A 72,089-nucleotide genomic window follows, 5' to 3' on the forward strand; every position below is an offset into this window, starting at 1 on the left:
GCATGGAAAAAAACCCCGCAAGATATGAGCTATTATTGTTGTCTTAGAGCATAAAGTTGTTTAAAAAGGAGGGGTATCTCATACTATTTTTTAAGTCAGGTTAAGTAGAACACAGAGAAGTAGCAATGTGATATGGAATCATCAGTGACAACAACCAGGAAATGCATTGGAATAAGGGAAGACTGATTTATTTTGATTTCATTGTATAAAATGGTGAGAGAGGGGAGAAAATAAAAACATTGTTTTTAGACACCTTCCTCAAGAAATTTTGCGTGAAAAGAAGGAAAGCAATAGAGATACTAGTTGGAGGGAATGTGGTGTCTATTTCTATGTCTGTGAAAAAGGAAAGAGACAAACTTGTGAAGTAAGATGGTCTCTGAGAAGTGACAGGTGGGTGGAGTCCCCAGCACATGGGAAGAGCGTGGACTTAAATAGCAACAGGGAAGTTTTATTCACAGTAACAAAACAAAACAAAAACAAACATACAAAAGAGGCATACAAGTGTGGATTCAGATTAAGATGTTTAGGTGAATTGGGTGATATGGAAATGAGGGGAATTGAGGCATGTTTTGCAGACTGAAGTTCATGTGTTACAGCTTCAAGGGCTTCCCATCTATTCTTAGAGTCCCAGGATTGGTATGGGTTCTTATTCCAGGCATTTCCACCCAACCCCAAAATTTTCTCCACAGGTTATTAGCTCTGTGAAATTAATACAGTTAAGTGTTGTTTGTAATAATTATTTATTTTCTTTTCAAACCCTATTAATTGAAAAAGAAATGAAATGAAGAACTTTTTTTGAAAATTTATCTGAAAGCTTTTATGGAAAATACTTAAATATATGAACAACTGTGCTTAAGTTTATTGCTTAAAGTACAGTTGAAATTGATAAACTCAAAGTAGAGGAAGAAAGCACCTGTACAAGTTAGTGACCATTTTATCATTAAAAAATACTTTTTCTGATCATAACAGAAGTGTGTACTTTCTGAAACATATTCAACAGAAAATTATTACAAAAGAAAAATAAAAAGTTTATGTTTTAAACTTCACTGTCTTCACAATGTCAAAGCAGCTCCTATATTTCTACCAGTGTTCAGACGGAGAGATTGTACCTGGATGAATTATACTGTGTGGGGAAGGAATGGATCACTGATCTCCCCTAACATTTCATCTGTGAGGATTTACTTTTCTATTGAGGGTGGGGGAGGAGAGAAAGGGACTTAGCATTTTGTCCATTTACATTCCAGTCACTGAAATAATAACAGCTATATGGTATCTAGAGTAGAAGAGGTGTTTTAAAATAAGGGCATTCTCTCAAATCTTAATAGTTTCCACTGTAAAGACTGAGGGTAGTTCTTCCTAGATTCACTGTCTCAGAGAACTGTTATTAGTTGAGTCAAAACTTAAAATGGCTTTTGTTGTAAAATAAACAATTGGTATATGGCACTCGATGACAGGGATGGTCTGAGAATGGTTTATTGTGACAATGCAATCACTTTCAGGTATTAAATTTCAAGATGAAAACTATAAATCATTCACCTTGCCAGAGTGAAGCTTGACTTATTCCTGTGGTCAACATGGGTATGGACATCAAGGGCAAATGAGTCGAAGTAACTTGACGAAAAAAACCCTAAAGCAAGAACCACATATTTTCACCTCTTACATGAGCAAATATGTTAAATTTTCCTACTCTGAATTCTTTAATTATATACTGGTCATGCTTATTTTTCTGTTATATGACATGTATTATATTATATTATTATTTGTATATGAATAAATCAGGGCCAGGGAAACACACAAAGACCATAATACATTATAAAAAGTATATGTTTAATTTTCATCATTAAAATAATTTTAATTTTAAATTGATAACTATCTCTAATAGCATGGCACTGATATAATTTATTTTGCTTTTACAGGTTTAAAGTATAGTTTAATATACATTACAAAAGTGATGATATAAATAACCACTGAGTTCATTTTAGAGTTAACTTTTACATTTAATTCAGTTGCAATAACTTCATGACTCCCCAGAAAGTGTGTCTCAAGTTTTCGTGTATCTATGAACCACATGGGATCCTGTTAAAAAGCAAATTCTGATTCAGCAAATTTAGGGAGGAGGTTAAGATTCTTCATTTCAAACTCCATGGTGCTACCAATGATTCCATTCTGTCGATCGCAGTTTAAATTGCAAAAAACAAAAAAATAAGTGCTTTTGTATATCAATATATAAATGAAATAAAGTAAAAATATTTTTGGCACTAAAAACAGTTATATCCCAACATGATTTTTGCTTGAATGACAAGGAGGTTATTACAACTACATGGTTCCCTTTTATCTATTCCCTTTTTCTCCCACATTTCTTATATCCATTTAAAATAAATATCCCAACTACAAATACTTTCATTAAGGACTCATGCTAACTTCAAAGTCAGCAGCATGGCTCAAAAATAAGAGGACCTTTTACAAAGATGTGTTTCTGAAAAATGGTAATTTTTTTTTTTTATTTTTATTTTATTTATTTGTCATAGAGAGAGAAGCGAGAGCAAGCACAGGCAGACAGAGTGGCAGGCAGAGGCAGAGGGAGAAGCAGGCTCCCTGCCAAGCAAGGAGCCCGATGTGGGACTCGATCCCAGGACGCTGGGATCATGACCTGAGCCGAAGGCAGCTGCTTAACCAACTGAGCCACCCAGGCGTCCCGAAAAATGGTAATTTTTAATTGCCATTTTCTCTGTCTTTCTCTTCTCCCGCCATTCCTACAGGGAATCTGAATGCATCCTTAACGCCCTTCGTTCAAAAACAGGAGTGGTAGCAAAGGTGAGGGCTGAACACCAGAAGACAAAGACAATATATCATCTCTTTCTTATTTCATTTATTTTTTTGGAAAATATTAGACTATTAATATTCACCATCATCCTAAACTTTCAATCATGTTAAGGCATTTAAAAGATTTATTCAAAATTAACAGCTAAAAAGCTGAAGAGCTTCCATTTGAGGCTCTCAACAGACGATTTGGGAATGCTGATTATACTTTGTTACTTAGTTTATTGCTATACAGGGAAGTAAAGAGTTCCTTAAAAAATTACATATATATATGTATAAATATTTATAAAATATACTTATGTAAAATGTATAGAATATAAATATATTTTATATTTCAGGTAAGTACATTCTGTATATGGTATAAAGTATATTTGATGTTATACAATTATATTTGTACAAATTTATATATTTTGTATAAATACATTTATACAAAATATTTTATTTATAATTTATATGTTTACAATGTTTATATAAAATTACATGCATGTTTTTATTTGTATAATTTTCTTTAAAATGTAAATACTACATATGATCAAATATATTTTTCTGTAATTCTTTTTTTTCTTGAATTAATGTTTGCAGAATAACAACTAGCAGCAATGCACTTCCAGGTTAGCAGTTGCAAAGGCAAAATCAGCTGTAACTTGGTTTTCAGAGAAACTGCAATTATCTCTAATAGGTACATTTCAAGTTGTTATAAATACAACAATTGGTATAAATAAAAAAAAAAAATTGCCCTAGCCAGTTTTCAACTTTTATAGAGGAGTTATAAAGTTAATAATATTATAAAGAGTTATACTTATTAAATGTGAGAGCTCAGTCTCTTTTGCTCCGTCATTATCTTTGAATATATTATGTAGTTTTGATTAAATCTCTAAAAACAACTGTAGCTTTTGGAAAACTGTTAAGGTTTGAGATCTAGGGAAGTGTATACTTACATTATGAAGCTGTATTTTTAAACTGAATAATTTTAATATATCTGGATGGATTATAGATAATTAGTTTGTTTTATACAGTGATTTATTATAAGTAACAAAGTTAATCATAGTGTATCATCCTTTGCTCTTGTAGTGATACCTGAAGATGCACCCTCTGGGTGGCTACTTTGACTTCCAGCTTTCCATTCTGCTTGTAATATATCCACAACTAACTTTCACATGCAGAGAAACCTGTTCTCAGAAGTCTACAGACAAGCAAGCCTTGATACAATTCTTTGTAACTATGATAAGTAGACTTTTCAAGACAATAACAAAAAAAGGTTCAGAAAACACTGTTTTCATGACAATAGCACAGCAGCAAAATGAATGTAAGAACAATAGGTTATTCAATCTACCATAATTACTGCAAATAACAACAAAGCTTACAAATGTAAACAAGTCTCTTAATAAATTCATGAAGTCTACTTAGCTATTGTCTTTCTTGTCTCATTCTAAGTCTAAGCACTACTAAAATTTTATTCTCCCTGTTTTTGATTTTAATAACTGTTTTTGATTTGACTCTTAAGTGTGATTACTGGATAAAATGTATTAAAATGAATTTCAACATATGAAATTGTGTTTAACCTATACACAATTTGTAATAACATATTTTCATTAGTAGCTGAGTGTAGAACGTTTTGAAATGTTTGAACTGACGTTTTGAAATGAGTCACTATCTTTCTCTATCATGTTCGTTGGTTCACAGGTAACGTATTTGTTGAGCCTAAGAGTAGATGAGTGAACGACTACCTATTAATAAGTGAAGCTGGTCAGGGGCACCTGGGTGGTGCATTTGGTTAGGACTCTTGAATTCAACTCATGTCCTGATCTCAGGATGGTGAGATTAAGCTCTGCATGGGGTTCTGTGCTGGGCAGGGAGCCTACTTAAAAGTCTCACCTTCCCCTTCTGCCACTACCTGCTCTCCAAAATAAATAAATAGATCTTTAAAAAAAAAAAAAAAAGTGAATCTGGTTGTACACTTCTTTGGTCTAACAATATCTCAGGTTAATATTTATCATGTGATGAATATAATTTTCATTTATCTCACTCTGAATATTCATGGTTGGTTTCTTTTAGAATATCTTCCAAGATATGGCATTTTCATCTTTCTTAGATGTAATGTGCTTTTTTAGGCTAAAGATTAAAAAATGCTAACTGGTTGGATATATAAAGTTTAGTGATAGCAGGTTAATAAACTATAAATTATTTATGAAAACTTTTAATATTTTAAACAATTTTTCTTCCATTCATCATTTCAAATTTAATCGCAAATATACTTGTCATAATACTGGATTAGACATAATCACTTATGGTAATATTCTTAAAAAATGTCATTTTCAAATTAGTTAATATCTTTAGAACTTCTCAATGAGAATTTTACTTTTGGTTTATTTTATGAGTCAACACTTACTCATAAGAAAATGTCTACATTACGAAGTAATGCAGAAGCTAAAAGCCCCACTTCAGCCATGAAATTTAGGATTTTTATGGCACATGCTGAAATTTTAGAGAAATAAAAAAACTAGTTAGTGGCCATAAGAAGTTAGGTACTTTCCTGAATATGGAGAGAATGCATCATAGTGTTTAAAGAGGAAAGGACTTAAAGTTAGTCTTGTCTTTGAAAAATTATCTGTGATTTACCGATTTTGTGATTTTGAAGTTTTTGTATAATATATTGATTTCATTACCTCATACATTTATTATATAGAACTTAGCAGTTTACTGTCAGCACTGAAGAGGGAATACTGGTACCAAACGAAGTGTGAGAAAATGGATATCCACAGGGCAAGATTTAAAACACATTAATTAATTAGCATTTATTTTTGTTTTATAAATTTTCCAGCTTTATTGAGATACGATTGCCCTATAAGGTTATGTTAGTTTCAGGTGAACAAGTTCATATGAGTATGAAAGTTTTAATACAAGTAGTTAAATGTGTGTTAAATATTTTCATGAACCAATGACATTGATGAAATTGAAAAGTAAAACTGGAAGTTTTAAATTCTTTCCTACAAATAGGTTTTACAGATATAAAGGAGATTTCAGTTTTCTTAACTATATAGTCTAACATTATTTCTTATATATTGGTTTTGCAATTTCAGTATATTTTGGCTTCAAGTTTATTTCACTTGCTACTTGTTATGTGAGTAACAGTAATTCTTTACATGACAAATGAAACCAATATATATATCAAATAAACACAACTTGAATGTCTTTTTATAAATCTTAATTGCATTTCAGAAAAAGTTAACTTTTTTCCCTTTTGTAATTTGAATCTATAAAAATTGGTACTACAGGATAATCACAGAGTTCTATGTTCTCAACCATACTAAACAGAAGCAAATATACAGGGCATGTAACACAGGTGTAAATTAAATCTATTTTTATGTTTTGGAGCCTAGCAATTTTCTTAATGCTATTTAACCATGGCATAACGTGCAAACTGTACTAATAAATTAGAGGGCAAAGAAATGTACTTCAGGTGTTAGTCTAGAATTTATGCTGGGGATAGACATTATTTTCTGCATTATTGAGCAGCAATTATCTTGCTTCACATATCACCACAATATTTTAAAGTTTTACTTTCATCTGAAATGACTTCTAGTCATCACAAGAGATGCAAGTATGCTAAATTGTATGGCATATTGCCTTTGTTAAGAAAACAGAAGCTGATCACTCCATTAATCCAGAATTAGATGAGTTTACACAGATAGTTTCTGTGCTGGAAATGCAAGGTACAGATGTATTTGTATATTTATGTAACCATGTTGAAACCATGCCATATTATTTTTATTCCTCTTCTAAAAATACAATAACCACTGAAATTACATTTTGACTTGGTTGATTATAGTTAATGCTGGCATGGAACCTTATATTTCAATTTAATGTTTAAAACGTTGCCACATTTACTTACCTTTAAATTGGAGCTTCTTGACAATAAAACAATAACTATGTGATGTTATTAAAATGGTATTTTAGTGTCTTTGGTAGAATATATCTTTACTACCTATAAATAACTCTTGGTATCAGCTGTGATCTATGTTTTACTTGATATAGATATACAGATATTTCGAACTTTTCTTTCTATTGTCTACATAGCTATCTATCTACCAATTATTTATGGTAAGAAAACTTGATAAACTGAACATGAGGGAAAAAATGGAGAAACCAAGAACGACTTCTGGTTGTCTGATTTGAGTAACTATATAGATGAGCTTTTAGAGAAATATTGTAACTTGGGATAAGTTCCATTCAGGGGAGATTCAAATGTCCATTTTTAGATATGTTAAAATACTGGAATAACAGTCAGACATCTAAACATGCCAAATGACCAGTAGGATCTGTGACTCTAAATATCAGGCAAGGAATGGAAGCCAATAGTCATCTCCAAAGACATAATTTTTAAAGCCATAAAAATAAATGAGATAATCTAGAATGTAGAGCTTAAAGGAAGTAAAATAAACAATAGGGGCACATTTTGAAAGAAAAGGAAAAGTAGAAAGTAATCAGAAAAGGAAAAGTGGGATAGAATTCTATCAGACCACCCAAAGTAGAAGGACCTGAAGAAAACTAAGGTGTCAAGTGAAATGAAGACTTGACAATATGAAATTATTGGCTGCGACGTCTGGTAAAATGTCAATGGATGAGGTAAGAGCAGATCCTTGTTTCCCGCTTAAATGTATGAGAAAGGTTGAAGCTTCATTCTAAAGTATAATAATGGCTACCTTGTTTTTTAGCCATCTTTTGTTCATAGTGACTATTCTCACTATGAACTTATATTAAGTACTCTCTTTATATTAAGAGTACTTAATATAAAATGATCCCATATTTGTCTCCTTTCCCTTCTGCTTCTCAGGATAATTATAGCACTTCACTACAAATTTTGCTTGATTTATTTTTTATTATTTTATTTACTTTTTACTAAACCAAACTTGAATGAGTGAAATAAAATTAACATAGTCATGGTGTGTTATTCTCTTTCTATGTTGAATGGGCAGAAATGGGGTTTATCCAGAAAATTTCAGTTTCTTAGGAAATTCTACAGAACAGGTAAAATATATACATATTCTTTTGGAAGATGAAGGTTTTCCAAGCTGCTATGAAGGAGTTGCAATAATATGAAACATAGCCTCAGTGGCTAAGGTAACCTGAAAGCAAATGTCACTATGTTTTAGGAAGTAAAAAGAAAGGCGGGGGAAGCTTGGGTAGTTCACTTGATTGAGGGTCCAGTTCTTGATTTTGGCTCAGGTCATGATCTCAGGGCTGTGAAATTGAGCCCGTTCTCTGGCTCTGTCCTCCCTGCTTGAGATTCTCTTTCTCTCCCACTGTCCTTTCCACCACTCACACTCTAAGATAAAATTAAAATCTTAAAAAAAAAAATTGAGACATCAAATTGCTTGGTGGTGGTGGTGGTGTTTTTTGAGACAATGTGAATTTAAATTCTTTGAGAAAAAAAATAACTAGAATTATTAAGACACCAAAGAACCACAAAAACAAAACAAAAAGCAAAAAACACCAGTTTCCTCACCTTATTAAAAACAAAACAAAACAACAACAACAACAAAAACCAAAAACAACAACAACAAAAAACAACCAGTTTCTGGAGTGTTCTTGCCAAGATGAATATATTGAACACAGAGTCCATAATATTGTAAGTTTTTAACATGTATTATTTTTTATATGTTTATCATTTTGTGTTGTTTTGTTTTGTTGTTATTTTATTTTATTTTTTCAGTGTTCCAAGATTCATTGTTTATGTACCACATCCAGTGCTCCATGTAATACATGCCCTCCATAATACCCAACACCAGGCTCACCCAACCTACCACCCCTCCAAAACCCTCAGTTTGTTTCTCAGAGTCCACAGTCTCTCATTGTTTGTCTTCCCCTCCAACTTTCCCCAATTCTCTTCTCTTCTCCATCTTCCAATGTCCTGTGTGTTCTTCTTTATGCTCCACAAGTAAGTGAAACCATATGATACTTGACTCTCTCTGTTTGACTTATTTCACTCACTATAATCTGATGTTGCATTGATCATAAACTAGCAATATGATTATGAGCCCCTAAATAAGACTTTAGCTCAAATTTTGAATTACCACCTACAGGATTAGGAAAATAATTTTATTTTTTTAACCTTAGCTCATAAAAATTGGGGACAATAATAGTGTCAACCACTTAGGTATTTTGCTAAGATGAAATGAGTTCATGCAAATATAGCACTGAGAACACTGTCTAGTCCTCAGTAAGAGAATATAAATATTGACTATGGTTATTAATTAATAATAATAATTATTATTTATGGTACTTGGATTATCAGAGAACTATTTTTGAGGTTGTGGGGATTGTGCTAATATATAGAGGATATAATTTAACTAGAATAAAAAAACAAAATGGAGAACTGCTCAAAGACAAGAGAAACGCAGGTTGTAAATCACCCGAGGGAAAAAAAAGTGGTGTCTGGATGTCTCAGTCAGTTGGGTGACCAACTCTTGATCTCAGGTCAGGTCTTGATCTCAGAGTGGTGAGTTCAACCCTGGGTTGTGTTCCACACCTGGCATGGAGCCTACTTAAAACAAACAAAACAAAACAAAACAAAAATAAACAAAACAAAACAAAACAAAACAGAGAGGGGGTGCCTGAGTAACTCAGTCCATTAAGAATCAGGCTCTTGATTTCAGCTCAGGTCATGATCTCATGAGTCATGTGATAGTGCCCTGTATGCAGCTCCACACTCAGTGGGGAGTCTGCTTGAGATTCTCTCTCCCTCTTCCTCTGTTCCTCTATCTGCAACCCCCTCATTAAAAATCAATCTTAAAAAAAAAAAAAAAAAAAAAAAGAACAACAACAACAAAAAAGCTAATTCTAGGTGGCAGGAACACAGAAAGTGGACAGAAACCTAAGACAGTTTGAAATGGAGGAAAGCAGATGAGGAGGAAACAAACTGGTTGTGTGGTTTTACCCAGAGAAAATAGAAAGACATTGATTTTTTCAGGCAAAGAATTATGTCCCATTTTTATCCAGGATTGCAAAGGCAAATGCTTACTTTGAACACGTAGCTAGCACAAAGACATGAAGCACTGGGAATAAGACACTAGAGGGTAGTAAAAGTAGATATGTCATCCAAATAATTTACACTCAAAAAGATACTTCTATAGTTGCTACTTTTTGGATTCTAATTTAAGGCAAAATATATAATTTAAATGAATAATTTATTTAATAGACTTATTCTGCAAAATAAATATTTGAAGACAAACATTAATCTAAAGTAAATAATGATGATATAGATACATGTATATATATAAATACATACATATTATTTTATAAAATAGAAATAATTTGTGATAATAAGGGGCTATCAATTTTCCTTCATTGCTTACAACTGAGGTAACCAGAGATGAGGATGAAGGGTATGTTTTTTAACACAGGTCAGCAAACTATAGATTGCAAGGCAAATTCATTTTGTGGCTATTTTTGTATGGCACAAGAGCTAAGAATGGATTTACATTACCAAGAATTACAAATTATAAAACAAAGCAAAAACAAAGAATATCATATGACAGAGAACATATCGTGTACAAATTTGAAAATACTTACTCTTTGACTCATTGAACAAAAAGCTTGCCAACTCCTTTTTTAGTTTATAATAAACATGATACTATTTAAACTCAAAGGGAGAAAACAATTAAAAGATTTGATGAATATAAATTTTAATTTTGTAGTAGACATGATATTGGAATTTTGACAATGAAGATACGCTAAGTTATCCAGCAATTTTGGTCCTTAATGTGATAGGTTTGCCATATGCATGTATTTATTACAGTGGAATTTAAATCCAGGTGGGTACATGTGGATGTATGCTCCAGGGAGTGGGGGTTAGACAAATGTAAAACTTTGTCTCAGCATTGAGTTTTTAGCCTGCCAATGCACCTATTCTATTGTAACTATTGTAGGGATAATGGTTAAACTCTTTTTTATTGAAAGGTTGCCTGAAAGATTATATTGATTCCACTGAAACATATAGCTCTATAATAATCAATGACACATACTTTTAACTTTCGGTTTTCTGAAGTAGTTTAAACCAATTCTGAATTGTATGATTTTCCAAATTGAGAATATTTTCCACTAATAGGCCTTTATGATCAATTGATTGCTGAGAGGCATGAAACAATTTAATCAAAATAGTACTGTCTTTTAGATTCAAGTAATAGTTATTAACAGAAGTATATATACATGTACAGGGCCACATATACTGTGGTAAATATTTGTACTGTGTACAATATGTTTAATGAATGTTATGAGGCTATCCAAATTGTTATAAATGCAATTTCTCAGCATGACTGTTGTTGCATGGAAATAATTCAGTGATTAATATGGTTGGCATTTTAAAATGGGTAGTGAATAATGTGAACTATCATAATTATTTTAATTATTTTAAGTATTCTGACTGCAGCTGTCTTTAAACTTAGAAAGGAATATAGCTTGACCAAAAACAAATTAATTGAGATTCTTGCCACAAAATAAGTTTCCTTGATTGTGTTAAAATATGTCATTAAAACAAATAGGATTTACATGCCTACTGAGCTGATAAACCCCATCAACGACTTGTTTTCTCCATTGTGGCAAATTTTTTTATGGATGCTATGTTGACACTGTTAATAACTTACATGATAATAATCATATGAAGTTTTTTACATCTCTATTATGCTAAACTTTCCTTTGCAAGACAGCCCACAAAAAAAAGAAAAAGAAAAAGAAAAAAAACCCTGAAGGGATCTAATTTTAATAGCAATTAGAATCCTATTTTTCAGAATTTGCACTCGACAAAAATGCATAATGTTAGCATGGCTCTTGGATTAAAATGTAGCTTTAAAGTCCTGAATACTTTTATTTTAAACTCAAGAGTAAGTCTTGGCACACCACTGGAAAAAAAAAAAAAAAGCATGCTTAGGATAATGTTTGTGACATGAAAATAAATGAAAGCATAGAACATGTTATTGAGCTGCCCATCACGAAATCATACACTTGTAAAAGTGAAAACCCATAAAATTGCTCAGTTAATTTTTAAAAATAGTTCTGGTTCTTCATTGTATAATCTGGAATAGATATACGAACTGAATGTCTGTGACACAGCAATTCCACTACTGGGTGTTTACCCCAAAGACACAGATGTAGTGAAAAGAAGGGCCATATGTACCCCAATGTTCATACAGCAATGTCCACAATAGCCAAACTGTGGAAAAAGCTGAGATGTCCTTCAGCAGATGAATGGATAAAGAAGATGTGGTCCAGCCAACTAAGGTTCACTTTTATTTTTTATTTATTTTTATTTTTTAAAAATTTTATTTATTTTATTTGACAGACAAAGATCACAAGTAGGCAAAGAGGCAGGCAGAGAGAGAGGGAGGAGGTAGCAGGCTCCCTGCTGAGCAGAGAGCCCGATGCAGGGCTCAATTCCAGGACCCTGAGATCATGACCTGAGCCGAAGGCAGAGGCTTTAACACACTGAGCCACCCAGGCACCCCTCACTTTTATTTTTTGATTGTGATTCTAAAAGGTACTTGGAAAAATTTCAGGATGTTCTGTACAAAAAGGCAAGTAATAATAAATGGGGAAAATTGGGTATCGTACATGAATGGACTTCTGAAGGAAAAAAAATGTGGTCCATATATACAATGGAATATTACTCAGCAATTAGAAAGGATGAATACCCAAATTTTGCATCAGTATGGATGGGACTGGAGGAGATATGCTAAGTGAAATAAGCCAAGCAGAGAAAGTCAATCATCATATGGTTTCGATTATTTCTGGAACACAAGGAATAACATGGAGGACATAAAGAGAAAGAAGGGAAAATGAAGGGGAGGAAGTCGGAGGGGGAGATGAATGAGAAACTGTGGACTCTGAGAAACAAACTGAGGGTTTCAGAGGGAGAGGGTAGGGGGGTGGGTTGGCCCGGTGGTGGGTATTAAGGAGGACATGTATTGCATGGAGCACTGGGTGTGATATGCAAACAATGAATCTTGCCACACTACATCAAAAGCTAATTACATACTGTATGGTGATTAACGTAACACAATAAAAAAAAAAGAAGAAGAAATGAATGAACTTGTTAGAACTAACCATTTCAAAAAAAGGAAACTACAAATCTACAATTAAAAAAGTGAACTTTGATCATATCTCCATATTTATTAGATAACCATTTTGTCTCAGTATATGCCTGTGTATTATAGTGTTGGCCAAAATTAAGCAAAACCTTACTCTTGTGGCAGGAATTACATTAAATAATATAAGAGCATTAGTTAGTATAATACTACATTGTCTGATGTAGTTATTATTAATCTTTATTTTACATTTTACAGAAACTGAAGTTAAAATAATAAGTGATTTGCTAATGATACAAATTTATTAATTGGCAGGGCTAGTTTTTGATAGGGTTTTGATATATAGTATACTTCATTGCCTGTTTGACCTAAATTAGTTGAACTTTTAACAATAATTATGGTTTTCTCACCCAACCAGTCTTTAGAGTGTATTCAGTACTAGTTTCTTAGGCCCTCCAACCACACTAAAGAACAAAATATACTAAACCTTTGTTCTCATATACTTGATATTGGATTGGAGCTAATAACTGGTAAATAAAGAAATAAACCAGATAACATTTTAGGAAGACTAAGAGAAAGGACTAATAGAAATAAAAGTATGAGAACTATTTCAAAAGATGATATTTGAGCTGATTCTTGAATGGTAAGTCAGAACTGAGGAGACAGGATTACAGAGGCTTAATATACATGCAATTGGATTCCCGGTCAGAAACAAAATAGAGAATGTGGTGGAAGTAATTTAGTAAGAGATAACAGCTTAAAGTTTTCAAAAATTGTAGAAAGAGATCAACAAAATTAGGCACCCAATGGCCCACATATATAGAAGAATAAGTAACTTTTAAAGAGATTTTTAGTCCAAACACAGAAATAACACCTTAGAGAAGTTGTCACTGGAAAACAAATATATGTAAAATATATATAATTTATATATTTGTATAGAAATTGTATAAATATATATGTAAATCACTATGATAGTGTAAATAATTAGAAGATGACTACTAAGTAAGACTTAAATTATATATGTAATTAAAATACAGGGCAGTGATAGAATATTCACAATGATGAGGATAGTAAAATAAGATATCCAAAGTTTAAAGCAGTGCTTGAGACTACAGTAAAAATATTGATTATCATGCAGATCCATTAAATCTAATATATTTAGGTATGATGTAATTTCTAACAAAACCATACTGATAAAAGTACAATAAGATACAGCATTCTAATTTTGAACATATATATTCATATGGTTTTAAAATTTTGAAGAAAAACTACATGGAGGTTCATGGAAATGTAGACTCAATATCATCAGACTTATATTCTTTTAAAAAATATACAGAACATTTACAGAAAAGAGTGACCCATATCCTGTCCAGAAAGCAAATTGCAACACATACAGTATATATTTTGTATACAAAATAATTAGCTTGAAATTAGCATCCAGTATTTAACTAGAAAATCCAAGATACGGAGTAGAAATAATTTGGTGAATTAACATAATATCTTATTAAATCAATCAAGATTTAATTAATCAAAAATCAAATTAACTAATCAAGGAATCTTAATAGAAACAAAATATTTAACTGAATGATAAGAAAAATAATACATATGATACTTATGCAATGTTGCTAAAAGAGATCATATAACCTTAGAGGCAAATATTAGTAAGAAAAAATAGTTTTAAGTTCATGAGCTAATATCCATATTAAAATGTTAGGAAAACTTTTAGGAGGAAAATAAAAAGACAAAAATAAAAAATAGCAAGTACTACACTACAGCAAATAAAATCAAATGCTTTTTTTTTAAAGGCCTAAAATGATAGATGTCAAGATAAAAAAAAAACAAATAAAACAAAGATACCAATTGCAATCATTTTGATTCAATATTGACTTTCTATTCAGTGTAGTAATGCAAGAAAAATAATGTTATAAAAATAGGAAAGGAAGATATAAAACCCCCACTTTTCAAGATGATATAGAAAATGAATATGTGAAACACTTAAAAATTGAAAGATAAATTTAAGGATATAAGACTGAGTTTAGAAATCTTATAGGATACAAGATCAAAATACAAATTTCTTTTAAGTTTCTATAAAACTATACAAACATAGAACTATAAATTCATACAAATTCTAATTTCAAGAAAATATATAAAACACCCAGAAAAATCTTCAACAAAATTTACAAGATGTGATGTTGTTACCAAATTAACCTAAGATTCAACTTAATTACAACAAAATTTCTAACAAGTAGATTCTAAAGAATAAATTGGGGGAAAAGGGAACAGGGACCCCTAAGATATTCTTAAAGAATGGAAAATAGAAAAGAATTGCTTTTCCAAGTATCAGGGATTATTTTTAATCTAAAATAGTTAAGATAGAGTAGACTGGGACATGGATAAATGAAAAAAAAAGTTGAATAGAGTGGAAAACAGGGTATTTTTTAATCAATGGCAATTGGGTCACTGAACATTCATACATAAAAACTGCCTGTACAAAATTCTAAGTGAACTCTTTATCTATATTCAAATGTAAATTGCACATTTAAGTTGTATATCATAATATATGAAAATATCTTCTTTACCTATAGACGTTTCAAACTAATACACCAAAATAATCACTTATCACAAATGAAAGGACTAATGAGCTAAATATTGAAAACATCATAAAAGACCAAGAAGTGAATATAAATTTGTAAGTATTTAACTAAAATATTATCAACATGAGGCGCCTGGGTGGCCCAGCTGGTTGCCTTTGGCTCAGGTCATGATCTCAGTGCCCCATGTCAGGCTCCCCACTCAGTAGGGAGTCTGCTCCTCCCTCTCTCTTTGTGCTCCCCTCATGCTCTCTCTCTCACTCATTCTCTCTCTATCTCAAATAAATAAAATATTTTTTAAATTATCAACAAAAGACACATATACATAATAGTATGAGGGAAATATCAAATTATAAAATGGCAAGAGACCTTATCAGCCACTGTTAAAAAGAAAATATTGTAAAGCATATTATGAAAAGGTTTTCAACATCATTACTTATCAATAAATTTAAAAATTTTAAAAATGCTATGAACCTACCCTGATGATTGAAATTCCACAGTCTGAAAAATAATTTGTGAGGATGTGCAATGGATCTTTTGGTGGAAAATTAAATTGGTACAACTACTTTGTAATAATATCTCCTCAAGTTTAGGAATATTTCATATTCACTGAACATCTCTATGCCCATTTGTACCAAGAAAATACGTAGAACAAAGTTTTGCAAAACTAAAATGCAATAACTGAAACTTGGAATCAATACAAATGTCAATCAATAGTATAATGAAAAAATAATTGGGATATATTCATATAATTGAATTCTATTTAGCAATAAAATAATAAAACTGTTTACAAAGATAAGTCTCACAGATACAATATAATCAATGAAACCAGGCACAAGAAAATACACTACATGCTTTCTTTGCTGTATACATTTTGTCAACAAGAAAAGCTAAACTAATTTTAAATGTAAACACATAAGTGAAAATGCTCTCAAAAAAACCAACAGAGTAATTACATGGAAGTCAGAATAGATCATAGGAGGAGTAACATTGGGAAGAGATTTGAGGAATGCTTTGGGTTCCTCAGAATGTTTTATTTATTTTTTTATGTGGTAATTAAATAGGTGGTTAATTAATAATAAATACAGTATATTGTACTTTAATATTTTATGTTTTTTAACCACTAAAAGAGAAAAACCATGTATACTTAAGACAAAGAGAAAGAATGGAAGTGAAAAACTAAAGATAGTGAGTAAGCCAAATACATTGGAGAAATATACTGTTCACAAAAAGAGGAATAGCTGGTAGGGGATATGATTCAAGTTTTTATTTCTTTTTGAAATTATAGGAGGCACTACAACATGAATATATAATAGTCAACATATTAATATAGGTAAATTTTTAAAAATTAATAAACTAAGGCTAATTATTTTAATTATATACAATAGAAGCAGAAAGCTTAAAAATTTACAAATCAGAATAGAAGCCATAGAAAGCATGTAATATCACTGTAGTGAAAAAGATCAACAACAGTAATGAAATGTCAAAGTTATGATTGACCTATTAGATTTATAAAAAGAAAAAAATATACATATCATATGTATATTAGGGGAAAAGTGAATATTTTGAGAGGAAATAAGCATTACAATATACCATTTAGTAAAACATTATTCTGTATTCCAGCAGAGTACTGATAAAAGTCACCTAAATTTTTAAAGTATGCCTTCTCACAAAAATTCTAGTTCTGAATTTTTAATTAAAAACAAAAACTTCTTTGTCCATAATAATTATTTGAAAATAAATTTTTAAGATATTTTTATTTGAGAGAGATTATGAGAGCAAAAAAATAAGGGTGGCAGGGAAGGAGAAGTGGCAAAGTGAGAGAGAATCTCCTGCAGACTCCCCGCTGAGCCAGAAGCTCTATGTGGCCTGGACATCAGGACCCTGGAATGACGACCTGAGCAGAAATCAAGAGTCAAAAACTTAACTGACTGAGTCACCCAGGCACCCTAACTAAAAAAAAAAAAAAAAAAAAAAAAATATATATATATATATATATATATATATATATATATATATATAACAATTGCAGAAATAGAAAATAATCACAAGTATCATCTGGGGAAGGGACAAAAATTATTTATGAATATATGAAAAGACATGAACAATGTAGTATTCTTAATTATAGAAGCAGTTTTCAAAGAAGCATGTTCAGAATTCTTATTTTTGGGGTGGGGTACCTAATCTAATACTTTCTGGTTACCCATCAGCTTTCATGAAAACTTAAAAATAATAATCATAAAGGACAAGCTTTAGGTACTGCTGAATTCAGGCCAGTTTTGAATTCTTAATATTCATAATCTTATTTAACCTTTACACATGCCCTGTGATAAAGATAGTATTCCAATATCATCTGTATCTTTTCAGATTCAAAAATGTAAGACACAAAAGGTTAATTAACCTGCCCCTAACAATCCTGAGGTGATAGAGTTTGAATTTTAATTCAAGCATATGCTTCATGCACTTACACTCTTTAACACAACAATGAAACTTTATTACTACAAAGTGTTGTATTAAAGAATAAGGAAACAAACCATCATCTCAACAGCTTATTTTGTCTCATCCTGTCAGCTGCTGGCATCTCACAAATGCACCTTCTCTGGAGAATCATCCTCTACTGAATGAGGGAGTTCCCTCACCAGGGAAGATCCTTCCCCACAACAGCCCTCAGTCAATGGCTGCCTGATGTGTCCTTATAAAGCCTGAACCCCGCCCTCAGTGGGGATGGGTACTTGGGGCAGGTTCTGCTTTTGTGGGACTAGACCGAAAACACTGGCACTAACACCACATTTTTAAAATACAGAGTCACAGGGGCGCCTGGGTGGCTCAGCAGGTTAAAGCCTCTGCCTTTGGCTCAGGTCATGATCCCGGGGTCCTGGGATCGAGCCCCACGTCTGGCTCTCTGCTCAGTGGGGAGCCTGCTTCCTCCTCTCTCTCTCTCTCTGCCTACTTGTGATCTCTGTCTGTCAAATAAATAAATAAAATCTTTAAAAAAAATAAAATAAAATAAAATACAGAGTCACAGAAAGTTGAGACAGTCATGAAAAGAAGTGAAGCTGATTACAGAGAATGGATGAGAGAACTGAGGCCCTCTTAGTGAAACTGTCCTTCCGGAAGAATGTGGCCAGGTGTGAATTTGGCAACCAGTCTAGATTTTCCCAGATTTCTATTTTTTTGAGAGATTTAGAAAATACTTAATTCTTAATTTTTTTGTGAAAAATAGGATTAAATTTGACAAATCCTGTGACTATAAATGGTATAGTATTATTTGAGATAAAGTATGTCTATAAGCTCATAAGACACACAGGTTCCACTGTTAATTTCTATGTTTATAAGTTTCTGTTGTTCCTTTTTATAAACAGAAAATAAATTATAAAATCCATACATTTTATATTTTATCTGATCAGGTTGTGTTGTAATCTAACAACTAATGTTTATTAAATTTGCTAAGCACTTTTTACCTACTCATAAGATCATCATAACGTATGTATTTCAATAATACTTACAATTAGTGAAATCATTGTATTTTAGACAAGAGAGCTAAAATAGATATGTTAACTTTACTCTCTGTGTGACAATAGTTAAGTGGTGGATCAGTGTCAAATTTTGTATTTGAAACATCATACCATATTGCCTCCAATCAATGAAGCTGATCAGTTTGTTTTGTTCTACCTTGAAATGAAATAAAATCTATTAAAGAAAATATCAATAGAAAAGCTCCGTAGAGGATGTTGAAATGCCACAGGACAAATTATACATTCAGAGAATTGATCAGTTCTTTATAGGACCACCTAATCGACTTTATTGAAAATTAAATTGAATTGACCAATTTACATAGTTGATTTGACTTCAAGGAAATACACCTTTGGAGAACAATCATGAGACCCAGATTTAAGGTGAGGGGTGTCAAAGAATATTAGGGCAGGTTTGAGAAGTGACACACACACAGAGAAGGGCACATAAATATGATTTCTAAACTTTTACTGCTTTTATTCACAGGTCTTGATTTTTCCACCGTGGATTTTTTAAAACAAGAGTTCATAGTTTTGAATGCTCACAAAGGTGTTCTATTAAAATAACTAGTTGAGGGCGCCTGGGAGGATCAGTGGGTTCAACCTCTGCCTTCAGCTCAGGTCATGATCTCAGGGTCCTGGGATCAGGCTCTCTGCTCAGAGGGGAGCCTGCTTCCTCCTCTCTCTCTGCCTGCTTCTCTGCCTACATGTGATCTCTCTCTCTCTCTCTGTGTCAAATAAATAAATAAAATCTTAAAAAAAAAAAATAAATAAAAATAAAAAAATGAAATAACTAGTTGATAATGAAAAGATTTAAATCAGAGACTATGGGTTGGGCAAATGAGCTAGTGGAGGAGTCTTTAAGGAACTGATAATAGTAAGTTGAATTAGAAAAGAAAAAGAAAATATAGAGTCTACTAAAAAAAAGGTAAAATAATCCATTAAATATTTATTTGAAAAGGAGAAACCAGTGGAGTATTAAAATATAGAGGCAACGATGTTTCTCACACCCTGTCCATGAATCAGCAACATTGTTATTACCTAGGAATTTGTTGGAAATCCAAATTCTTACACCCATCCCTGAACCTACGGAAACTGAATCTGAGAGTGAAGCCCAGAAGTCTGTTCTAATGAGTCTTACAGGTGATTCTGATCAAATTAAGAGCTTGAAAATCACTGACATTAAGAGTAAAATAGAGATTTTTGTGCATGGGGTTCAACATGTCACTCAGCAAAATTTCCAAATTAGACTCATTAGCTGGCTTCTTGTTTATTTTTATTTAGATAACTATCTTAACCTTCATCAATTTAATGGATACTAGTCCCTGATAAGCAACCTAAAAAAAAAATATGTATATCAAAACTGCTGATTTCCATATACAGATGTAACTGATACACAAAATGAGATTTGTTATGAAAACAAAAACACTCCAGGTATTTTATTAAAATGTGATTTACAGAGGAAATTTTTTTTCTTCAAAACAACTACAAAGAGACAAGGAAAAGGTATTATAGGGAAGGAGGAGAAATTCTAGAGATGTAAAGATCACAGGAAGATACATCCAGTGGTCCAGCTGCTCAGTGAGTCAGTGAGGATGTCCAGGAAGCCACTATAAACATTTTTTTTTCCATGTGCCCAAACACTTAACCATCACTCCATTTTCTTTCTTTCCAATTTCCAAACCTCACACACATGCTTTTAAGTTAGAATCTTTCGATAAAGGAGGTGTAGGAAATGTAGTTCCTAGGTTTCCAGTCCTGGCTACACAGCAAGATATTAAATGGGCAATGGTGGACTTTATTACCAAAAAAAAGCATCCCACATAAGCAACATGTCCATTTGGATGCTCTGCTTTCAAGCATCTTTCTAGACATATTAAAGTACAGAAACAATAATAATCAAAAACATGTTTCTATTTTATATGATATGAGTATCACTATACAAATTCATGAATAGACAGTCACCCTTGTCCACAGAAGGCAAGGCACAAAATTCATCAACCACTAGAGCCATGTCTGGATGCCCCGAATCTTGTCTTCCAAACATGTATCCTTTACCCATCGCATTCTTCTTGTTTCATGATAATCACAAAAGCCATTGGTTATGTTTCAGTGGCATCAGGAACTCCAAATGGCCAGATGACAGGAAGAAATCAAAATAAGAAGGAGAGATTAGCACCCTCTACTTCAGTGAAACCATTGTTGTTTCATGAGGGAAGCACCACTGTCTCGAAGGAAGCAATACCTCCTCATCATCAGAGGGTGAAATTAGGGGAATAAGAAGAAGGATAATTGAGACTGTAATTAGAAGGAGTGAAAGAGCATTCTGCTTAATCTCTTGGTTCTTACATCTGCGTTCTGGCATCACAACAAGTACTGCATTTAAAAGGCAAGCTCCAATGCAGTCTTCTTTTATAAATAAGTACCTAAACTTGTAAATATTTTTACTTGGTTGGCAGTATAACTGATGTTTCAATATCCTATTACAACTCTTTCTAGATGACATGTGTATACCAAGATCACTGACTGCCATACAATGTTCATCGCCTCTTTTGCTATAAAAATGATTGACTTGTCAAAAGTGGTGTTGTGTGAGGTAGCAGGGCAATGAATAAGATATTCACTAAATCCAGTTACAACAGTGTGGAAAGAGGGATCAGAACCAAGAAAAGTGAGATTAATTCACTTATGGAGAATAATTCACTTTTCCAAGAAAAAAGTACTGTTCTGTCAATTTTGGAAGAGGCTCAATCTAATCAACTTGCCACTAATTAGCCAGCTTATTTGTTTATGGAAAAGTGGCATATAAATGGATCAGCATTGGTCTCAACCATTAACATATGGGTACTCAGAAATGGCGATAGATATCAGAGCTACTTATGACTTATTGAACGTGTACAGTGTGGCTGAGAAAACAAGGTGGCAATCATGAAACTGGGTATTTGGTATTCCTGATTATCAAGATTCTCCTCTACAGTGGGTTAACTTGGTGTACATTCAAATAGGACATAAAATATGTTCTGAAAATCTATGTTACTATTGACAGAAAACAGTCACAGAGTTCCATGTCAACAAGTCCATGACCATACATTAAACAATTACTGTCAATGTATATTTTAACCTCTGGACATATTCTATACCAAAGAAGGTGAGCAAGATCCACTATGACATTCTTACTTTGGCGAGAGCCCCCCCCCCCTCAATTTTCTTACCCAACCTCATAAACTTTAAGGAGATCCAAATCCTCATTATATCTTAGCTGAATTCCTCTAATAGATTGTTAACTCTTTTCTCTTCATTAGCCCTGAATCTTTTAACTTATATCACTGACCAGTTAACCAAATCTTCACAAAATGTATCACTCTTCTGATTTCAATATATTTTTGTAACTGTAGCATCACATGCAAAGATTTACTCTCTTCTTTCCAGTTATAAATCTCCTAAATATATATTACTATGTAACGAACTCTCTGGATATTGTTTTTTAAATACCTTTACCATTGATCATCACACACACACACATACACACACACTCAGCCAGCAGTCCCTAAGCTCCCACCACCCAAACTGAATCAGAATCTCTAGGAGTAACACTGGGCATCACTGCCGTAGAGGAATCAAAGCCCATAGGAGATAAAAACTATGTCAACCATTATTATGGGAGGCAGTATTCCCACTTGCTTTAGTTGTCCAAAGGAACAATTAAAAAGCATTATGAACTATTTTGTAAGTAAATCTTAAAATTACTGCTACCAAATATCATAATGAGCAAAGTCAGAAATGATTTCTATCAAAAAAATATTAGAAGTATAATAAATTTTAAAAACCCATAACATTATAACTAGGTTTAAAACTCAGTTCCATCACTGACTAGCTGTCAATCCTTGAAAAAGAGGTTTTTTTTTTTCGACTTTTAATTTTTTATTTTTTATAAACATATATTTTTATCCCCAGGGGTACAGGTCTGTGAATCACCAGGTTTACACACTTCACAGCACTCACCAAAGCACATACCCTCCCCAATATCCATAATCCCACCCCCTTATCCCAAACCCCCTCCCCCCAGCAACCCTCAGTTTGTTTGATCTCCCTGATATGAGGAAGTGGTGATGCAACATGGGGGCTTAAGTGGGTACAAGAAGAAAAAGAGTTTTAATTAAAAACTCTATTCCACATACAAATAAGAAAAAATAAAAAATGGCCTCTTAAGGATATTCCGCGGATGGCTAGACAATGAGCAGAAGCCATTCAGAAAAGTACTTGGCCTCTAGGCACTGTTTGATGCGTTAGTTACACTAATATTAAAACCCATTATTAGTATAAGTAGTACTATTTCTTTTAAAAATTATTGGGGCGCCTGGGTGGCTCAGTGGGTTAAGCCGCTGCCTTCGGCTCAGGTCATGATCTCAGGGTCCTGGGATCAAGTCCCACATCGGGCTCTCTGCTCAGCAGGGAGCCTGCTTCCTTCTCTCTCTCTCTCTCTCTGCCTGCCTCTCAGTGTACTTGTAATTTCTCTCTGTCAAATAAATAAATCTTTAAAAAAAAATAAAAAAAAAATAAAAATTATTTATTTATTTGAAATACAGAGAAAGAGAGCACAGAAGAATAGGGAGAAGCAGATTGTCTGCTGAGTGGAGAGCTCAGTGCAGGGCTGAATCCCAGACCCCTGAAATCATGACCTAAAACGAAGGCACAGGTTTAACCGATGGAGCCAGTCAGGTGCCCCTCAGTAGCACTATTTCTATTGCTTTTATTTTCATCTTCCTCCTACTATCAGGACCAAATGTGATATAATGGATCTGCAGTCCTGGGGTCTGTTTTGTTTTTAATTCTGTTTCTTCTAGCCGATATATTTTCCAAGAGGATTCAATGGATGTTTTATTAATATTATTTTTTAAATAAGATGACAAGATAGCCTGATAAAGCAATCAGACCCTTTAGTTAGTTGAGAGAATTGAGTCAAAACTAACTGGTAAATGAAGATACTAATTATTAACACATATTAAGAAAGAGAAGTTTACCTAATTGTGTCATGATTTTGCAAAATGAAAATATAAGTTTCAAGTTTTCCCATGACTATACTTTGTGCTTAGAGCATCTGTTTTTCAGACTTGTTTTCACCTATATGTCAAAATTACATCTCCCCTCAGTGATTTCTTGGTGTAAGGCTAAATGCTTTTTGAAATGTAAGCCTCTGCGTGTGTGTATGTGCACACACCCCAAATTAGTTATTAGGGGTAATTACACCTAACAATGGTGCTTAACTGAAGATGAAAAGGTGTTAGATTTTTAATTTAAAAGTTATAGACAAAGGAACTTTCTAACTTAATAGATCTGATAATGTGGATCTGATAACATTTCTCTCGATATTGTGTTTTTCTTTTTTTGTGTGTGTTACATTAAGCTGTTCACTCAGGTGGTTAGAACAATAAGAAAAATTAGTCTTAACGGGTAAAATGTTTTTCAGACCATACTTATTATCAAATTCCATTTGCCCCTGCTGAAATTTAGATTATGAGCAGCAATTAAATTTCCAAGTTGATGTTTGCAACCTAAGTTCGAATGACCCTTGAAATTACATATGAGAAAATGTTTTCTACCTCTTACAGACTCCACTTCAGATAATAGTTACACAAGCCACCAAATTTCCAAAATCCAGTATTATTTCTTTTTTTTTTTTTTTCAAAGATTTTATTTATTTATTTGACAGACAGAGATCACAAGCAGGCAGACAGGCAGGCAGAGGGAGGGAGAGGAGGAAGCAGGCTCCCTGCAGAGCAGAGAGCCCCATGCAGGACTCGATCCCAGGACCCTAAGATCATGACCTGAGCCGAAGGCAGCGGCTTAACCCACTGAGCCACCCAGGCGCCCCTCAAAATCCAGTACTATTTCTTACTGTAGCCCCTTCTTTTTGTCCAATGTCTCATCTTCCACCAAATCATAAAACTCTGTTTTTCTTTCTTCATCAATTGTTTTCAGAGCAATCACTTCTATGACACCATTGCTCTAAGGAGATCCAAATCCTCATTATATCTTAGCTGAATTCCTCTAATAGATTGTTAACTCTTTTCTCTTCATTAGCCCTGAATCGTTTAACTTCTATCACTAACCAGCTGACCAAATCATCTTCACAAAATGTATCACTCTTTTGATTTCAATACATATTTATAACTGTGGCTTCACATGCAAAGATTTATTCTTTTTCTTTCCAGTTATAAATTTCCTAAATGTCCTTGCTTCATGATGATAACTGATACTTTTGGGGTCTCTGCAGTAATTAACTTGGCCTTGGATATCATGGACAATATACAGAATGTCATAAACTTGTTAAAAATAGGGTTGAGACCTTTCACTAGTATCTTCACTGTTACTTATTATATGTGTGTAGGAAATGTCTATTCAGAAGCCAGGTGAAACTCTCGTCCTCCAGAATCTTTAAGAGTGAAAAATCCATGCTCTTTGCTTCTGCCCATCCCTCCTAAGCCAACATTTATCACCTAATACAAAACAGGCAATTCTCATGTCCCTAAAATCTTTTCCTGTGAATCCTATAAATGTTTCCTTAGGAAATGGGGGCTAATTTCAGGTATAGACTTTTAGGCTATGGTGCGAATGCTAGTTTAAGAGAGATGAAAACTCCCTAGAGAGATTTGGTCAGAGTATCCTATATTCAAAACAAATCGATGAGTTAAAATTCCATTGCGATGTTCTAGGTAAGAGGTAATATGATTAGGGTAATGACAACAGGAAGGAAAATTATTTGGATAGAGATTATAAATATTATAAATATTACCAGGTTTAACCAAAGTAATTTGATTATACGAAATATAGGATGAGAGCATAAGAAGCATCAAAGCTGAGGTAAGGTTTTTGGCCTAAACTGTATGCCAAAAAAGTGAGGGAACACTATTGAAACAACCTGATTTTTTTGAACAAAACTAAAATCAAGAGATAAATTTTGTTTATTTCAATTTACAGATACTAATTAGAATTCCAAGAACAAAATATCAGATATGTGAGTGTCAACAGAGATAGGCAGGTATGAGACTTGACATATATTTGGAAACTGAATTAACTACCAAATCTGTGTCTTAACAACAAAATATTTATTTCTTAAATCACAGTTCAATGTATGTTATATGACTCTCCAAGAAATGGCACATGTTAATTTCTCCTCTAATTTTTTTTGCCATTTTTTAATTTTTAAAATTTGAATATAGTTGACATACAACATTATGTTCATTACACATGTACAATGTAGTGATTCCATTATATATCTGTATCTGTATTTGTATCTATATCTATATCATCTGTATCACATCTTCTTTATTATCAGTGGGCACTTGGGCTGCTTCCATATCCTGGCTACTGTAAATAACCCAATTAAAAATTAGGCAGAGGACCAGAAGAGACATTTTTCCAAAGACTTACAGATGGCCAATAGATAAATGAAAACATGCTAAACATCCCGAACCATCAGGGAAATAAAAATATAACCACAATGAGATATCATATCTCTCAGGATGTTAGCATCAAAGGGAAAGAAATAACAAGTGTTAGCAAGGGTGTGGAGAAAAAGGAACTCTCCTGAACTGTTAGTGGAAATGTAAATTGTTGCAATCACTGTGGAAAACAGTATTAGACGTTCTTCAATTAAAATTAAAATGGGAATACCATATGATCCAATAATTCCACTCCTGGGTATTTACCTAAAGAAAATGAAAACACTAATATTGGAAGAAAAATATGTGCCCCCATTTGTTTATTGCTGCATTGTTTACAACATAGCCAACATATGGAAGAAGCCCAAGCATCCATCAGTAGATGAATGGGTAGGGGGGATGTGTGATGTTATTATCTTGCACATGGCCTGTGTTGCCACCACAGCAGACAATCGAGAATATAGAAAAATACGTAGGGATCCTTATGCCTAGGCCTGAAGGATTAAATATACTTCTTTCTGCATAATATTGATCAGAACACAGTCATCAGGCACAAAACCAATTGCAGAAGAAAGTGGAGAAATGTTTCCATCGTTATCTGTTCATGGATAGCTAATGATCAATAAATACTTGGCAGTCTTTGACACACACTTACGTGGAATTAATGAAGGCTAAGTTTACAAGATTACACTATATTGTAGTTAAATGGTTCTTATTTATTCTGTGAGGAGGAGTTTCTTTTGACACAGGCACACTTGTGGCACAGGTATCTTGTACCATAGAAAATAACTACGCAGGGCTATCTCATGCTATAAGAAGGCTTAGAAAGGGAATTTAGGAAAGGTATCTTGAGCTGTAGTAAAGAGATAAATGGACAGGAATATCGTGTGCCACAAGGGAGCTTTAGACCAAGCATTTTGTTATAAATGATTATTTTCTCTTAACTGGGAAAATCAGTTGTGTTAAATGAACAGCTAACATGACTTCTGAGAAATGATAATTGGATTCAACATTTAGAGGTAAATTCCTGTTTGAGAGAATTGATGAAGAAAAAGGCCTTTTCACAATAGATCAAAATAATAAAAATATATATTATATTATATTATATTATATTATATTATATTATATTATATTATGTTGTGTTATGCTATGTTATGTTATCTGTCGGAGTCAATGTAGGTTGTAAGAGAGATTTACTTTTTTTTTCTTTTGTATATGTATATACTTTTCATCCCTATGATTTATTTTAAAACTGAAAATATGTGCCTCTTCATCTCCTTTACTCATTTCTCCTATCCCTTCATCTCCTCCCCTGTGGCAATCACTAGTTTAGTTTTTATGAGTCTTTTTCTCTTTTTTGGTTGTCCCTTGTTTGTTCATTTGTTTTGATTTTTAGATTCAACATATAAATGAAATCATAGTACCTGTCTTTCTTGGACATTTTTCATTTAGCATGATATCCTCTAGGTCTATCTATGTTGTCACAAATGGCAAGATCTCATTATTTTTTTCATGGATGAGTAATATCCAATTGTGTATGTACCCCATATCTTTATCCATTCATCATCAGCGGGTGGGGATTTGGTTTTCCTTCTTCTCTTGTTATTTTCATGTGCTGGCTTGTACAACGACAGGACTGATTCACTAAAGATAAAACCATAATGAAGCTTTGAACAGGACAGGAATAACCATATGTAATATGATCAAATAATCAAACATGCATTGGATTCAGTACACAAGAACACCTGGCATTACTCAGGACAACAAATGATTCATCATTCAGTCAAGAGGCAAGGAAGCTGAGAATTCTGGTAATTTTGCGTGTTTGAGTTTGGCTTCATTTTTATCCAAAGCCCTTTGGGATTGAAATACTAGACTAGGAGGTAAGTACTTAAAATTCATGCATGCAGGCTAGACAGTGGGTTGCTTGGTCACCATAGACGTTATAACTGATATTGACAAGATCTAGGATTTCACCATGGAATGCTGGGTAAGTAGACAAGAAGAAAAGATATTTTGGGATGAATCCAAGGATTTGAGGATGGATAATCTGTAAATGAAGGTTTATTTACTTTTATTTTTCTCAGAGTAAATTTCCTCCCAGAAGATTCCTGAATCTCTCATCAAAGAGAACAAAGTGATCATCTTGGATCCTGAAAGCATAACCATCACTTGAGATATTGCAAAATCTTGCTTAATGACCCTAAATAAAATATGCCTGCTGTTCTGTACCATAATAAAGATAGAAAATCCGAATTTAGCTAAATTGAAACTAAAATTCAGCTTAATAAACTTGACATCTTAATTCTTTTTGTCAATTTATCCTTGGTAATTATATCAGAATTAAACATAAAAATTAATTCATTACTCTTGTTCCCAATGCATGAATATCAATCAATCAAAAAGGCAAAAAGTGGAAGCAATAAGAATTTTCTAAGATGAAATTTTTAAGTTTAATAGAATTAAGGAATAATGGCATACATGTAAGCCATTCTAAAACGAGTTTAATTTAAAGGAAAATTTTCTTTTTTAAGGAATATTAATTGACCCCAAGCCTCATATTTCATCGTTATTAAATTCCATTTTTTCCTAAGTTTGTGCAATTATATAGATGTTTTAGTTTATAACAGAAGACTCAGTATCAGTTTTAAAACACATTTGATCAAAAAATAAATGTAACTATAATACCAATTTATAAACTAATATATATATTAAAATACTGCTCAAGAAATATTAAGATATGAGCAAACAGACTGAGTCCAAAATTATATAAATTGGGTCTTTTTTACACTGCACTTCCAAATATATCAGGAGGAAGAGGAAGAAGAGAAGGTAGAAATTAAAAAAATATATATCTAAGAATAATTTCCTTTGTCACAGGAGAAATTATGTACATTGCAACATACATTTAAAATTGAAGGAAAAAAGGCTCAATTCACTACTTTCCTGCTATTCTTCATTCCGGAGTCGTGCCAAATGTCATTATTAAGGGTGGCTATTTACATACAGTGCCATAACATGATAAGCTTAAAGGTCAAAGTCTGTAGTAGAAAGAACTTCATTAAAAAGGACACATTTTAGAAATAAGAAGGCCTTTTTACAAGTAATGTTAAATGGAGAATTAAGGCAATGACCCACATAATTAAAGTAAAACAAACCCTATGAATCTGAGAGAAAAATAGAAGTTCGAGGCTTAAATCATCACAAATTACTGTCTACATTCATCAAATTAATGGGGTAATTGCTCAGCATGCACTTAAAATAGGCTACGTATCTTCCAACTGAAGTCATATCTATATGCAGACACTGATTTATTGACTTTTGTTTTATTCTTTCCAAGTGTCTCAGTGATTGATTTCTTTTAATAAAATGAACTAATTCTGATATTAAGACACTGAAAACTTTGTAATTGGTCTATGTTAAGTGATTATGTTTATTTTCATTTTTGGAAATCCATACATTATAAGAGTCATACAAATATTAATAGAGGATAGTAACAAAGGTTGAAATTCAATAAAATTTTATTCGTTTACTATCTATACTGTGGAAATTAGAAGCACATGACTCCTACAGGTCTGCATACTTCTTATTATTTCCTAAAATCCTTTTAAAACAAATGCTGCCAGATTCCATGATTTCATATATGTCACAATCATCAAAGATCCCTATCAACTGATCTCAAATGATGGACATTTCTCTGTCCCAGCTCTTTCTTTTTCTTCCTTTAATCTCTTCCTCTATCTTTTCCCCCTATTCTCTACCCCTTCCTTCTAGTTCTTTCTTTCTGCGTCACAAGAGAACAACGGAAAACAGGACATAGTAAAGAGTATGGGAAACACCTCCTAAAAATAGGATACCATCTTGGAGTTTTGACTGTTTAAACCCAAACTATATTATATGCAACTAGTTAAAAAAAAATAAGTTCAAGTTTCAAATGAGATGGTAACTTTAAAACAAAAAAATAAAATAAAATAAGAGGAAATCTACAAAAAAATAAACTACTGTAAAAGAAACAAAAAATATGTTTAGTTAGGAGAGTGAGTCTGGCTGCTGCCTGGGTATGAGGCGGGGACAAGCACAGGTAAGAGCCTGCATGGCACACCTAGCAAATGTTGTCAAAACATTCTGCAGTAAAGGTTGTTACACTTGTGAAACTAACTGAACATGTCTGGGTAATAAAATTCTTCCCGTCCCCCAAACTCTCCAAGGAAGGTTGAGCAACTGACAGTCTCATTCCTCTTAAGGCATACAAGGTAATACTGAGGGAAAGACATAAATTTTAGGCCAGAGATAGCTAAAATGTATCTCCTCTACCAAACAGGTTGAATCAGATATACTTAGAGTCGTAGAAATACAAGCTACCTTAATCGTGGATTTAGCAACATGCTAAATATAAGCACAATGTAAGGAGTATTGGTGACCTGTAGTGAAGTGAAATGATTAAGTTGGAAATCTAAGAAACAGGAGAAGTCAATTCCTGTTAAATGTGTAATTTGCTAATCCTCGAATACTTGCCAAATGACACTGGAAGGGTTTTATTTAAATTCCACTGCGCAAGCCTATAATATACCTATCATTCTATATAAAAGATGTTATCTGGACACTCCAGGTAAGGACACCTCAAAGCAAGGTAACAAAGATTAAAAAATTAAAAAGTTTCAAGGTCAGTACCCTTTAAGCATGAAATTTAAACACAGGGAAAAAACATTCAAGTAAAAATTAAAATAGCACTCCTCTGAGAACAGGTCAGAGACAAATCTACAGATGAAAGAGAAGTGCAAAAGCCCAAGTTTTTGAGATAGAAATGAATTGCTGGAAATCACATGAGATTTGACAAATTTGCTAAATAATGTTGCATCCAGTCCTGAAATGTTATTGGGGAAGATTAAATCCTTACGATTTTTCAAGGAACAGTAGCATTTGACAACTCAAAGGGAAGATTGATGTTTTTTTCTAATTGTCAGGTGCAATATAACCCCACTCCCCAAAAAGATTTCTTTGTTCCTATTAATATAGTCTTTCTGTAGCTTGTTGTTGAGAGAAGTAACAATGGAATTGTCACACTGGTAGTTATTTCAGAGTTCACACTCAAGGACAATGTTCCTATAGTTCAGGGGGCGCTTAAGGAGTATAAAAAAAGATAACCTTGGACTTATCTGCAGTCATTGTTATAGATCAATGGAGTATGGGGGACTGTTAGGTTGAGAAAGTTTGGGGAATTCCTTCCTTTTTCATCTTTCATACCCCAGACCTTAAATATTATGAACCTTAAATTTAATGCAAATTATACACTTCATAAGAACAAAGTTGACAATAATAGATGTTCAAAATTCACTCAAACACATTCAATTTTACTATATAGACAATTTACACCAAATTGCAAAAAGATACTAATTTTGATACTGAAAGATAGTTTATCAAATGTGTAGGTAATATGAAAGTTACTTAACCAGAATTAAGGTAACTTCTTGGATTTTTGATTGTTCTCAAATTCACAGACTTAATAAATGGATACATTTTAACTCTTGAAACAATGATTTTTATTTTTTTTTTTTTATTTTTTTTTTTTTTTAAAAAGATTTTATTTATTTATTTATTTGACAGAGAGAGAACACAAGTAGGCAGAGAGGCAGGCAGAGAGAGAGGAGAAAGCAGGCTCCCTGCTGAGCAGAGAGCCCGATTCGGGACTCGATCCCAGGACCCTGAGATCATGACCTGAGCCGAAGGCAGCGGCTTAACCCACTGAGCCACCCAGGCGCCCGAAACAATGATTTTTAATAACTCCAAAATTATTCACTTCCAAAAGACTGAGTCCTGAAAACATTCATTTTATAATAGCTGTTATGTCTTACTACTAAATCACTGGAATACATTGAGGAACAAAGCAAACAAACTTTTAGTTCCCCTGGGATTCTGGGTTTAGTGGCATGTTTGCATGTGATGAAAGCAGAAATAAACTACTGTAGCTACAATATAATACAAAAAATGATCATAGTCTGACTAATCCAAGGGAAGTATAAGATTGTCAATTTTTTTTTTGTTTTTACACAGAGTATTCAAATCTTAAGTGTATGGATTGCTGTGGGAGATATATATATATATAAATAAATAAATATATAAATACATTTATAAATATATAAATATATATATAAATATATAAAATAAATAAATATATTAAAAATATATTCGTAAATAAATAAATAAATATATAAATATATTTATGAATAAATAAATAAATAAATATATATATATATATTTATTTCATGTAACCCCTCCACACACTTCCATCAAATAATGAAACATCTTTTTTTTTTTTTTTTTTTTTTTTTTTTTTTTTTTTTTTTTTTTTTTTAAAGATTTTATTTATTTATCAGAGAGAGAGAGGGAGAGAGTGAGCACAGGCAGACAGAGAGGCAGGCAGAGGCAGAGGGAGAAGCAGGCTCCCTGCGGAGCAAGGAGCCCGATGTGGGACTCGATCCCAGGACGCTGGGATCATGACCTGAGCCGAAGGCAGCTGCTTAACCAACTGAGCCACCCAGGCGCCCCTGGAACATCTTGAGTAGTTCAGAATCCTATCTGATGCCCTCTCATTGGTACTATCAATTCCCCTAGTGAGGATAATGATTATTTTTATTTCTATCAACAGAGATTAATTTTGCCTGCTCTAGAATTTCTTAAATTTTCTTTTTTTTAATTTTAAAATATTTTATTTATTTATTTGACAGACAGAGATCACAGGCAGGCAGAGAGGCAGTCAGAGAGAGCGGAGGAAGCATGCTCCCCTCTGAGCAGAGAGCCTGATCCCAGGACCCTGAGATCATGACCTGAGCTGAAGGCAGAGGTTGAACCCACTGATCCTCCCAGGCGCCCCGAGGAATTTCTTACATTTTCCATTCCACAATGTATCTGTGTTTTGTATTTATCTATTTTTCTACTTTTTGCTATGTTGTATTCAAGTGTATAAATATATAAGCATTTATTTCTCTAGTCAACTAATAAAGTTATTTGGGATCAGGTTTAGTTTTGGTACTGTATATAAAGCTTCAAAGAAGTAGGTGTATGGGACGCCTAGGTGTTTCAGTCCATTAAGGGTCTACCTTTGGCTCAGGTTATGATTTCAGGGTCTTGGGATCCAGCCATGCATCAGGCTCCGTGTTCAAGGCGGAACCTGCTTCTCCCTCTCCCTCTTCCGCTCCCCCTGCTGTGCTCCTTCTCTCAAATAAATAGATACAATCTTAAAAAAAAAAAAAAAAAAGGAAAGAAAAGAGAAAAAGAAGTAGGTGCATATGTCTTTCAGTGGGTATATGTGGTATACTCGCATCTGTTCAATGTTTCATTATGAAAAATTCAGGGACATAGATCATGAATATACTTAACACTAAAGTGTTTTCTGACATGATTGAAGTAATTTACAATCTTACCAGTATTGTCCAAAAGCTCAGTTATCAAGTTTTTCCACACTCTCATCAAAAGTTAGAATTTCCTGGGGCGCCTGGGTGACTCAGTGGATTAAGCCTCTGCCTTCAGCTCAGGTCATGATCCCAGGCAGACTCTGCTCAGCAGGGAGCCTGCTTCCTCCTCTCTCTCTCTCTCTGCCTGCCTCTCTGCCTACTTGTGATCTCTCTCTGTCAAATAAATAAATAAAATCTTTTTTAAAAATTTTAAAAAGTTAGAATTTCCTGTCTTTTGAATTTTAATTAATCTGGCAATTGCCTATCACTATCTCATGCTGGTTTTAATTTGCATTTGCCAAAGAAAAATTATATAGAAACAAAGTTCTACTGAAAAAAAAAAGTCATACTGAAAACAAGTTTATGTGTTTATTGACCATTGAAATGGTATTTTCCTGAACGCCTTTTTCTCTCTCATTTTATTATCTTGGCTTTTTTCTCATATACATTAGGGTTTTTAAAATACGTTTTTACACAGCAACAGATATATGTATTAGAAAATAATGCATGTAGTTTTCAGAAAGGGATAATAATACTCATGACTTTTTATTCTCTTAATTGGCTATATTCATGAAGGGAAGTTCTTGACTGTAATCCATTTGATTAATTTTTATTTTGTTTCACAGATATTGCTTTTGACATTTTTTTTTTTGCTTTTGACATTCTATGTAAGAAAACCTTACCTGAAGTTACTACAAGTTTATAAAGATATTATTTATGCTTGTTTCTGTAAGCTTTATTATTATACATTTCCGTTTTAAGTTTATCAAACATCTGAAATTAATTTTTGTGTGCAGTATGATTTAAAAATAAAGGTTCATAGTTTTCAAACAAGGATAGCCAATATATCTAGTGCAAACTGCTGAAACTGAAATGAAATGGTAACTGTTATAAATAAGTTACCATATTTTGAGTCTTTCTTTTTCTGTGTTCTCTATTCTCTTCCACTGGTTTGTCTATCACTTAATCCATAATGACATTGTTTTAGCTATTGCAACTTCATTAGTCATTAGCTATTATAACTTCAGCAAACCTCGTCCTATAAATTCTTCAATTTTTTTTTCATATTTAAGATTATCCTTTACATTTTAGAATCAGCTTCTCAAATCTCAGATTTAAAAAAAAAAAAAAAGTTTATCGGGATTAGTTTCCCCCAATAGACAGATGATACAGATTGAATTCTGTTCAAAGTATTTTAAGCATTGTTATGGCCTGCATGTCTGTATTTCCCCTTAGAGCTAAGAAATAATCCATACAAGATGTACCCACTTTGTATCTCTGTTGAATATCTGAGATATTTCCCCGGTTCCCTACAGCTTTCGTGTGCTCTGGCTGTCATCCTCTATCTTACAAGTAGCTCGTGACTGCTGAATATTTTGTTTCATCCTTAGCCTCCCTATTACTACTTTCTGTTGGAATTCTTGGCTTTCTTATAGCAGAGCCTCATCTATTACTCTACCTTGCCCTGCCTTGGCTATCACTGTTGCCTCAGGTTGGAGCTGATAAAAAGTAGTTGGAAAGAACACCCGTTAGCCCAATGATGAAAACCTGATACACATTTTAATAAGTGGCTTGTCTGTGAACTTTGCTTCCCTACACCATCTGCTGAAAACCAAACTTATTCTCTATTTCTATGTTTGTGTCTATCAGTTTCTGGGCAGCAGGAATAGCAGGAAATGATGCAATCATGGCTCCCATATCCCCTAAAACCAGAAGTGTGAAAAGAGCTATAAAAAAAATGAAAGTCTTGAATTTTTGTTTTTAATAAAAGAAAAGGGCATACAAAGCATACAGCATCCAGAACAAGCTTGGGATAAAGAGGAGCAAGCAATCAGCGATGAAGACCAAGAAAGATTTACCTGCCTGGAAGAGATAAATGTTCAAGAGAAAATAAAAAAGCACAGACATACTCTCCACCAAGCTCTATAAAGAGAAACATGAAATGCAAATGTATTACACACCTGGGTCTGTTGTGTTATGAAAGGAGTCAACACCTTTACATTGATAATTTTTTTTTTTTTTTGACATACAAGAAGAGTTTCCTTGCTACCTCTGATTCGCAGGCAGGGCTTCTGCCATCAGTCTCATCCCCTGGAGTGTCCTGAGGTATCACAGTGCGAATGTCTAGAGCATGACAGATGCATGTGAAGATCAAGACTTCCTGGACATAAACCAATTCAGTTAGGAGGTTACAAACCCTATCATGCCTCATTCTCTGCATTCTATTACCCTGCTACTCAAATCTTCACAGCGTGCATTATTTTCTGCAAGACTAGACATATGAGCCAACTGCTGTATTTAGTATCTGCCCACCAATGAATAAAGTACTTGTAAGGAGACTGCTCATGAGGAACTTACTAACTGTACATTGCACCTAAAGACCGCAAACCAGGGGTGCCTGAGTGGCTCAGTGGGTTAAAGCCTCTGCCTTCGCTTCAGGTCATGGTCCCAGGGTCCTGGGATCCAGCCCCACGGCGGGCTCTCTGCTCAGCAGGGAGCCTGCTTCCTCCTCTCTCTCTCTGCCTGCCTCTCTGCCTACTTGTGACCTCTGTCTGTCAAATAAATAAGTAAAATCTTTAAAAAAAAATAAAATTAAAAAAAATTAAAAAAATAAAAAGACTGCGAACCAACTTAGTCAATGACCATTGCTGGAGAAATCATCTGGACAGCATGTGGAAATGAGTGACTACATTTAAAATTGGAGATCCTGGAGCCCCTGGGTGGTGCTGCATCTGACTCTTGGTTTTGGCTCAGGTCATGATCTCGCGGTGGTGAGATGAGCTCTGTGTGGGGCTCTGCACCCAGAGTGGAGTTGCCTTCAAATTCTCTCTCCCACTGCTTCTCTCCATTCTCTCTCTCTCTCTTAAAAAAAAAAAAAAAAAAAAAAAAGAAAAAAAGAAAAGCAAATAAAATCTAAAATCGGAGATCCTAAACAGCAAAGAAAAATAAAGGAAAAGGAATCTTCGAGGAAAAAAGCCTTCTAGCAAGGAAATTCAAGATTCTTATACCCTTGGCTTTAAAGTTCATTTTGGAAGTTAAATGAAATATAATTTTAAAATATTCAAATGTTATTAATAAATATTAACTTTTCACATTAACTTTTATTGCATGCACTAAGCAGTCAGATTAAGATTTTAAATCAACATTTTCTGTTTTTATTATTTTCAGATTAGATATTCAGATATGAAGATTAACTCAAACTATTTTTTAAGACACCTCAAATAACTTGAATGAGAATTATAGATCCCTACAACCTAATTAAAAACTGAGAATATAACTGAATTAATGTCAGTCTTTCCTTCCAAATGGGAAATTAAGTTTAACTTAGTAGCAATTATCTCCTGATACTGTGACCAATGGCATCAGGCAAAACTATATTACTTTAATGATTTAAGATTATTAGCAGGCCGTAGTTTTATAAAGGTAGAAAACAAATGTAGACAGTATCTCCTGAGCTGATGGGTGTTGCTTCTAAACTAGTTTCTATTCCTCTTTTATCCAACATATTAAATTTGTTTTTTAATGCATATTAATTCAAATAACGGTTATTTGTATTCTATACAGAATAATGTTAAGGGCTGTATTCTATACAGAATAATAATGATGTTCATATGTCTTAGCAAAGTAATATTAATGTGCTTGTAGGTATTGTATGTGTGTGTGTGTACATATATATTTCAAATTTTCTTAAAATAAATATTGAAAAAGATGGCAAGGGAAGGCACAATTCTGGTACCTCAGAAGCAGATAAAATATTTCAAGAACATATGAACTATTTTCTGCACCAATAGTGGTGGGAGATTGACTAATACTGTATCAGAAAGAAGGTCACTGTGATTTGTCAACATGGAAACTTTTGGTGATCAAAAAACAGTAATCTTGATGACAAGGGTAAGATGAAACTCAAAGTGCAGTGGTTTGAGAAGGGAATGAGAGGAGAAAAAAAATGAAAGTAATTAACTCTTTAGAGAAGAGAAAATTGTGTTCCCTTTATTCTCTGATATTTTAAAAACCCAAGACACAAGAAGAAACAGTTTGGAGTAGTACAACTTTAGAAATGAAGTAGTTTATTAATGAAGCAGAATTTTAAGAGAGACTGAGGAATTGGAGACCTTCAATGTTTATCTACTAGTAAGGAGAAACATTTTGTAAGACTCATTTCTTTGTGGGGCAAGAAATTGAATTAATAAAGGCTTTCTTTGGTTTTGTTTTTACCTGATTTGCACTATGTAACTTTTTTTTTAATTTTTTATTTTTGATAAACATATATTTTTATCCCCAGCAGGTGAGTGCTGTGAAGTGTGCACTATGTAACTTTTAAAGTAGCTTCTTGTCTTTGCTAAAAATAATCTTTAGGATTAATTTGTTCACAACTTTCCTCTAACTCATTTCCCAGGCTTTTCTAGGGTTGTCTGGAGAGAGAGGCTAAAGCAAAATGGTTTCTGAATCAAAAAGAAACAGTGATTCTGACAAAGAAATCTATCAAAAAAGTGTATGATTTCTCTGACATCCCATGTTTCTTACCCTCTTAGGCAGATAGAAATTAGTCACACTCCTAGATGACAATGAGCTCAATTATTAGTCCTATTAGGGTTACTTAGAAAGAAAAAAAAAAGTCTTTATTAGTCATTTAAAGCTGATTAGTTAACAGAAGTGAGTCATGAAACCCATAACTAAACCTTTCATTTTTGCACAAATAAACTAAAATAATATTAATATTTCAAAACTTGCCTAATATGTATTCAGAAAATAGTATTCAAACACTGACTTCTTTTTTCTATATTACTAAATTTTCCTATCACATGTTGTGTTTTCATTTATTAATATCAACACACAGGGGAAAGAAAACATAGGAGGCAAAAACTGAATTCACAGTTGGCCACTGAGTGGAATCAGGGACATAGCTCTTACGTAGTCAGATGGATATTTTCCAGGTCTTCTCTAATTTTACTTTGCAGCACACTTCTTACACCTTTGCAGCAGGTGACACAGTCCCTATATTCTCTCATTATCCTCCTCTTTGGCTGTTCCTTTTTCCCACCATCTCTTCCTTTATCTGTGCTCAACTAGAAACTGAGAGCCAACCTTGATGACACACCCAACTTGCAATGAACGCAGACCCGTTTTCTCATAATCTAGAGTTTCACCTTTTCTTTATTTAAGTATTTTGGCCCAAATCACCAAAATCTGTTGTCTGACCACTATAATTGCTGTTTTTTATTGACTTCCCCCAAAGAACTTACACTTTTCATAGCCACACGCTGTTAATGTTGTTCGTCATTTTCTTGTTTTACTATGAATATTTATTGAGTAATATTTTTATCATTCCTGTGCTTCCTATGGTGAAAGAGTGTCATAGTTTAAAAAACCTGTTATTAATATGATAATCTATTTTATGGCTATCATTCCATATCATAAATCACAATTTCCATTGCATACCTTCCCAGCATGTTTTCACCCTTGTCATGCATTTGTATTCATGATCTAGTCTTACAGGCATTCCTTGGGGGAAAATACGGTATGTTCTTTCTGGACTCAAGGATTGCTTCACTTACTATCTTAAATAGCATTTCCGTACTTTTATATTGACTAACTCTGATTTGACATTTAAGTATCTGCTTAAATGTTACTTTGTAATTAAGAATTTATTGATCTCTAAAATCAATTGAGTGGCCAGAGTACATGGACTCATGGCATTCTTCATTTTACATGTTCTAAAACTTATTACACACTTCAGAATTTGTTTGTCTAGCACACTATAGTATAAACCCTACACAGGAAGGCATTATAGTCTAGGGCACAAGTGGGTTTCCAGACTCAAGTGTGTTTCCAGCCCTGCTTTAGTGCATGCTGCACTGGAGAGGATTAACTGATGAATTAATACACCTTGTCTTAGAATTCACTTGACTTTTGGAAGACATGAAAATTCAATTGAAGTTAATTCCTCCAGTAAATTAATAACTGTTCGTTATGGTAAGAAGCATCTTTTATCTCACACAAATCTCCATTTGTGTATGCCAATATTACCTCAGAATAAGGTAGTTCATTAGTTTAAAAAAAAAAAAAGAAAACATGTAAGAGTATGTGTAAGGGCCTAAAACATTCTCGAATGAGCACACCATTCTATATCTGCTTTTGAAAATGAGCTTACACAAAAATAGTGAGTTTAAACAATAAAAATAAGCTCAAATGACCAAGATAGTGAGAAATGAAAACAGAAATTGGAAACAAGAAAGCAAAGGGATGAAAGAAAGAAAATAAATAAATAAACTGACACTATGGGAAACTCTGAATAAGGCTGAGATTCTCAGAATGTCTCAGGTATTAGATGAGCCAATTTCTTCTGAAATTGTGGGGTGGCTATGAAGCTAACAATAGGAGAAATCATATATCTGTAAAAACAGAAAGTAGATCCATGAGTTTTCATTATACCTTCACACTGGTAAATTGCCCCCTCTCCCTTTCACAGCAGACTGAATTTTTTCAGTGGAGAAATGAACTCAATCAGATAGACTCAAAAGAGGTCTGAGATTAAAGCTGAGATTAAACTAAGATTAAAACTACTATACTTTAAATATGGAAATAATTATAAAGTCTAACTTCAGAATAAAAGTGAGAACTCCACCCAAGACACCATCTGCCACTAGCTATAAGAACCTGTAAGAAAATGGTAGCTAGGCTTAAAAATGTCACACGGGAGACTAAAGACTCACTTGCAGGAACACTTACCTGCCTAAGGAAACAAAACAAAACAAATTTAAATCCTTAAAGACACTCCCTTTTATTTAAAAAAAAAAAAAAAAAGATTTCTTTCTTTTTTTTTTTTTTAAGATTTTATTTATTTACCTGACAGGCAGAGATCATAAGTAGGCAGAGAGGCAGGCAGAGAGAGAGGGGGAAGCAGGCTCCCCGCCAAGACGAGAGACCGATGTGGGGCTCGATCCCAGCACCCTGAAATCATGACCTGAGCTGAAGACAGAGGCTTTAACCCACTGAGCCTCCCAGGCGCCCCAAAAAGATTGATTTATTTCTTTTAGAGACAGAGAGGGTGCAAGAGTGGGAAGAAGGACAGAAGGAGAGATAGAATCCCAAACGCACTCCCCACTGAGTGATTTGCCAGCTGCCTGGGGCTTGATCTTAGGACACAGAGATCATGACCTGACTCTGCCACTAAACCAATGGACCAATAAGGTGCCCTGCGACACCCTTTTTTAGATATTTTTTCTGTAATGGACTAGAAAGATCACACCACAAGATCAAAACCAAACCAAAACAAAACAAAACTAAACAAAACTCATCAAATCCCATCAACCTACAAGAACTTCCAATGAACTTAGATACAGTCTTACTCTTAAATACAGGGAAAGAGCCAAGACTTACCCTACATTTGCAAGAAACCTCTCACATGAAACATAGATACCAAAGCAAATTGACCAGTTAAAGGAATCCAGAGAAAGAGAGAATTCAGGGAACAGAAAAAAGCAAAAGAATTGGTAATTAAATACTATTAACATCCCGAAGAAAAGAATATGTATTAGATAGGAAATCCATGCAAAACACTAGTAGACCTTACAAAGGCACAGTAAGAAAAAACTTGCATAAGACTTTCTTCAAGTAATAAACAGCATTGCTAAGCTAGCTGAAAGTACTGAGAGCAGAGTTATACTTCTTTTGGAAAGTTAAGGTATTTTTTATTGCAGACACATGAAAAATTAATTAAAATGGAAACAAGCCTCTTATTAATTCTAGAGAAAACAAAAACCATATATGTAAGGGAATACAATCATAACACAGTAGATTTGCATCTATAAGTAGTAATTACCAGATCTTTGTAATGTTAAAACATAATATTGAAGTAGCATAAAATTAAATGCAATTATAATATAAAATATATGGGACGTATACATGTGAGGACAGATACAAGGAGTTAGTTGTATTTTTCTTTAGTAGGAACCCGTAGTTACCCTTAGTAAAACTATTTCAAAAGAGGTAAACCAAAAAATGTAAACATATTATTTTTGTGAAATGGAGACAAATTCAAAAGGAGTAACTAGAGATAGCCAAACCTTTGCATCTGGATAACAGAAATCAGAATGGTGAGATCAGCATTGGTTTTCAGCACTGGTTTTCATTATGTGTTGAGTAGAACTCTATTTTAACTATGAAAATTTGTACCTCTGATACAAATGTTTATAAACAAAGGAAACCACTTCATGTCTAGGTATTCTAAAAAGCCTTGCATACAGAAGCATATCGTCACAAGTTTTACTCTAATCCTAAGTAAATACATGATTACTCAGGACCCAGGTAAGAAAATTAATGAGATTTCTCTTTGAATATATGGATTGGAGATTCTGTATATTTATTTCCCTGAAATTATTTTCAATAATTAATAAGTGGCAATTATAATTTTAAAACAGCTGTTTTCATTAAAATATACTTATACCCATATACATATAAAAAGGTAACAAAGTGAATCAAAATGTATGATTTTCCTAATACAATGAATGCAAGGTGATACTAAAGGAATTCTAATAGTAAAAATGAATAAAATGTCAATGGCCATAAATCGTTTAAAGATTCAGATTATCAAGTCAGAGATATGTCTCTATGTGAAATAAGACACCGAATGAAAGAAAGATAAGATTTGGGAAACTGGAAAATCCAGTATCTATTATAATATCCATAGGGAAAACAAATAAAATAAAATGCCTATCATAAAATGGTAGGCATTAAGTGAGAAAAATTGAAATTTAAAAACATATACACTTTATAAACATATATATATGTATGTACTTCTTTATTTTTTATTTTCTACACACACACACACACACACACACACACACCAATGTTGAGATACAAATGCTTTTTTAAAAATTTAAAGCAAGATACAATCTGAAGGAAAAAATCTGGCACCAAGCAATGTATAAAGAGTGGGGAGAAAGATTAATTAGTTTAATGCAATGTTACAAAGTAAAGTCTAGTTCTTGATCACAGAAGCCAAAATGGAATTAAAGCATAAAGTTATCCCACAAACCATAAAGATATGTAAAGACTGGACAGATGCAGGAGACATTTATCAAGACCAAACTCTTTCCCTTCTCTTTATTATAAAGATCCAATAATAAAAGAACATGGACATACAAGACTAATATGGTCCAGACATAAGTAGCATACATCCCCCAGAACAATAGTAAAAAGAAAAGTCCTAGCTATAGTCAGAGAAAGGACAAAAAAAGTCTTTATAAGATTTGTATAAATATATACATACAGGCCTAAGTTTTTTAGATCTGCCATAATATCCCAGACTTGAATCTTATGTCATTGAATTTAGGCAAGTTATTTTTTCTAACAAGTCATATAATTATATAATTTTGTTGTTTTGATCCTCTTAATAATCTATGTACAATATTATATAGAAATGTGTGGTGGAAATCATCAACTAAGAGAAAGCAGACCTGTGGAAGATCTACAATGATCAGGATGAGTACTGTTTTGTCTTAGGTGTTTGATCCAAGGCTAGATGGAATATACTCAGCTCTTCCTGGATCCAATCATTAGTGGAACTACATGCCCTGGAAATAATTCAAAAGGTAATCATAATGGACACAGATATGAAAAGAGAAAGGCAAATGGCTAGCAAGCTCTGGGCTTAAAGTGTAATATTGTGGTGATCTTCTTGTTTTATTTTTGTTTTTGTTTTGTTTTGTTTTTTAATCTCCCATTTTATCTTCCATGTTCACAGAATTAAGACTGAGAGTACTCCAATCCAGAAAAACTATCAAAAATAGCAAAATTCAGAAAAAATTATAATAGTAAGACCTGGCGCCATAAAACTGCCAAGAGAAAATAGTCTGGCAGTATTCTGGGAAATGCTTTCTTGGATTTGACATAAAAAATACAAACAAGGGCGCCTGGGTGGCTCAGTGGGTTGGGCCGCTGCCTTCGGCTCAGGTCATGATCCCAGCGTCCTGGGATCGAGTCCCGCATCGGGCTCTCTGCTCGGCGGGGAGCCTGCTTCCTCCTCTCTCTCTGCCTGCCTCTCTGTCTACTTGTGATTTCTGTCTGTCAAATAAATAAAATCTTTGGGGCGCCTGGGTGGCTCAGTGGGTTAAGCCGCTGCCTTCGGCTCAGGTCATGATCTCAGGGTCCTGGGATCGAGTCCCGCGTCGGGCTCTCTGCTCAGCAGGGAGCCTGCTTCCCTCTCTCTCTCTCTGCCTGCCTCTCTGTCTGCTTGTGATCTCTGTCTGTCAAATCAACAAATAAAATCTAAAAAAAAAAAAAAAAAAAAAAACAAACAAACAAAAAAAGCAAAAATCAATGAGATGAGACTACATCAAATTAAAAAGCTTCTGCACATCAAAAGAAACAATCAACAAAATGAAAAGATAACCTACAGAATGGGAGAAAGTTTTTGAAATCCATATACCCAGCAAGGGGTTAATATACAATATATATACAAAATATATAATATACAAAATATATAATGAACTTATACAACTTAGTAATACACACACACTCACACACACACAATCTGATCAAAAAATGGGCAGAAGACCTAAACAGACTTTTTTTTTCCCTAAGAAGACATCCAACATCCAAACACCAACCAGAGACATGACTTTTCATGTCATGTCAACATACTAATCATCAGGGAAATGGAAATCAAAGCCACAATGATATATTGCTTCACACCTTTTAGAATGGTTAGCATCAACAAGAGATAAATTTATTCAGATAAGGGAACACTGTGTCCTGTGGGTGGAATTGTAAATTTGTACAGCCATTATAGAAAACACTATGCAATTTCCTAAAAACATTAAAACAGAATAGTGAATTAATGTATGCATTCCCATGTTCATTGTAGTATTATTCACAAAAGCCATGATATAAACTTAAGTGTCCATCAGTAGATGAATGGATAAAGATGTGTGTGTGTGTGTGTGTGTGTGTGTACATACGATGGAATGATATTCAGCCATGAGAAAGAAGGAAATCTTGCCATGTCTAAAACATGGATGAACCTTGAAGACCCTATGCTAAGTGAGTTAAGTAAGACAGAGAAAGAAAATACTGCATGATATCACACATATATGGAAGCTAAAATACTGAGCTCATAAAAACAAAGTAGAACAGTAGTTACCAGAGCCTGGGGGTGGGGAAAATAGGGATATTTTGTTTAAGGTTACTAACCAGAAATTAATAGATAAATAAGTAGTAGAGATCTAATGTACAGCACAGTAATTATAGTCAACAATAGTGTATCATAAAAGTCAAAATTGTTAAGAGCCTAGATCTTATTTGTTCCCAACACATACACAAAAAATAATAATTACAATGTGATGTGATAGGTTAGCTAATGCTATGGTTATAATCTTACTTCAATACATAAAAATATATTAAATCAATATGTTGTACACTTTAAACTTATATAATACTATATCTCAATTGTATTAAAATAAACATAAATTAAAAAACAAATAAAAACAAACATTAAACTAAGAAAAAACAAGTCTCTTTGGTCTAAGCACTAGGATAAAAAAAGCCCGGTGGAGATCTAGAAAACAAATGCATCTTATAACCATATGCAGTAATAACTGTGAGCCTAAACTTCCCATAGACATTGAGCCACCAGAGTCTGACTAGGCTGATCTACCTACACTATGTGTTATAGCCACCAGCAGAGGTGACTAATCTACGGAAAATACAACATCAGCTTCATCAAGTTAGATCAAAACCTACTTATATACTCACTAGCATCTCTAGACTCTATCAGTCTGAACTATGGGATCAGTATAGTCCAAGTGGGCCCCCTCTGCTCCACATAAAATGGCCATAGCAATGTCCTAAGGACAAGAAGCAACCTGTTCTCTGCCCGATATTTAGTGAATGTAGTAGGACTGATCCCTGCCCACCAGAGAGGCACTAAACCCAGCTGGGGGAACCATACCTCATCTTACAACAGGCAGAAAGAAGTAGGAATCTTAAACTCAACATGAATTACCATAGGTCTCATTTTCTCTGACCCACCATCCCATGGCACAGAGGCAAGTAAGATCCAGCATCTCTCACACCTCTGCCCAGCAGTAAAATTTGAACCTGGCCCAGTGCCCCATGCTATCCACCTAATGACATAAATATCTTCATCTAGTTACTCATGGCCATCCACCCAACAGCAGAAGATCATCCAAGCCAGTCATTTCTTTTCTTTTCTTTTTTTTTTCTCAAGATTTTATTTGTTTATTTGACAGAGATCACGAGTAGGCAGAGAGGCAGGCAGAGAGAGAGAGGAAGGGAAGCGACTCCCTGCTGAGCAGAGAGCCCAATGTGGAACTTGATCCCAGGACCCTGAGATCATGACCTGAGCCAAAGGCAGAGGCTTTAACCCACTGTGTCACCCAGGCGCCCCAAGATTGTGAGCTCTTTAATATATTTCCGGGGTTTGTAACCACCCCAAAATTCAGTACCATATGACCTTTTGAAACTTACTAACCATCTCATGACTGAGGCTCAGAATATTTAAAAAATGGAATAAGTAGAGATAAAGAGGATAAATTTTTATTCTCCTTAAATTTTCTTAAAATTCATTAGATTTTTGAGACAAAATTCTAAAATTTAATGTAGTACCCAGTGAAAATAAAGGAAATATTTAGAACAATTATATATTTTTCAATGAGGAAGGTAAAGAGACCTAAATGAAAGAGATTAAATATTTCATTTGGAGAAGTAAAACCGTATACTGTACAGTATACTATAGGGTGTGATGGTGTACATGTATATTGTAATACTTAGAGCAATGTTAATAAAAATACTTGAACACATTATAAAGAAATCAAGACAGAATCTTCAAAATGTCTAAGTAACTTAGAGGAAAGCAAAAATGAGAGAGAGAGAGAGAGAGAGAGAAAATAACCGAGAAGCAGAAACGGATGACAAAACTCAAAGTTGAGAGTAAAGAATTCTTGATACTCAACATTTCTTTTTAAACCCAGTTAGAAAATGGGCTAAAGACATGAGATGTTTCACTAAAGAGAATCTATAGACGGCAAATAAGGAAAACCATTCAACAGCATTCATCATTAAATACATCAGGTGTCAGCACACACCTACCAAAATGTTTTATAACTGTGATAATATCAAACGAAGACCACTTATACATTTCTGGTGGGACTGGAAAATGGCACAGCCACTCTAGAAAAATATTTGGCAGTATTTTCTAAAATAAAAATTCATCTACCTTATTATCCAACAATTGAAAACATGGGCATTTATCCCAGAAAAATAAAAATGTCTGTCCACACAGAAACTATATGCAAGTGTTCATAGAGTTTTGTTTGTAATAGGCAAACATTGGAAGCAATCCATATATCATTCAATGGGTGAATTAAACTGTGGTGCTTCCATGCCATGCAGTACTACTCAGCACCAAAAATGTATAAATAATCCATATACAAAAGCTGGATGGGTATCTACAACATTATGTTGAATGGGGCAAGATCCAACATTAAAATATTTCATATAGGAGGGTTTCATTCATATAATATTCTTGAAATGACAAAACTATGGAAATAAATGACAGATTAGTGGTTTACAGGAGATCTGGACAGAGGTGGGTGGGGACAGGAACGAGATAGTAGTAACTGTGACTATAAAATGATAGTATGAGGGAGGCTTGAAGTGCGGGAAAAGTTCTGTATCTTGATATCTAGATGGTTCTACGAAGTGCCACATGTGATAAAAAAGCACAGAATCTCTCTCACACACACACACACACACACACACACACACAATTATAAATGCATGTGGACTGAAATGGTGAAATCTAAGTAAGATTATTGGTTTCTACTAACTTAAATTTCCTGGCTTTGTCAATGTACTATAGTCATGCAAATCTTCAACAGGGGAAAGTGGAAGGTAAGCAGAACCTCCCTGTACATTTATCTGTGACCTCATGTGAATCTATATCAAAATTTAAAAATAATTAAAACAATATAAGGATGGACTACATAATTTTTAATAATTAGGTAAATACGTTAGGATGAGGAAGGTATAAAACTGAAGCATATGGGTAGATCAGCACCAGGACAGACTAAGCATTATGCAATCATCAAAAATTCTCAAAGTACAGGATTTTTTACAGAAAAACAGAACTCGGGAGAATTTATTGTAAGCAGACCCATGCTATGTCATATTAAACAGAATCCAACAGACCAAAGGAAAGTAGTGCTCTGGAGACATCAAGTCTACAAAAAGCAAAAAGCACCAATTTGGTAAATATGAAATGTAATTAAAACAAGTTTTTTCATTGGTAAATTTCCTTAATAGACTATTAATACAAAGTGATTGCTTAGGTGAAATAGTATAATATTGTAGCAAGTTAAGAGCATAAGCTAAAGATATGTTGTAAAACTTAGGCAAGATTTTTTAAATGCAAATTAAAATTAAACAAAGAAGATATGTCGGGGTGCCTGGGTGGCTCAGTGGGTTAAGCCGCTGCCTTCGGCTCAGGTCATGATCTCAGGGTCCTGGGATCGAGGCCCGCATCGGGCTCTCTGCTCGGCAGGGAGCCTGCTTCCCTCTCTCTCTCTCTCTGCCTGCCTCTCTGTCTACTTGTGATTTCTGTCTGTCAAATAAATAAATAAAATCTTAAAAAAAAAAAAGAAGATATGTTCCATATATACAATGGGATATTATGCCTCCATCAGAAAGGATGAGTATCCAACTTTTGTATCAACATGGATGGGACTGGAGGAGTTTATGTTGAGTGAAATAAGTCAAGCAGAGAAAGTCAATTATCATATGGTTTCACTCACTTCTGGAGCATAAGGAAAAACATGGAGGACATTGGGAAATGGAGAGGAGAAGTGAGTTGGGGGAAATCAGAGGGGGAGACAAACCATGAGAGACTGTGGACTCTGAGAAACAAAATGAGGGTTTTGGAGGGGAGGGGAGTGGAGGGTTGGGTGAGCCTGGTGTTGGGTATTATGGAGGGCATGTATTGCATGGAGCACTAGGTGTGGTGCATAAACAATGAATTTTGGAACACTGAAAAAAAATTACATTAAATAAAAAAATAAGTACAATTCATAAGCTTATAGTGGAGATTAAATGAATTATTAAAACTATGCCGTTTTTTGTCTACAGAGGGATAAAGAATAAAATTAAAAAAAAAAAAAACAGGCAACATGAAAACCTATCACATATCAAAATAATAGACCTAAAGTCAACCATATTCATGATTACAGTAAGTTTAAATCATTTATACACAATTAGAAGTCAGAAATTTTTAGACTAGATAAAAGAGCAAGCCCCAAAAGTATCTTGAATTAAAGAGATATTTTTTAAACATAGATAGTTAGGGTGAAAGGAAAATAATAGAATTTGTTATTCTATGAAGGCACTCTTCACAGGAGAGCTGGACAACCTAGATGTCAAAGGATGGAATCCACGGACTAAAGAAAGTGTTTAGGATGGCTGGTGACACAGGTGGCATAGAATTGCACCAAGAGTAGAGCAACAAGCAGGAGAGGAGAGGGGGCAGACATCAAGAGAGCTGTCACCTGAAGTTTCTGTCAGGCTGAGCCTCTTAGGGGTTTTTGAAAGATGTCAGAAAGTTGCAGCTGTGTCCCTGGTGGGAGCAGTGTTGGGGGGGGGGGATGAACCAGGTAGAGCAAGAGGTGGCAGATTTTCTGAGGTACTCTGCCTGGGTCACCTCTGGAATGTGGGTTGTGGTCAGGCTAGAGAAGAATAAGTTTCATAGTTGGGGTCTACCTTCTGAGAATAGAGGGCACCATGACTTAGAAAAAGAGTGAGGGGGTCACCTGGGTGGCTCAGTGGGTTAAAACCTCTGCCTTTGGCTCAGGTCATGGTCTCAGGGTCCTGGGATCCAGCCCTGCATCGGGCTCTCTGCTCACCATGGAGCCTGCTTCCTACCCCGCTGCCTGCCTCTCTGCCTACTTGTGATCTCTCTTTCTCTGTGTCAAATAAATAGATACATTTTTTTTTTTTTTAAAGAAAGAAAAGAAAAGAAAAAGAACTAGGGCCAAGTGCAAACACTGGTGAATTTTGTTTGTACCTTGGGGATGCGGGTTGAGCTGTGGGGAGTAGGAGGGGTACAAGGGTGTGGACCTTGAGTAGATTCCTTTCAGATAGAATGATAAAGGAGTTCAGTAATCAAAAAGATTAAACAATGGTAGCAGAATGTGTTTCCAATTAATATACAAATAAAACAAAATGTTTACAGAACTAAAAGGAAGGTTAGAGAAATACTCACTTTTTGTGAGGGCCTTAACAATCTTTCATATGTTTACACCTAAGCGTCAAGGTACATGAAAGAAAACTGAGAGAAATGAGAAAAGAAACGGAATCACTACTATGACTACTATGAGTACTAAAACGGAATCACAACACTGCTTTCTTGATAATTGGTAGAACAAGTAAACCAGAAAGTAACAAGGATACAGAAGAACTGGATGTAAGTATTAGTATTTTCAATAATTCATATCATTTTTTTTATACTAGAAAACAAAGTCTTTAATCTATAAGCTTCTGCCTTTAGAAGAAGAAAAATAATAAGGGCCACCTCTTGATGGCGCACAGGAGAAGAAAGAGGCACAAACTAGTAAGCTTCAAGAGAAAGAGAGCAGGGGTAGACAGTAGAAAAGACTGACACCCCAAACAATTCCTCAGTCTCATACTTATGAAAAAGTGGGTAACAACCAACAAAGAAGCCAGAGAAGATTACGCATTGACCATGAGTCTTTTAGATACGTAAGAAGAAAGGCAAAATATGTCTGGTCACCTAGTACGTGACCTATAGTGGGCAAGCCCAAACTAAAGGATTTCTGACTAACTCCTGATGCTCCTGGGAAGGGAGGATAATGGAAAAATGAAGCAGGTAGCGTTCTGCCCTGAGCGAGCAGGGCATCCCCAGCTGCTGGGCCTCAAGGACGTCTATCATCCTCTCCCCCAGAGGCCTGTGGTCAGTATGTTTTTTTTTTTTTTTAAGTCTATATCTAAGCATGCTTGGTAACTAGTATAAGTTCTTATAGGTTATATTTTAAGCAGTATGTTGTTCTGAGGGATTGGTTAGAAATAAGATCAAATTAAACTCAAATCAAAGGACATTAAGAAACTAGTGAAATAGAAAACAGGATACCAACAGAAAAAATACATAAAATTAAAATCTGGTTCTTTTGAGAAATCTTTTGCCAGACAGGAGATAAAATTTCAGATATTAAGAATGAAAGATAGGATATCACTATAAATAATACAGATGTTAAAAATAGAATACAATTGACAACTTTGTGGCAAGACATTCTGTACATTATACAAAGCTTACCATAACTAACTGGGATCTATTGAAGGAATGTAAGGATGGTGCGATATTTAAAAATCAATGGATATGGATTATCATATAAATAGACCAAAATATAATACTTCATGTTTTATTCATGGTAAGACTACCTTAGCTAACTGAAAATATAGGGGAACTTACTTAACCTAAACAAAAACACCTAACAAAAACAGTTTACACCATACTGGATGACAAAATACTGAATGATACTCTTCTAATATTAGGGATCAAGCAAAGATGTTCACATTCATCAATTTCATTCAACATTATATTGTAAGACACAGTCAGTGCAATAAGCCTTTAAAAATAATCATATAGATAAGAAATGGGGAATTGAAATTGCCCAGCTGAGATGTTTTTGATTTCCTGACCAGAGGAATCTATAAGCGTAACAATATTACCGTTTAACACCATCAAAATTTTAAGTGGGTTGTTATGCAGCACAGAAAACTTAAATTTACATTTCTGAATAGGAAGCTATGATAATACTCCATGGAATTATAAGGGTGACTTGGAAAATTTGTGACAGTGATGTTAATACATGTGAATGTTAGATTGTATTTTGAATATGGGGGATCTCTTTCATACATCTAAGTGGAGAGGTTAGGGAAGCAGCTGAATATAAAAGATAGGATTTCAAGAAGGATCTATGGTTGAGAGGTAGACGTTTGAAAGTCATCAGAAATTATATGGTATTCAAAGTCATTAGACTGGGTGACAAAATTACAGTAGTGAGTTGAGTTACATGAAGGAAGAAATTTAATAATCCTTGACATTTCATATGGAAGAGCTAAGAGACATGCAATAAGAAAAGGTAGATACTGAGAAGTCAACAAGGCTAAAAGAACTCAGATTTTTTTTTGATGAAAGACAAATGAAGCTAGTTGGAAGCCAATGTGATCAACAACATTAGACTATGCCGAATTAAAAGAAGAACCCAAAATTGATGAGACTTTAATATGGAAGTCATTGGTAACTAGTTCAAGGTCAGTTTCAGTAAAGTGGTAAGCAACATACTGATTGGAGTTAACTTACAAGATGCTTGCACAGTAAAAATTAGACTAATATAGACAACTATTTAGATATATTTGGCACACAGAGAACCAGGGAGGGAAGCAGGTCAAGAAAGTATTTTTCTCTTCTTTTTAAAATAAGATTGAAGAAAAAAGAGTATGTTTGAATACTCATAAAAATAATCCCTTAACAAGAGAAAATGGAAAAAAAAAGTAACAGAAAAATGTTTGAGATTGATCTATCTTAAAATTGTAAATCATGAATGAGATTTAATTTTGAGCTGACACATTTTTATGAGTTGAAGAATAAAGTTAATTTTTTCCATTACTGAAAGTAAATCTTATAGACACTATAGATTGCTGATTAGTTTATAAGGTAGATATTTTCCATAGTTTAAATGAAATCAATCTGTAAATGTACATACTTAGAAAATTATATGTAAAATGTATGATAATATAAGCATACTACAATATGTACAGTTTGCATTATATGGAAATTTAAAAAATATTTTAATTTTCTAAAACTGTAAGTACATTGTGTTAAATAGGACTTTTTAAAATGTGTAACAGTATATTACTATTTTCCATTTACACTGTTTAGACAATCAAAAATGTTTATGTACGCCCCTTCAACCAACTGTGTACAAATTATGTTAATAACTCAATCTCCCCCAAAACATTCTTTGATCTTTTTTTTTTAAGATTTTATTTATTTATTTGACAGACAGAGATCACAAGTAGGCAGAAAGGCAGGCAGAGAGAGAGGGGGATGCAGGCTCCCCACTGAGCAGAGAGCCCAATGCGGGGCTTGATACAAGGACCTCCAGATCATGACCCCAGCCCAAGGCAGAGGCTTAATCACTGAGCTACCCAGGCATCCCAAAACTTTCTTAGATCTTAATCTTATCATTGAAGTTAAAATATAATTTAAACTAATATTTTTGCAGTGAGGCATGAAAATTGATAAACAGATTCCAAGCAGTAAATGACATTCACAGATAAATATCTATATGAGAACATAGAAAAGAATATTAGCTCATGAAGAAAACTAAAAAAGTCATTACTACCAACTGTTAAATAAAAGTCTGTTTATTTCTAAAATAATTTTGAGAATGAAATCACTATAAAATTTAAATGTATTTAAAAGATCGTATGAGATTCAATGTAAAAATGTCAAATTTTACAATACAATATTACTCACCAATATTTAAATTAAAATGAAAAAAGTTCAGATGTCAAAATTCTGAGTCATAAAACATGAATTACTTATGGAAAATACCAAATATCACAGACCTGGGCTATAAAGTAAGTCTCAACAAATGCTGAAGATTTGCTCTCACAAAGAAAATAGTCTTCAAAAATAGTGTATTTGTTTGAAAAACAAGTTAAGAATTTTTCAACAAGGACCGTTAAGAAATAAATTTGTTGAATGATAATGTTAGAGGAAAAAATGGGCAAATATGACCAAGGAATAAAAGGAATAGGATTAAATATACATTATTAGAACTTAAAAAAAGAAACAAAAACACTGCAGATATAATTATAAATCAACATGCTAATATGTTGGAAAATATAGACAAAATGATAATATTTATAAAAAAGTTACTAAAAATGATTAAATATATAATACTCTGAATAATATGTTAATCCTGATATATGGCAGTTAAACATATTTCAATGCACTTTTCTGGATATTTAAATGATATGTTATTTTGCTCCTTTATTCTACCATGATGTATTATATTAAAGTTTTAATATTATATTGGTTTTTTTATAGTTAAATTTATGTGTTATGAATCTGTAATTTTCATTTTTTGTAATATATTTGTCAAGTGTTAGTATAATCTGGCTAACCCATTTAAATGAGTTGAATAATGTTCTCTATTTCCTAAAACATTGTTTAAAACAGTAACACTTTCAAATTTGTTTGATAAAATTCACAAGTTAAGTCATTTGGATTTGGCTGTGTATTTGCAAAAAAATTTTAATATATGAACTTAATTATTTTGATAGAGTGCTATTCATACTTTCAAATCCTTCTTTCATTAGATTAATACAGTTTTGTTTTCCTATAATCTTTTTCTATTTCTTTTAAGATGTCCATTTTATTTGGTATGAAATTGTTCTTAATAGTCATTAATTACCATTTTAATATTGGTATAATATTATGACTTAGCCTCTGTCTTGCTTAATAATAATTGATATTTAGTGTGTTTCTTAATTTAAATATTTAACCTATTAAAAACTAATAAAACATATTGTTCTCTATTTTTTATTGTTTCTCTACTTTAGAATTCACTAATTTCCACTCTAGTGTTTGCTATTGCCTTTTTTCTACATGCTCTGGGTTTAATATCCACTTTTCATTTTAATTTCTTTTTTTTTTTTAATTTTTTATTTTTTATAAACATATATTTTTATTCCCAGGGGTACAGGTCTGTGAATCACCAGGTTTACACACTTCACAGCACTCACCAAATCACATACCCTCCCCAATGTCCAAAGAAATGAAATCATTTTAATTTCTTAATGTGGAAGTTTACATACACATCCAAAGATATTGAAAGTTTCTTTTGTCATGTATATAATATTACGGACATAAAACTTTTTTAAAAAAACATTTTAATTTTATCCCAAGAATTTGATCATATAGTATTTTCACTGCTGTTTGGTGAATAATATTTTCTAATTTCTTTCATGATTTCTTGTTTGTTTCATAAGTTATCTAGAAAGATCATGTTTAATTTGTAAACACTTGGAATTTTCTAGATAATTGTTGCTCAATGCTAATTTGGTGTCAGAAAACAGAACACAAAACACTTTATTACTTTTATCCTTTAAGATTTATAAACATTTTTCATGCCCCAATTTATAATTTGTCTGCTGTTTGTTAAACTAAGATATGTACATGAAAAACATATAACCTAAGTTGTTTCATACAGTATTGTATAAATAATTTTTTTTTTAAAGAGAGGGAGAAAGACAGTGGTGGGGGACAGTAGGGAGGGGTGGAGGGAGAGGGAGAGAAAGAATCTTAAGCAAACTCCACACCCAATATGGAACCCCACACAGGGCTAGATTTCATGACTCTGAGATCATGACCTGAGACAAAATCCAGAGCAGAATGCTTAACTGACTGAGCCACCTAGGCACCTCCATAAATAACAAATTTGCCATGTGGATCATCAGACTTATTCAAATAGCCAGTACCCCCACTTTTTGCCAACTTCTTTCACAAATTGTAGAGAAAATACAACTAAATCTATAATTACACTTGTAGAGTTTTCTATTTTTAAAAATCAATTAATTTCATATTTAGGAGTCTGTTACTGCATATTTTCCATCCTGACAGCCTCTGTGTGTTATATCCTTTATTGAGAGAGTAGTATAGTTACCTGAATCTAGATTAAGATTGGATTATAGGAAAAATGCTAATAAAAGTCATACTTTCCTTTCAAATCCTATTTTGTTTTAATCTAGTTAAGGCATACCCAAAATATCTAAAAAAATAAAATAAAACTTGTCTTTATCTTAAAAACAAACTTGTTATTTATTTGTATTTTCTGTAATTATTGAAATTGTTGAGAAGAAGTTTACTATCTTATTATTTCCTTTCTACTTTCCCCCTTCGTGCTATTTTCTGTTTTCACCATTTGTTCACTATTATTTCTCTTTTCCTTCCTTGGCATCAATCATTAGTGTTTTTAACATTCCATACCAACCCTTTTATTGGTACTTGCCTATATGCATTTATTTGTGGTGCATGTGGTAGATTTTTCAGGAAATTAAAATATCTTTTTAAATCATATTCTACATAGTATCAATATCATACAAATCCACAGAAAATGGGGAACTCCACAACAGTATAATTCTACAAGTCTGTGTATGGACGACTGTATGTCTAATCTGCTACTGAAAACAATTTGTTCTATATTGTTAATACAATTTGTTCAATATTTTTTCAATTTTATTTTATTTTTTTAGTGTTCCAAGATTTATTGTTTATGCACCCCACCTAGTGCTCCATGCAATATGTGTCCTCCTTAATATCCACCACCAGGTTCACCCATCCCCTCACCCTGATTACCTCCAAAATCCTCAGTTTGTTTTGCAGTCTTTAATAGATATATATAATATCCACATCAAATGGATATTAAAGACACAGATATAAAGATATAGATGACTTTATTTTTGTCACATTTGCTGCTGTCTTTTCACTGGCACTCTTTATCTCTTGTAGCTGCCATTCCAAAATCTACCTTAATAGTTTCTCCATCCCCTACCTCATAGTTCTCTTATAAAATTTTAGAGTGATGTTTCTAAAATATGCATCCCATGTCACATTTCTGCTACTGTTTACTGTGCTTTCCCATTCTCTAAAGTCTGAATGACCCCTTGGATGACATACAAGAAGTACCATATTTTGTATTTGTTTCTCAGAACTTACCCTCTAGAAACAGATAATCTTCCAGCAATACATAACAACTATTTCCAAACATGACACATTTTGTCACACATTCATGTCTTTGTACATGGTGGTATTATTTTTTGACCAAAATAACTCAAGGACCAGTTTCAGAATTTTTTTTTTTAGAAAAATTTTTTGTATGCCATCCTGTGGGTTTTTTATAGTTCTCTGTTTTAAAGTCACCAAATTATATAATTCTCTTCTACTTAAATTACTATTTTTTAAATAGACCTCAAAAATCCTAGAAATGTTTTCATACTGTTCAGGGAATTTTCAATAAATATTTGTGACATAAGAAATAAATAATTTTAAACAAGATCACAAACATAATTCAGTGAGAAAAGAATAACAAATAATGGGGAGACAACTGAATATACACATCCAAAAAAATAAGATGAAGCCTCTTCCTTACACCATAGACAAAAATTAAGTCATAATGGACTACAGGTCTAAATGTAAAAGCTAAAAGTATGGATCTCCTAGAAAAAAATAGTAGTAAGTATTCATGATTATGGATCATGTGTAGCAAAGCATTCTTAGACACTCCAACAAAATCACAAGTTAAAAAAGAAAAATAGAAATACAAATAATATTTTCATTAAAATCAAAAAATATTGTGCCTCGAATATCTTCAGCAAAAAGAAATGAGAATTTTCCTTTCAGGAAAAGGGGCCTAATATGGTGTATAGGAAGACCCTGAGTTTACCTTTTCACATGGACACACTCAATTGATATATAGAACAATTTATATATAGAACAATTCTTCCTGAGGAAGTACTGAGGGCTGATTGAAAAGCTTTAGCAAAACAAGGAATAGAGGAACATAAAGAACATCAGGAGAGATGGAGACAGAATAATGATGGGAATCTTATCCCCCAATGAATTTCAGTGGAGAGGGACAGTATTGAGGGAATTGCTTGTAAAATTATGCACTTTGGGGAACAATGAAAGAGCCATGATTGAAAAGGAAACTAAACAAGACATGAACGAAATCTAATCACTAACTCTAGAGGATCTGCCAAATGTTGGGAAATTGCTGGAAACTTCTCTCTGGTGGGTGTTGCTAGTGAGGACCATCACTTAGGATCACTTCCAGCTCAATAGCACAGATAGAAACAAAGTCTGGGCACATTAGCCAGCCTGTTGCTTCAAGGAGCCCTAGGCCATTAGTCTATACCTGCTCCAGCTATCGTCCTGAGATAGTCCTAGTATCAGTGCCCACCTGAACCTTAGCAGTTCCACCAAGCCAGTGCCAACACAGCACACAAGACAACACTGGCCTGCGTTCTTTACACCTCCAGCTTCACATCAAGCCAGCATGAATGCAAAGCACTCCAAGGACACCCTTATTTGACACTAACTTCAGCTACAGTGATCTCAGCCATAAACCCCTATGCAAAGTAACATAGGACTCTCCAGACCCAGCAGGATTCAGATCCAGCTAAAATTTTCAGGCACATGCATCTCCACAGAGGATATTCCTATACAAGGACACTCCTTCAAGGTCAAGGAGAGCTAGTTACTTCACCTCACTCAAAGAGATAATTGCAAAAAAATCAAACAAAATGACAGAGCAGATGAATATGCTTGAAATGAAAGAATAATACAAACATTCAGAAAAATAAGCAAAATTGAAGAACAGTCTACCTGAGAAAGAGTAGAGCCTTTGGCAAGGCTATCATTCACAACTGAAGGAAAGATAAAGTTTCCCAGACAAACGAGTTAAAGAAGTTAACTTAAGAACTTAAAATAAATGTTAATTTTACTTAAACAGAAAAGAAAGGCCACAATTAGAAGAATATTATAAAAAGAAAGCACTTAATAAATGTTATAAATCAATCACTTATAAAGCAGGGATGATAATTAAAAAATAAAATTAGTATAATTGATTATATCTAAAAAATAGTTAATAGACTCTCAAAAAGATGTAAACAGTGATATCATGTACATAAAATATGGATGTGGGATTAAATATAGGGTTTATATGGCAACCCATTTAATAGAAATCTATATAATTAAAATGTTATATATAAACCTCATGATAACCACAAACTGAAAGCCTATCATAGATACACAAGAAGTAAAGATGAAGAAATCTAAGCATAGCACTAAAAAAAGTCATAGATTCCAAGGAAGAAAGCAAGACAAAAGAGGATGACAAAAATAAACGGAAAACAATGAACAAAATGACAGTAAATAGATATCTATCAATAATGACTTTAAATGTGAATAGTCTAAATGTTCTAATCAAAAGACAAGGAGGGAGTGAATGAATAAAAAAACAAAACAAAAACAAAACAAACAAAAAAAACCAAACCCATCTATATGCTGCCTACAGGACAGTCACTTCAGATATAAAGGTATGTGAGGACTGAAAGTGAAGAGATGGAAGAAATTATTCTATGTAATTGGAAGCAAAAATATGAAAACAAAGATGGGGGAGCACAACTTAAGTCGGACAAAATCAACTTTAAAAACAAGGACTAGCTAAAGACAGGATATTAAATAATGATGAATCAATCCAACAAGAGGATATAACAATTCTAAGTATCTCTGCACCCAACATAGGAGTACCTAAATATATAAAGCAAATATTAACAAACATAAAGGGAAAATTTGACAGTACTACAATAATAGTAAGGATTTTAACACCGCACATACACTGATGGGTAGATCATCCAGACAGAAAATCAGTAACAAAACATTGGCTCTGACCAATACATTAGACCCGATAGATTTAAGAGATAAAACATTCCATCTAAAAACAGAATACACAGAATACACATTCTTTTTAAGTGCACATGGGACATTTTCTCAGAAAGTCACACATTAGGCCACAAAATAAGTCTCAGCATTTTTTCTGACAAAGATGATATGAAACTAGAAACTAGAAATCAATTATAAGAAAAAAAAATAGAAAAAAAACAATAGAGGCTAAATAACATACTACTGAACAAATAATGGGTCAATGAAGAAATTAAAAAATGAAATTAATAAATAGAGACAATGGAAAATGGAAACAAAACAACTCGAAATCTTTGGGACACAGCAAAAATAGTTCTAAAAGGAAATTAAACAGTGATACAGGCTTACCCTACATGAAAAGGACCTAGAAGGGAAAAAAAAAGTCCAAAGTTAGTAGAAGAAGGGCAATAATTCAGATAATAAATGGAGACAAAAATATAGAAAATATCAATGGGAGTATGAGCTTCTTTGAAAGAATAAACAAATTGATAGCTGCTAGCCAGACTTATTAAGAAAAAATAAAGACTCAAATAAATTAGAAATAAGAGAGATGTGACATCCAACACACAGAAATGGATTATAAGAGGTCTCTACAAAAAATTTTACGCCATCAAACTCTATAACCTAAAATAAATGAATAAATTCCCAGAAACATATAGTCTTCAAAGACTGGACCAGGAATAAATAGAAAATCCGAACAGACCAATTACTAATCACAAAAATGAATTAGTAATAATAATAATAATAATTAAAACAAAACAAAACAAAACACCATCCCAACAAACAGAAACCCAACACCAGATGGCTTCACAGACAATCTTGTAGAAGCATTTAAAGACAAGTTAGTACCTAGCTTTTTCAAACTATGCAAAAACAAACAAAAAAATAGAAGCCTAAATAAAGCTCCTCAATTCATTCTGTGGCCAGCATTACCTCATTATCAAAACCAGACAGAGATACTATTAAAATAGAAAATAACAGGTCAATATCCCTGATCAACATAGATTCAAAAATCTTCAACAAAATATTAGTGAAATGAAATTAATGATTACATTAAAAGGATTATTCATCACAATCAAATGTGATTTATTTCAGGAAAATAAGGATGGTTTAATATATACAATACAACCATGATATATCAGTTTAACAAAATAAAATGTTAAAATCATATAATGATATAAATAGATGCAGAAAGGACTTTTAACAAAATTCAACATCTGTTAATGCTAAAAACTCTCAGCAAAGTGGGTTTAGAAGTAGCATAACCTCATATAGTAGAGGCCATATATGACAAAACCACAACGAATATCATAGTCAATGGTGAAAAACTAAGAGATTTTCCTCTAATATCAAAATAGGCCAAGGTTGTTCATTCTTGCCACTTTTATTTGGCTTAGTATTTGGCTTGTCTTAGCCACTGCAATCAGACAAGAAAAAGCAGTAAAATTCATCCAAATTTGTAAGGAAAAATTAAAACTGTCACTAATCATAGATGACCTAATATGACTCCACCAAAAAACTATCAGAATAAACAAATACAGGGTGCCTGGGTGGATCAGTGGGTTAAAGCCTCTGCCTTCAGCTCAGGTCATGATCCCAAGGTCCTGGGATCGAGCCTCGCATCGGGCTCTCTGCTCTGCAGGAAGCCTGCTTCCTCCCCTCTCTCGCTCTCTCTCTGCCTGCCTCTCTGCCTACTTGTGATTTCTATCTCTCTGTCAAATACATAAAATCTTAAAAAAAAGAATAAACAAATACAATAAAGTTGCAAGACACAACATTAATAGACAGAAATTATCTGCATTTCTAAATACCAATAGTAAGTAGCCAAAGAGAAATTTTTAAAAATCCCATTAATAAATACATCAAAAAGAATAAAATACCTAGGTATAAATTTAACCAAGGAGGTGAAAGACATATACACTGAAAATTATAAGATATTGGAGGAAAAAAGACAGTTGAACACAAATAGAAAGATACATTGTGTTCGTGGATTGGATGAATGAATATTGTCAAAATGTCCATACTTCCCAAATCAATCTACAAATTCAATTCATTTTCCATTAAATAGCAATTGCATTTTTCACAGAGCTAGAATAATCTTAAAATTTGTATGAAATTATAAAAGATTCCTAAAGCCAAAACAATGTTAACAAGAGAATGAAGATGAAGATATCATAACCCCAGATTTTAAACTATACACAGAACTACAGTAATCATAATAGTATGGTACTGGCACAAAACAGACACAGAGATCAATAGCACACAGTAGAAACCTCAGGAATATACTCATACTTACACCATCAATTAATATTCAACAAACAAGGCAAGACTATACAAAAAGGAAAAGAACATCTTTTTGATAAATGTTGGAAAAACTAGAAAGCTACATGTAAAAGAATGAATGAAACTAGACTACTTTCTTAAATCTTGCACAAAAATAAATTCACAATAGATTAAAGTCCGATATACAAGACCTAAAACCATAAAACTCCTAAAAAAATGGTAGTAATCTCATAGAGATTTATTTTAACAACATTTTTCTGGATGGGTCTCTCTTGAGGTCAGGAAAACAAGAGCAAAAGTGAACCATTGAGACTACATCAAATTAAAAAGCTTTTGTATTCCAAAGGAATCCATTAACAAAAGAAGATGACAATTATTGAATGAAAGGAAAGATTTGAAAATGAGATATTCAATAAGGGGTTAATATCCAAAATATATATCTATAATTCAACACCAGAAAAACTAAGAATACATTAAAAAATGGTCAGAAGACCTGAATAAACATTTTTCCAAAGAAGACGTAGATGGTGGGGCACGTGGGTGGCTCAGTCATTAAGCATCTGCCTTCAGTTCAGGTCATGATCCCAGGGTCCTGGGTTTGAGACTCACATTGGGCTCCACACTCAGCAAGAAGCCTTCTTCTCCCTCTCCTATTCCCCCAGCTTGTATCTTTCTCTGTCAAATAAATAAAATCTTGAAAAAAAAAAAAAGACATAGATGGCCAATAGACACATGAAAAAATGCTCAATATCACTAATCATCAGGTAATGCAAATCAAACCACAATCATGTATCACCTTACATCAGTCAGAATGCCTAGTATCAAAAAGATGAGAAATAACCAGTGTTTGTGAAGATGTGGGGGAAAAGGGAATATTGTGTACCATTGATGGAAATATAAGTTGATATGAACCACTATGGTGCAATATGGAGGTTCCTCAAAAAACTAAAAATTTAAATAAATTACTGTATTAGGACTAATTCTACTCCTATTTAGACAAGGCAAATGAAAACACTAATTCAAGAAGATATATGTGCCTCTACATTTATCATAGCATTATTTATGATAGCAAGATGTATCCATTGATAGATGAATGGATAAAGAAAATCTAGTTAATCAAAACAGAACGAAATTTTGCCATTTGCAGTAATATCAATGAACCTAGAATGTGTTATGTTAAGTGAAATAATCCAGGGTGACAATGACTAATACCATATGATTTTACTTACGTATGGAATCTAAAAACAGATCATGGAAACAGACTCATAAATACAGAAAACAAATGAGTGGCTGCCAAAGGTGAGGTGGGTGGAGGATTGATGGTACAGGTGCATGGGATTAAGAGGTAAAAAATTACAACTATAAAATAAATAAGTCACAGAGATGAAAAGTACAACATAAAGAATACAGTCAATAATAATATAGTAACTTTCGGGCGCCTAGGTGGCTCAGTGTGTTAAGCCGCTGCCTTCAGCTCGGGTCATGATCTCGGGGTCCTGGGATCCAGTCCCGTGTCGGGCTCTCTGCTCAGCGGGGAGCCTGCTTCCTCCTCTCTCTCTCTCTGCCTGCCTCTCTGCCTGCTTGTGATCTCTCTCTGTCAAATAAGTAGATAAAATCTTTAAAATAGATAAATAATAAATAGTGATAAATAGATAAAATCTTTAAAAAAATAATAATAATATAGTAACTTTATATGGTGACAGATGGTCTTATCTGCCTCTTATTATGGTGAATTATAAAGAATTGTTAAATTATAAAGAATTGTTATATCCCTGTTGTACACCTGAAACTAATGAAAACATTATATGTCATGTATACAAACAAAAAAGCTCAAAGAACAGGAGAAAATATTTTCAAATCATTTATCTAATTAAGGACTCATATCTAGAATACATTAAAATACTTTTAATTCAACAAGAAGACAATTCCACTGACAAATAAAGAAATTAAATAGACACGTCTCTGAAAGAGATGCACATATCCCAATAAACACATGAAAAGATGCTCAATGTCATTAGGTATTAAGGAAATACAGATCAAATTGATAATGATGTATCAGTTAATACTACAGAATGACTACAAACAAAAGACAGATAACAACTGTTGGCAAGTATTTGGAGAAATTGGAAACTTCATCCTTGAAATATAAAAATTCTATACTACTTTGGAAAACATTTTGGCAGTTCATCAAAATGTTAACATGCAATTACCATATGATCAAAAATTTCACTCATAGGTATACTTCATAAAGTAAGAAAACTATATGGTCATACAAAAATTTAATATGAATATTAATACTATTATTCATATTAGACAAAAAGCAAAAACAATTAAAAATATGCATTAAATTGTGAGTGGATAGACAAAGATGCTATAGACACAGTGGGATATTTTTCACCAATCAAAAATAAATGAAAGGGGTACCGGGTGGCTTTGTTGTTGGGCATCTGCATTTGGCTCAGGTCATGACCCCAACATCCTGGGATGTTCCCTCTTTCTCTCTCTAAATAAATAAAAAAAATATTATAAATAAATAAATAAATGAAATACTAATATGAAGCTCCAACATGAATGAACTTGGAAAACATGAAGCTGGGTAAAATAAACCAGTCACAAAGAACTATTCTTATTTTAGGAAATGACCAGAATAAGCAAATGCGTAAAGACAGATAATAGATTAATGGTTGTCTAGGAATGGAGAAATAAGGTGAAAGGAAGTAACTGCTAGTGAGTACTGGGTTTCTTTTTTAGATGATGAAAATATTCTAAAATTCATTATGGTGATGTTTGCACTGTGTTCATGTATTAAAAACCACTAGAAGCTTTAAAGGTATATATAATACTGTACATTAATTATATTCCAATAAGTCTGTAAAAATAATAAAAATTGAATGGATAAATGGGTCCAAAATTACTAAACCAGGCTACACAAAGTAGTTCCTTTTAAGTTTGTTCTTATATCTGCAACCAATATAATGAATGATCTAATATTATTTATAATTTTGGAAACCTATACTAATTGATTTCCATTTATGAACATGATTTAACTTTCGCTATTTTCTGGTGACTTAAGTAGTTTTTGATCCATATGTAAATTCTAATGCATTAAAATAGCTTAAATGTTTTAAATTTCCTTGTTTTATTCCTAGAACAATGTGATATTATTCTCCCCTGTAGCACTTTATTTGAAAATCAATATCCATTAGATACATTGAAGTGTGACTGCTTATGAATAGAAATAGAATCTAACACAAGCTAAATATATTAGCCATGTTTAAATACAAACTTTTAAAAAAATATTTAAAAGGACTTTAAATAGTTACCTTATAATGAAGCATTAATATTATTTTTCTGTATAGAGAAAGGTAGAATTTTAACATGATAATCACATATACTGTTTGAATACAAGATCTAATATTTTCATTAATGTTTCACCATACTTCATTTTCACCTGTTTTTTTTTTTTACCTTTCTTTTAATTGTGGTAAGAATGTTTAGCATGAGATTACCCTTTTAACAAGTTATTACAATACCATATAGTATTTTTAAGTATAAGAACAATGTTTTATAGCAGATCTTTGGAAATTTTTTTTTCATTCTTGTTACTTTTTTTTCCTTTTCTTTCTTTCTTTCTTCCTTTTATTTTTTATGACTATAGTTGACACAAAATGTTACATTAGTCTCAGGTGCATAACACAGTGATTCGACTTCTTTCTATGTTATGCTGGGTTCACTACCAAGTCTAAGTACTTTCTGTCCCATGAAACACTATTACAACATCATTGACTATGTTCCCTATGCTGTGCCTTGATTCCCATGATTTACTCATTTCATAACTGGAAGCCCACATCTCCCATTTTGCCAACTCCTCCCGCCCGCCTCCACCAGCCACCTTTCTGGCAACCATCAGTTTGCTCACTGTATTTTTAGGTCTGATTCTCCTTTTTATTAGCTTGTTTATTCTTTTGTCTTATTTTATTTTTTAGATTACACATGAGTGAAATGATTTGTTTTAGCAGGGTTTTTTTTTTTTTTTTTTGGTCCAGAGTCAATTAGAGCTGACAGTTAAGTGCATTTTTGTCACTCCATCTCGTAGCTTCCTTCGATTTTCAGAGACTCACATTAGAAAGAACAGGAAAAGATGTACAGGTGTATGACTACATATACAAGGACTAAGTCCCAGTTCCTCCATATATGGAAAAAGACCAGTATATTTTAACCTCTCTGACCATCACCACCTACATGTGTGTGAAATATTGACAATAATTCTCCTTTTAGAGAGGCTGGAAATGGACACGATGAAAAGTAAAAGATCTAACATTGTACCTGATATCGAGAAAACTGACAATATATTATAATGATTACAGTAATATATACACTATGCAATGATTTTGCTGGCTCCTGAAAGATGTATGAGCTACCTTACTGTGGGGAAACTGTTCTAGGGAAAAAGCCTATTAAATAGATTATGTACAAAAGAAGGCTTGAGTCTTAATTTTAGATTTAAGTACATTCTCAAATCTCACTGCAATCTTAATATTATTCTGTAGTGTTGTTCTTGTTCTAGGATATGATACTAGATTGGGATTGCTCCCATTCTAAAAGTTTACTTAAAGAGATTTTTTAATCTCTAATTTGCCTGATCGATTGATTAGCTTCAGAGGTTGGGTCAGTTTCCTAAGATTATCTTTATGTAGATTTAAATAAATATAAATAACTTTATTATTCTCATTTTTCTGGTTCTGAGCTTTATATATTGCACAGCAGCTTTCAAGCAAATGTATTAAAAACTGAATGAAATAAACTACATTAAGGAGTCTGCAACAGGATAGAAATTCAATCTTTTTTATATTCTCTGATTTAAAGTTCAGAATCACCCTGGATCCTCTTCAGCCAATTAATTTCCATTTTTGTTTTACTTCCCAAAGAACTATATGTACTGTAGATCAGAGGCCAAAAAGTTTCTTTATATAACTCTTAGTACTGAGTGCATTCACGGAAAGAAAAGAGATGAGAAATGAATTGTGAGTATATATCTTGGGGTTGATAGATATTCATGTAGTTGGTACATAAAAAGGTAAATTTTGATGGTCTTTCTTAAAATTTTCTATGAACTATGACAAGGCTGTAATCTAGGTCTAAAGGATCATGTTTCATTTCTAGAATTTTGATATATAACTATTTTTGTTTTTTATTATTATTTTCAAAGATTTTATTTATTTATTTATTTGACACAGAGAGAGAGAGTACACGAGCAGGAAGCATGGCAGGCTGAGGGAGAGGAAGAAGCAGACTCCCTGCTCAACAGGGACATGGGGATCCAACCCATGACCTGAGATCATGACCTGAGCTGAAAGCAAGAGTCAGATGTTCAACCAACTCAGTCACCAGGAGCCCCCAAACTACATATTATATTAATACAGCTAACAATCACATTATGGTTTTATGTCATTTTTATAACAAACACAAACTTCTGATAAACTGACATCTGTAAAATTGGTGTGTGTTAATATTTTAAATATTTACAATATACAGTGCTATAATGAAGGGACAGCACATACTGCAACCAAAGAAACACATTTTTCCTTTAAATTTTATAAAGCTTATATACAATGTCAAAGCTTCAAATTCAACAAACACAACATGCATTATCTAAATTGTATTGACACATAATTACCTAACTTTCATATTTTTTAAATTATTAATAAGCTTCTTGATAGTCATTAAAATATTAAAAGACAAAGTATTTGAGTTCATTGATATCATGTAAAATTATTGTTTTATAGCTAAAATTCATAACCATAAAATCATTTCACTAACAATCTTTACCATGTCTTACTAACTTCTTATCATTTTACTCCCAAATGCAACATAAACAGATGAACCAAAGGTTACAGCATGTACCAACTAGAAACACAAAAACACTTAAAGTTCAAAATCCCTATTAACTTTCCAATTTCAGTTTCCAAAATTGCTGCTTTTTTCATTTCACCTGATCACTACAGAGTTAGGTCTGAACCTACACTCCCCATTAAATGCCAGATTTTAAAATTTTTATCGTGTACACCATGGAATATGAAAGTATTTTTGACTGACAGGCTTAGAATGGAAGCTAGACTATCAAGAAAAAGAGATGTCAATTAGATTAACAAAATTGAACTACCACTTGATGCAGAGTGAAATATCACTTAGATATGTAAACATTTTGAAATATCAAAGATAATATTTTAAAAAGGAGAAAGCTATTTGTACCTTCTAGAGTAAAATTACATTATTGTTAAAAGATACATGTTTGTTGTAGGAAAAAAAAAATCTAGCTGCTTTTCTCCAGTTGAAGATGGGGTGATTTTAAAGAGTTTAGCTTTTTACATAAATTTCTACATTTCTTTATACATGTGCATACTTTTTGAAGTCATTATTATTATGATGAATATTAACAGAAGGAGATAACTATAATCAGCAATTAATTCAATTAATTACAATCAGTAATACATTAATACACTATTTCTTTTGCATTGTGTACTACTCAATGCTTTGCAGCAAGAAATAGAAATTCAGCTAAATATCTGTTTAATTTCTTTGCAAAAATTAATTTAGAAGACTGAGGACTAGTGTATTAATATAGAAGATGACAATTATCTATATTCAATGATATACTGACCTTGTTTCCTGAGATTTGCAAATGTAGAAATTTATAATTTAAATGATTGAAAAATATAAGTAAGTAAGTGTATTTATGTTTGAATTAGATGAAGTTATCAGTATTATGGTAAGGTCTTTATTTTCCCCAACAATTTTTAACATTTAACTTTTGTGTAATTCTTACTAAAATTAAATCATTCTAAATGTACTTTTGAGTTTATTTTACAAACTGCTACATTTGTAACCTGTTTATATTTTTTCATTTGGTAAAGCCACAAGACAATTCCTTTAACATTTCACACTAACAAATCCTTGTGATTTGTTTAAATACGAAAAATTTCCAGTGTTCGTATTTGTGGTGCTCTTAGATTCTCTAAAACATTCTCGTGAACATTCTGAACTTTATACTTGGGTAAAGAATACCCACAGAAAAAAGTTAACATTTTGGTTTTTTTTAAATCCCTCTAGGAATTATTATGCTGTATCCTATGAAAATATTCTGAAGTAGTTCTTTTGTTCTTATAATAGATCTCTGATATTAAAGAAAAATGCTCCTTATAATTTAATACTATATGTTCTTTACTGTGTATAAAATAATTGATGAAGATAGGGTATTATGCATCAAATACTGATTCTAGTAGTATTCTGTCAAAGCCAGAACAGAAGAAATTACCCATTAGCCTTAAACAGAGATGGGACAAAAGAAATCTGAAAACCATTTTACCATCTCTAAAATACAAAATGAACAAAAATGACTGGGTCATGGCAACTAATTTTCTCTCAATTAAAAGTAATTTATGCTGTAAATTATTCTATAAATTATGTTATTAAGCCTTTTTTTTTTTAAATGGAGAATCAAGTTGTCCAATATGGCAGATCATGTAGTTGGGTTTATTGAGCCTCTTGTCTTTTATATATCTGCCAAAAGATATATTAAATGAAGTATTAAAACTTCGTTTAAAAAAAATATTCAAAGAGGGTAATGCTGCTAAGTTTGGAAACATAAACTGCGTTTCAAAGGTCCGTTATACTCACAGTGTTGGGTATAATTTCTTGTTCTCCTATTTTGAAACTTGAATTCACCTGGTAATAACCAAAGAGAGAAGTAGGGCAGAAGGCCATTCTGTGGGTGTGGATTGTAGCAAGAAAGATGGTTTTAGGGACTGGGACTATACTGGCAGGTTCTCATTTCAGAAGACAGTTCCCTCCCTATGGCAAAAGGAGCAGCAAGCAGGGTTTAGGGAGTGAGTGCGGGAAAGGAGTCTACGTGCTCATCCTTTTTGCTGCTTCTGAGAGTGATTTAATGCCCAATATACATTCACTCCCTGCTACCCTGAGCAATGGCACATCTTACACCTTGCAACCGCACCCTGACCATTGCATCCATGAAGGTCATTTTTATTGTTATTATCTGGTATTTGTTGCTGGACAGTATTTTTAGTGCACCATCTAGACCCTTGCTTTGAACACTTTCTTCCTTATGTTTGGGGATCTTTCTACCCAAACTGTGTCCTTTCACACTCTCCATCAGTGCACTCAGTCTCAGAATGACCTATCTGATAAATGTGGGTATTCAGTCTTCTGACCAAAGTGATAGGTTCAGGCAGTGGTTAACATCTCAGTACTACTCCATTTATTCACTAGGATTGTTATCTAAATACTGAATACCAGTTTTGCTTTAGAACTTGGAGAATGCTTATTTGTAGGAAAGGGACCAGGAGAGAAAATGAGGCAGGGACAACTAAAAATCAAAGTCAACAAGAGAGACCAGGCTCTGGCCAAATGAAGACTTCAACTCTACTCCTGGGACCCACATGAGCAAAAAAAATTTCGCCATTCTGAAAGATTCCTAAAATGCCAAGAAAATGTACTTTTGATTCAGAGAGTTTGTTTCTCAAACAGATTATATTTTAAAGCATCAATAATGAAGCTGCCTTGTCCTTTTAATTTATAGTTTGGATTCAGCTGACCTCTGCATGAAGCAGGCCATTAAGATTTGATTTAGGTTACTCCCTACCTTCCATCTCAAATATTTAAAGTGTTATGTCCTCTGATTAAAAGCCTGTTATTATTTTATATGACATTTTAGGATAAAAATTATCATTTCATATTTTGTTCCTTATATCTATATTAAAAGTTAAAAGGCAGTAACATCACTAAATTTTTAATTGTGTTAGCACACTGTCCTCCAGAGATATATTATTCATATTTTTCTAATGACTGAATGAGCAAATTTCAGAAAGAAATGATTTGTTTCTCACATTTAAAGGGTATAGGAGAAATTTCCTCCCTTAACTTTTTTTTTAAGTAATTGGAAATAATTTTGCTATCACCTGCCCTTTATATTCATTTCCAAATCTTATTTGCTTTATTCAAATATTTATTTCTGACATATTTAGGCTCTACTCCTACTTACATGGAAATTTTTATTCCCTTAATCTGTAACATGAGTATTAAATGAGCATGATATTGGTTACCTCAAGATGATACAGTCATAGATTACTTAATTGCATTATTTAATATAGTAAGGAAAAGAAGTTTTAAGCTGTGTTATTTAAGAATACATAACTATTACAACAGTGACACTGTTTTGACTGGAAATGCTGCTTTTCTAAAGCAGTTTTAAATACTTACCAATGGGAAGAATAGAAAAACAAGTTGACTATAATTTTTAAATCATTTTTATACAAAATAATTACATATCAGGTATCAAGAATAGTAATAACAAAATGCATATATAATGATTCTGGTGCAGTTTCCTCAAAATATTTCTTCCTTTCAAGACAATAAATACATATGCTAATAGAACATTTGATTTTCCACGAATTGGATTTAAATCATCAAAACTAAGTCCCTTGTCTCTTACGCAGTTGAAAACCACATGAAAGTAAATAAGCAAGTTGGAGGATAGAAAGAGATTTCTATGCACCCCATCAACAGATCTGGAATTTTTCTTCATATTTCTCTCCTTTTCACCTCTTAATGATCAAGTATTGACAGATGTCCCAACTAACACTTCTCAAATTTTGTGCAACTCCATTCCCATTATCACTGCCTGAAATCAGGACTTGACCATATTTTCTTAGCTACATCTCAGCAACTCACCACAGCCAACTTACTTCAGTGTTCACCCTGCTACTATATTTATCCTAATATTAAGGTGTGTGTATAACTATGTAATGCATTCACAGATACATAAGGATATAGAGTATATTCTTGCGGGTTTCTCCTGTGTTTCCACACAGCCTATAGGTATAAAGCCAACATTTGTTCACATTTACAAGACCTTTCATAATCCAGCACCAGCTTGTCATTGGAGACTGCCCAGTAAAACCTATTATCATATTAAGATCATTATATTCACATAATCAGCACTTTCCTTACATTCATAATCTTGTACTTAATTTCCTTTTCTTTCCTGAATATTCTCTACACACTATATATGATATAAGAAAACTTATACTAAAGTTTAAGTGCAAATATTTCCTTTCCTAGATCTTGTCCTTCACTCTTATCAAACAAATTTAGTTGTTGGTTTTTTTTCTGTTCCCAGCATGCCATCCACATACTTATCAATAAACAATGTGTATGTGTAGATATGTATATTTGCATGTGTGTTGAATTTGTCTATATTTTGCATCTCCAAAAACAGCTATAAACTTCTGAACTCTGATTTTAATTGTTTTT

General features: G+C 33.1%; 1 pseudogene; it reads left to right on the forward strand.

The window, feature by feature from the left end:
• The first annotated feature begins 18,559 nt into the window (after nucleotides 1-18,559).
• LOC132010629 (protein downstream neighbor of Son-like) lies at nucleotides 18,560-37,082 on the forward strand (annotated as a pseudogene).
• The last annotated feature ends 35,007 nt before the right edge of the window (nucleotides 37,083-72,089 follow it).

Source organism: Mustela nigripes, chromosome 2, assembly GCF_022355385.1.
Source record: "Mustela nigripes isolate SB6536 chromosome 2, MUSNIG.SB6536, whole genome shotgun sequence".
In the NCBI taxonomy this organism is placed as follows: domain Eukaryota; kingdom Metazoa; phylum Chordata; class Mammalia; order Carnivora; family Mustelidae; genus Mustela; species Mustela nigripes.